Below are 68,969 nucleotides of genomic sequence, written 5' to 3'. Positions count from 1 at the left end.
GGGTGTGCTGGGTTTTGTTATTGTTTTTATTTTTATTCTTGCAGGCTGTCTCTGTGCAGAGGATTAGCCCGAGGTGTGGATATGACATCTTTCTGAGTCTTTCCTGGGTATGTGCTGTCACTTCCGAATTTCCCCCAACTATGCAGTTCAGGCTCCTAAAAGGGGAAAAAGCACAAAGTGAAGGTGGGAAGGGCAAGGGCTCTTTGAGTCCTCTGCAAGGCACCGCAGCTAGCGGGGCAGGTCTTGCAGCAATGGAGAGGGAGGCGCAAAACGACGCAGCCGCCTCTTTGTGCACCTCTGTGATCAGACAGCATCAGCGACGAGAGCGCAGGTTCCCAGTGTTTGGAGGGCAGAGTCCTTTTTGCCCACCTAAGCTCCCACATGCTATGTGCAGGCTGCTCCAAGAACATGTAAATAGCTAGCTGCCGAATGGCTGGGAGAGGAGGATGGGTAGCCGCTACTGTGCTAAGAGCTGAGAATTGCCCCAAACTAATCACCAACCAAAATTTATCATCCAAATATTCCCCGAGAACTTGGATACCTTCAACAGACTCCAGAGTTCCAAAATAATTGCATCAGAAAGACTCTGTCCGTGTGATTGTTGTCTAGGTGGGGAGACAGAGTTCTTGTTCTTCTTATTCTATCATCTTCCCAGAATCTTCTCCAAGGTGTATTTTGTATAGCGGTTACACAATGCACATATACATGTATAATGTCCCCAAATGACAGTATTGTTCACTCAGAAAATCAAAGCAACTAAAAGCCCTTTAGAACAAGTAATACAATCTGTTAAGTTCACTGATTAGAAAACAAATGTCTGTACAAAACTCATTAGGTTAACACTTTTTGCCCAGGACCTTATAAAATAATTTTTATACGAAACGGTCTGCTTCACAGTATTGGCTAAAACCATGAAAAGCCTAGTAACAAGTTTGAAAAGAATTGTTTAAGACCTATATGGTAGCAACTCAGTAGAGAACACTTAAAACTAAAAATCAAGGAGGAGGACCAGAATTCACCGCTAGAGTGAAAGGGGCTGCCTGCGGCAGTAGGGGTGGCAGGGGGTGGAGAACTGACATTTTAATTGTAAGCTTAGAACAGTTATTTGGTTTTTTTGAACAATAGTTGCATTGCTGACCTGGTAAAAATATAAATCGAAACTTAAAAATTTCACCGGACAGAACAAATTTGGTGAGGAAGTTACAAGATAATTTTGAAACCTTGGAACTACATTTTTAAAAATAAGTATTTCAATGTCCTTGAGAAATTTTGTGCTGTTACAGTCACACCAATGGTGGGTGCATGTCTTCATTCCCAACACTTCTCTCACATAGCCCTGGGAGTGAGTGTGATCTTAGGAGTGAGGCACCCAGGACACCAGCTTTATGTACTGGCTTAGTGTTTGCATGATCCTGAGATGAGCAGCTCTTTAAATTTTGTGCCCTGGTGCTTCCCTGTTTGATCCCAGTCCTACCCCTCATTGTGTCCCTGGGCAATTGCAAAGATTACTGCCACAACTGGAGACTTGAAAGAAGCAGGAATGGGAATGCATATTTCATTCCCGCACTCCGAACTAGCCAGCTTAGCCTGTGCAGATGTTGAATGGATCTTGGAGAAGGACTCCGAACTGTGATAAATGGAATCAGGCGGTGACTGCACTTGTATCTGCTGTCCCAGATGTAGTAGGTTTACTGGGGCAAATCAAAATGGCCCTGGCACTAGGCATGTGACTATTAGACTCGTTATTGTCTTCTTTGTACTAATCATCAAGGACCATCAGAAAGAGTTGGCTTTTACCTGGCAGGGCCAACAGTATACCTTAACAATGTTCCCTCTTAACTATGGAAATTCTTCTGCTCTCTGCCACAATATATCCCACAGAGATCTCTACTACCTCCCTTATTATTTGTAACCGGTGCTTTCTTAAAAGCTGAGGAAAATATTTAATTTGCATATGAGTCACCTAGGAATTCTTCCTTTATGAATTCTAATCCAGAAAGTCTAAAGCAGGCATTCTGCATTTCTAAAAATGTTCAGGGGAATGCCATGCTGCTAATCTTTTGGCCACTCTACGAGTATCAAGGTCTTAACACACTGACTTTTTAAAATACAGTCACACAAAAACACAAAATTTTTCTATTTTAATCTATGCTTAGCTTACTTTTTGCAGAAGAAATTCTTTTTTAAATTGTGGTAATATATGCATAACATCTATTTCTGCTTTACTGACTATGCCAAAGCCTTTGACTGTGTGGATCACAATAAACTGTGGAAAATTCTGAAAGAGATGGGAATACCAGACCACCTGACCTGCCTCTTGAGAAACCTATATGCAGGTCAGGAAGCAACAGTTAGAACTGGACATGGAACAACAGACTGGTTCCAAATAGGAAAAGGAGTACATCAAGGCTGTATATTGTCACCCTGCTTATTTAAGTTATATGCAGAGTACATCATGAGCAACGCTGGGCTGGATGAAGCACAAGCTGGAATCAAGATTGCCAGGAGAAATATCAATAACCTCAGATATGCAGATGACACCACCCTTATGGCAGAAAGTGAAGAGGAACTAAAAAGCCTCTTGATGAAAGTGAAAGAGGAGAGTGAAAGAGTTGGCTTAAAGCTCAACATTCAGAAAACCAAGATCATGGCATCTGGTCCCATCACTTCATGGCAAATAGATGGGAAAACAGTGTCAGACTTTATTTTTGGGGTTCCAAAATCACTGCAGATGGTGACTGCAGCCCTGAAATTAAAAGACTCTTACTCCTTGGAAGAAAAGTTATGACCAACCTAGATAGCATAATCAAAAGCAGAGACATTACTTTGCCAACAAAGGTTCATCTAGTCAAGGCTATGGTTTTTCCAGTGGTCACGTATGGATGTGAGAGTTGGACTGTGAAGAAGGCTGAGCGCCGAAGAATTGATGCTTTTGAAGTGTGGTGTTGGAGAAGACTCTTGAGAGTCCCTTGGACTGCAAGGAGATCCAACCAGTCCGTTCTGAAGGAGATCAGCCCTGGGATTTCTTTGGAAGGAATGATGCTAAAGCTGAAACTCCAGTACTTTGGCCACCTCATGTGAAGAGTTGACTCATTGGAAAAGACTCTGATGCTGGGAGGGATTGGGGGCAGGAGGAGAAGGGGACGACCGAGGATGAGATGGCTGGATGGCATCACTGACTCGATGGACATGAGTCGGAATGAACTCCGGGAGTTGGTGATGGACAGGGAGGCCTGGCGTGCTGTGGTTCATGGGGTCGCAAAGAGTCAGACACGACTGAGCGACTGACCTGAAGTGATGCATAACATAAAACTTCCTGTTTTAACCAACTTTAAGTATACAGTTTAGTAGCACTAAGTACATTTATGCTGTTATGCAACCATCACCACCAACTATCTTGAGAATTCCTCTTGCAAAACTGAAACTCAGTTCCCATTAAATAATAACTCCCCATTCCCTCCTCATCCTAGCCCCTCACAACCACCATTCTATTTTTCATCTCTATGAATTGATCTTATTCAACTGAACATTAACAACTGGTCGACCACATTGATGACATCATGCTGATTAGGTCTGATAAACAGGAAATAGGAAGTACTTCAGATACCTTAATAAGATACATGTGAACTATAGGATGGGTGATAACCCCTCCCCCACCAAAAAAATTTAGGGGCCTGTGATTTTAAATTTCTGGGCATTATTTGGTCTGGAGAATTTTAAAACATCCCCTCTAAGATGAAAGGCAAATTGCTGCATGTTTTACCAGCTACCATGAAAAATGGGCTTCCCTTGTGGCTCAGCTAGTAAAAAACCTGCCTGCAATGTGGAGCCCTGGGTTTTTTCCCTGTGTTGGGAAGATCCCCTGGAGAAGGGAAAAGCCACCCACTCCAGTATTCTGGCCTGGAGAATTCCATGGACTGGATAGTCCACGGGGTTGAAAAGAGTTGGACACGACTGAGCGACTTTCACTTTCACGAAAAAAAAAAGAGGCAAATTCTTGGTAGGTCTTTTTCAGACTTTGGAAGCAGCACATCTTGGTGTGCTGTGAGATGACCCATCTGCAGAGTTCCCTGTTGGTAGCCGGTTTCAAGAAGAGACCAGAGCAAGGGAAGGCTCTGCAGGTTCAGGCCACTCTCCCACACAGGCCGTGCTGCCTGTTGTATAGATTACCACCTATAATCCGGCAGATCCAGTGATGCTCAAAATACCCATGACAGCATCTGTAGGAAAAGCACAGCCAGATCTCTGGAGCAACCCTCTGCTCTCTTCTTCAGCTGACTATTTTCCTTCTGAGAAACAGCTTCTGGTTTGCATTTGGGATTCAGTGGAGACTGAATCCCCATCATGGACACCCAGTGACCACTCAGCATGAGTTTCCCATCAGGAGCTAAGTGTTATTCGACCCACTTAGCCAGAAGGGTTGATGTGTCCAGTAGCTTTTCCATCATCACATGGTCTGAATGAAAGACTCAAGCTCAGGCAGGCCCAGGAGGCACAAGCATTGGACTGGCCAAAAAGTTCATCGGGCTTTCCTGGAAGATGCTACAAATGAACTCTTTGGCCAACCCAGTAATAAGAGTAGAAAGTGACTCCAACACCAATTCCTGTTGCATCGCCTCGCCTCCCTTCTCTCAGCCTATGCCTAAGGCCTCCTGGGCTGTTGAGTAAGAAAAACTCAAGTCTGATTGTCTGAGGGTCTGTCGATACGCTGGGTCTCCCTGGAAGTGGACAACGCTGCACTGCAGCCCCACTCAGTAGTGACCCTGAAGGATGCTGGTGAAGGAGCATCCGCCCAGGCTGCAGAGCTTGGAGCAACATGTTTGGCTGTCTACTATGTGTAGAGGGAGAAATGGCCAGAGAGACGGATTTACACTGATTTAGACAGTGGCTAACACTTTGGTTGGAGGACACCACACAGAATTGGGGGTTTGTTGACAAGAAAGCCTGGGGAAGAAGCGTGTAGATGGACCACCTCTCAGAGTGGGCGCAGACAGATCTGTTCCCCGCATGGAAGCGTATCAAAGGACATTCACTTGGGAAGCGATTCGTTAATCAGGTGAGAGGACTAAGGTCTGTGTAGTTGTCATCAACCTCCGTGATAGTTTGCTCGAGTTTCCTTGACAAAGTACCACAAACTGGGTGAACAGAAGTGTGTGCCTCATGGTTCTGGAAGCTAGAAGGCCAGGAGTTGTTGCGAGGGTGCTTCCTTCTGAGTGCTGACAAGAAATTTGTTCATGCTTCTCGCCTCGCTTCTGGAGGCTCTCTGGGGACCTTTGGTGCTCCCTGGCTTGTAGGAGCATCGGCCCAGTCTCTGCTTTCATCTTCACATGTGTTCTCCATGTATGTGTGTGCGAGTTTCCAAATCTCTCTTAAAATATATATATATTAATTAATTTATTTTTGGCGGTGCTGGGTCTTAGTTGCGGCGTGCAGGTTCTTCAGTTGCACTGTGTAGGGCTTAGTTGCTCCACAGCATGTGGGATCCTAGTTTCCAGTCCAGGGATCGAACCCATGTCCCCTGCATTGGAAGGCATATTCTCAACCACTGGAGCATCAGAAAAGTCCCTCATCTTTCTACTGATATAAGATCAGCAGTCATATTGGACTAAGACCCACCCTAATGACCTTATTTCAGCTGATTACCTCTGTAAAGATGGTGTCTCCAAATGAGGTCACTTTCTCGGGTACTGGGCATCGGATCAGGACTTCAATATGAAGTGGGGAGGGGGACACAAATCAACCCAGAAGAGCTTCTTTCCCCCCAGCCGCCCCAGTGGGTTCGCTATGGCCCCATGAACACAGCAGCTATGGTGACAGGGATGCAGGCTCTGCTTGGGGTCAACAACGCAGACTTCCTCTTCCCAGGCAGCTCTGGCAGCTGCCCAGTGCCTTATCTTGACAGTGGCGGCGGTCAGCACTTGGCTCTTGGTGGCACCATTCCCCAGGGACAGCAGCCGGCTGCCTGGGAGCAGGTGGCTTACACTGGCCCTCTCCCATCATGCAAGGGCTATGATTCATCCTCCTGGAATAGATGCATTCTGGACAGAGATGTGGCTTGGCTTCCTTGACTGTAACTTCCATCAGCGCCACGACTCACGGACTCACGAAATGCCTTATCTGCCATCGTGGTTCTCCATGCTGCATGGCTTCTCAGAGAGGGATTCATGTCACAGCCAAGGGGGTGCAGCGGTGTGGGCTCCCGGCCATGGACTTCACTGGTCTCACTGCACACCTGGAAGTGACCAGCCCAATGGAGGGGCTGAATGACGTAGGGAAGATTCAGTTGTGGTGCCAGATAGGCGACAACATCCAGGAAGGACAAGGCTCTCTCTGCTTCACAGGCTTCCATAAGGGTTTGGGTCAGAGACAATTACATGGGTCTGTTTCTGCCGTGGCAAAATGCATGGGTCCAGGGACCCCCCCTGCTGGTCCAGTGGCTAAGACTCTGAGCTCCCTACGCAGGAGGCAGGGTCCAATCCCTGGTGGAGGCACAAGAGCCTACATGCCACCACTAAGAACTGGTGCAGCCAGATAAATAAATAAGTAATCAAAATGCACAGGTCCAGGGCCAGGGAGTGGAGCTGCAGTGGACCCTCTCTTACCCCCAACCTTGAGCTCTGCTGACTTGAGGGTCTCAGTCCTCCATGGGGAATACTGCAGCCACAGGGCACCCAGCGGCTTTATCAAATCGAAAGGCAATACTACCACCTGGCTCTTTGGGGTTCATTATGCAAAAGGCCGGCAAGGGATGGCTCTATGGCTGGCATGATCAATTCTGTTCCTGGGGGCCACTGTGTGGCCACTTTGCAGTGAGGACGGGAGGGCTGGCCTGCAGAGCAGGGTGTTCTCTGGAGCTCTTCTGACAATTTCTACAACCTGCAGGAAGGGCTAATGGAAAACCACATCAACCATAGCAGGGCAGGGGAGCCAGGACTCAGACCCCTCGGGGACCTTCCTTCAGGTCATTTCATCACTTCCTTGTTCTGCAGCCAGCCCACCAGCTGAGGCTCTGGCTGTGGGTGGGGGAAATCCAGGCTGAGTAAGGAAAGAAGAATGAGTAACGGGAGAAGGAGACAAGGCTTCCCAGCTGTTACAGAAACTAGGGCTGTGGGAGCTTCGCCTGAGAGTCTTTGCTGCTGCTGCTGCTAAGTCGCTTCAGTCATGTCTGACTCTGTGCGACCCTATAGACAGCAGCCCACCAGGCTCCCCTGTCCCTGGGATTCTCCAGGCAAGAATACTGGAGTGGGTTGCCATTTCCTTCTCCAAAGGATGCATGCATGCTAAGTCACTTCAGTTCTGTTCGACTCTGTGAGACCCCATGGACAACAGCCCACCAGGCTCCTCTGTCCACAGGATGCTCCAGGCAAGAGCACTGCAGTTGGTTGCCATTTCCTTCTCCAAGTCTTCGCTAGTTTAATGTGTTTGTTTTGCGAACTGTTTCCCTCTTGTCTCTCCTCGGCTTTGTGATTGTACCTGCCGTCTGTTGGAGGTTAACTCTACAGTTCAGACTGCAGGTAACAGAGCATCCGGGGGGCTGTGACTGAGTGTGGGAAGCAGTTAGCACAGCCGGGAAGAGATAAGGGGACTCGGGACAGCACATCCTCATTCTGGGGAAGAGAGAGTACCCCCGCTTGTGCGAAGGCTGGGTGGATGGCGTTGAGTGAAAGCGTTCACGGGAGGCTGAGTCCACAGGAGGTGCATCTGGAGACCAATCGCCTGTCATCAGTCCAAGTCCCCCAGCTCCAAACTCCTCTGTCATTGCCCTACGTGAGGGTTTTGGAATTTCCTCCCTTGCAGAGTGCTGAGCTTCATCAGTAGCGGGTGCTGGAGGGACCATGAAGCAGGAGGGTGTCGTCGGTGTCACACCCATCTGTTGGCGGCCACCTGGCGCATCTCGCCCCGGACCGCTGCCCCCCCCCCCGACCTCCCAGGAGGCTCTGCAGCAGGTTCCGAGCGGAGCACCTACCAGTGCGTGGCTCACCTGGCATCCCAGGGCCTGCCTTTCCAGCAAGTTCTGCAGGTGGAGTGCCTCACTGAACTTTGCTGGGGCTGCAGCCTCCCCACTGAGGCCTGAATCCTGGCCAGGAGCCCACATGGGGGTCGGGGTGGGATGAGGGGCTCTTCCAGACTCGCTCCTTCCTTGGGGCACTGCTACACCCTCAGCACCCCAGCTCCGCCTGTGCTTCGGCTTCTCCATCCTCAGTAGCCATCTCCACACTCTGATCCCTGCTGCCGTCCCTAAGCGGCCCCCTCCCAATTACAGTGTGGTCCTTGACTGGACTCCGAATGATCCGAGACTGTAAAGGTGCTCAGCTACAAGCCTGAGCCAATGTCACGGAAGGATGCTCAGAGGGCAGACCATGAGCAGAGGAGAGATGGTGGAGTCCAGAGCTGATGAGAAGAATGGATGCTCGAGGTCGCCCCACCCCTGTGCCTGCACCCCAGCCCCCTGGGGCCCAATCCTCTGACCCAGCCCCTCCCCTCTAACACCCCCCCAACCCTCCCACCCTCTGAGACCCCAGTTTACTGTTCTAACCTCTTGTGGGGGTACCCTCACATCTCAGCTCTGCTCACCCTCTGTGTGACCGTAGGACCCGAACCATGAAAGAAAGTTGCTCAGTTGTGTCTGACTCTGCGACCCCTGGTGACCCCTGTAGTCACCAGGCTCTTCTGTCCAGGGAATTCTGCAGGCAAGAATACTGGAGTAGGCTGCCATTTCCTTCTCCAGGAGATCTTCCCCACCTAGGAACCAAACCCAGGTCTCCTGCATTGCAGGCAGATTCTTTACCGCCGAGCCGCCAGGGACGCCGACCCAAACCGTGTTCTCCTTTGAAGCCCACTCTATGACTGCAACTGGCCCCTGAGCACTGAGCTTGGTTGGAGAAAATCACCGGCCGCTGACAAAACCACTTCCACAGTCTCAGCATCGCTGGACCACCTCACACTCGAGATTCACAAGTCTCATCTCCTCCTGGAAACTACAGCATCTCAATGAGATGTTAGATTGTAAACTGTGTAACACACTCACATGGCTCAATAATTGAAAAAATTAAAGCTGGACACACAGTGACGTATCTCCTCCAAAACCTCTGCCTCCCTCCCCATCCCCTCCCCACCCTCCCCCACCACCCACGTGCACACACACACTCACCAGCAAGCACGCTCTGTTCCTGGTATGTTCTTCCAGGCCGTCTTAAGGCACATACATTGTTGTTCAGTCGCTAAGTCGTATCTGACTGCAGCACGCCAGGCTTCCCTGTCCTTCACTATCTCCCAGAGTGTGGTCCAACTCATGTCCATTGAGTTGATGATGCCATCCAAACATCTCATCCTCTGTTCCCCCCTTCTCCTCCTGCCCTCAATCTTTTCCAGCATCACGGTCTTTTCCAGTGAGTTGGCTCTTTGCATCAGGTGGCCAAAGTATTGCAGCTTCAGTTCAGTTCAGCTGCTCAGTTGTGTCCGCCTTTTTGCGACCCCATGAATCACAGCACGCCAGGGCTCCCTGTCCATCAGCAACTCCCGGAGTTCACCCAAACTCATGTGCATCGGTGATGCCATCCAGCCATCTCATCCTCTGTCGTCCCCTTCTCTTCCTACCCCCAATCCCTCCCAGCATGAGAGTCTTTTCCAATGAGTCAACTCTTTGCATGAGGTGGCCAAAGTTTGGAGTTTCAGCCTCAGCATCAGTCCTTCCAATGAACACCCAGGACTGATCTCCTTTAGGATGGACTGGTTGGATCTCCTTGCAGTCCAAGGGACTCTCAAGAGTCTTTTCCAACACCACAGTTCAAAAGCATCAATTCTTCGGTGCTCAGCTTTCTTCACAGTCCAACTCTCACATCCATACATGACCACTGGAAAAACCACAGCCTTGACTAGACAGACCTTTGTTGGCAAAGTAATATCTCTGCTTTTTAATATGCCATCGAGGTTGGTCATAACTTTCCTTCCAAGGAGTAAGCATCTTTTAATTTCATGGCTGCAATCACCATCTGCAGTGATTTTAGAGCCCCCCAAAATAAAGTCGGCCACTGTTTCCACTGTTTCCCCATCTATTTGCCATGAAGTGATGGGACCAGATGCCATGATCTTGGTTTTCTGAATGTTGAGCTTTAAGCCAACTTTTTCACTCTCCTCTTTCACTTTCATCAAGAGACTTTTTAGTTCCTCTTCACTTTCTGCCATAAGGGTGGTGTCATCTGCATATCTGAGGTTATTGATATTTCTCCTGGCAATCTTGATTCCAGCTTGTGCTTCTTCCAGCCCAGTGTTACTCATGATGTACTCTGCATAGAAGTTAAATAAGCAGGGAGACAATATACAGCCTTGACATACTCCTTTTCCTATTTGGAACCAGTCTGTTGTTCCATGTCCAGTTCTAACTGTTGCTTCCTGACCTGCATATAGGTTTCTCAAGAGGCGGGTCAGGTGGTCTGGTATTCCCATCTCTTTCAGAATTTTCCACAGTTTATTGTGATCCACACAGTCAAAGGCTTTGGCATAGTCAATAAAGCAGAAATAGATGTTTTCCTGGAACTCTCTTGCTTTTTCCATGATCCAGTGCATGTTGGCAATTTGATCTCTGGTTCCTCTGCCTTTTCTAAAACCAGCTTGAACATCTGGAAGTTCACGGTTCACGTACTGTTGAAGCCTGGCTTGGAGAATTTTGAGCATTACTTTACTAGCATGTGAGATGAGTGCAATTGTGTGGTTGTTTGAGCATTCTTTGTCACTGCTTTCTTTCGGATTGGAATGAAAACTGACCTTTTCCAGTCCTGTGGCCACTGCTGAGTTTTCCACATTTGCTGGCATATTGAGTGCAGCACTTTCACAGCATCATCTTTCAGGATTTGAAATAGCTCAACTGGAATTCCATCACCTCCACTAGCTTTGTTCATAGTGATACTTCCTAAGGCCCGCTTGACTTCACATTCCAGGATGTCTGGCTCTAGGTGAGTGATCACACCATCGTGATTATCTGGGTCATGAAGATCTTTTTTGTACAATTCTTCTGTGTATTCTTGGAGCTTCAGGCAGACATAAATGTCTATTTTTTTCTACTTTTGTTTATCCATGGCTGCACACCATCAACTCTTCTACACTGTGTGTTTTTGTTTTTTTTTCTCAACATTATATGTTGGGACAATTTTCAAATTGGAAGCAAGACAACTTCCTCATTCTCTCTCCAGCCACGTAGCGCTCCACCGTCTGCACCACGGCAATAATTTCCCTGGCGTCTACTGATGGACACTCAGGGGGTTCCCAGCGCTTTGCTACGACAATGGAAGTGACTGTCCTGCTGCCTGTCACTTCTCATGGATGTTAGAGAGTTGATAAGATTCATTCATAGGAGCAGAATGGTTCCCAGGAATCTCTGTGGGTTTCACTGATCTTGCTGAGTGGCCCTCCTGGGGGGCTGTGAAATCACACTTCCAGAGTAGTTGTGGGGGTGGCTCCTGGTGACTGTCAGCCTCGCCAGACACTGTCGTCACCCACACACTAGGGGTTTGGGCAGTCTATTCTTTTTAAATATTTTTAATTTTTTGACCACGCCATGTGGTGTGCAGGATCCTAGTTCCAACCAGGGACCAAACCCGTGACCCCGCAGTGGAAGCTCTGAGTCTTAACCACTGGCCCACCAGGGTTTCATCTTTCAAACCAGAAACCCCAGGCTTCCCCAGGACTCCCCTGGCTGCAAGGAGGCCCCGAGGCCCCGTGGTCCCCGTTGGGATGGAAATGAGGCTTCCCCTGCCTCCCTGCCCTGGGCCAGCCTCACCTCCCTGTCCCAGCCCTCACAGACCAGGCCTCCTCCTGGGCACCCTGGCACTCCTCACGGGCTCCCTGGCCTCCCTGCGGCATCCCCGCTCTCCCTACAGCAGCCAGAGAGTTCTTTCCCAGTCACAGATCCCAGCAAACTGCCTCTTCAGAGTCCCTAGTGCTCCCCCCTTTGCAGTGAGTGGAGTGAGTGAACCCCAACGCCCAGCCCCACCAAGGCCCCCTCGTTGCCAGCCTGCCACTTCAGTGGGGCTTGCTTGAATCCCCACTCCCAGCCAACCCTGCCTTGAGCTCTTTCTTTCCCTAAAACCTGAGCCCTTCCCGAGGTCCTAGGCTGTTTCCCTTCCGGTGCTGCCCCTCCCTGCTCTGTGCACATGCCTGTCCCCCGCCACGGTCCCCCGCCCCAGTGAGTACTGCCTGTGGCCACAGCGGTACTGCCCCACCCCATAACCGCTGCATCACCCCACCCACCCCACCAACCATCTGCCCCGCACTTGAACCTGGACTGTTTATTAACTTGCTCCCTGTTCCTTCCGGGCCTCCCAGGGATGTGAGCCCTTCAGGGAGAGCCTGGCCCGCCCTCCCCATTGCCCCCTGCAGGGACGGGGCGGGGTTGGAGGATCCCACCTGCGCTTGACCCATGGCCTGCCTTCCAGTTGACAGGAGTCTGGATGGGGGCCAGCGCCGGGGGCCCTCACCCACGACCTGCCCTCTGTCCCCTCTGCCCAGCGACCCAGTCCTCGCCTCTGGGGCAAATCCTTCCCTTAAAGGAATTTTCCCTCCATGACCACAAAGTTACTGATGCAGAGCCCTTGGTGGAGGGGCTGGAGCTGGTGACCCCGCGGGACCTTAGCGGCTCTCCCGTCCTACAGGGACAGCGTGGATGGCGCCCCCCACAGCGCCAGCATGGAGTCCACCCAGCCGGCTCCCCGACCCCAGGGCCCCGCCTCTGACCGCCTCTGTTCTCCTTGGACCCTGGCCCACCCTGCTGCAGGGAGGCTGGGGGGTGCATCTCAGCACCCTCTGCATTTTGGGGCCCAAGTCCATTCTCTTTGGTCCATGAATATCTGCCTGGATCAGAAACTTTCCATCTGGCCCTCAGCTTCCATGAGCTCCCCCCTCCCCCTGCCTCCTCCTCCTGAGCTCCACAGGGAGAACTCAGCGGAAAACCCACCGGCCATCCCCCTGCCCTGAGGCTCCAACCTGCCCAGGGCCCACACTCGGAGCTCAGCCTGGGGTGGCCTGTCCCTCCCCCTCCCCTGGGTGCTCCCCAGGATCAGTGGGTCCATCCCTCCCGCATCTCATCCCAAAGGGCCTTCCCTCTGGCTCCAGCCGCTGATGTCCAGGCGTTTCCAGCTGGAGTTAGTCATGCCTCCCCCGCCTGCCCACCCCACATGCCTCCAGCTCTGTGGAATGAGTTCACCAAGGTTCCCCTTTGCCTCCCAGGGACTCTGCCCTTCTCCAAATCCTGGGCCAGGATGGGGGTGTGGAGGAGAGCTGGGGCCAGCTGTAATCACAGCTGGGCCCTTCGAGGTCAGTTCCAGGAATACGAGAGCCGGTTCCCACTGTGCCCGATGGCATGGAGCTGAAGTGTCGCCATCCCCCTCTTCTGTAAAGGACTGTGGGGGACGTCAGACAGGTTCGTGATCACCACCTCCAGGTGAGGAAACTGAAGGGTGGAGTGAGGGGCCTTGGCCCACAGCAGACCCTCCCAAAGGTCACGCTCACAGGTGAGAGGTGGGCAGGAGGCGCTGGGGGACAGAGTCTGCCAGACCCCAAGAGGCTGAGAAAGCCTCTCCAAGAGAAATCACTCCACAGCCACTTTTGAAATCAGCTTTATATTAAGCTATAAAAACCAAGAATTTGTTCTTAAAAAAACATACAAAAGCACACTATCAAAAAATAATAATAACATCAAACATGCAAATGTACAAAGGCCTTCATGAACCATCTACTCGGGCCAATTTCTGGCCACAGTACCTGGAAAGAGGGGGACAAGTCCACGAGAGCCGGCTACAAACCCAGTCACAGAGGGGCGTTCCCGCAGGCACAGGCGGGGTGGGTCATGCCTGCGTCTCCACTGTCCCAGGCCCAGGAAGGTGACTGCACCTTTGCTTTCCTGGGTAGGATAAGGCACTCCACAGGGCAGGCGATGGGTGAAGGCTGTAGGCAGCAAAATAGTGTCCACCCCATAAAGATGCTCACATCCTAATCCCTGGGCCTGTGACTATGTTAGTTTCCATGGCAGAGGAATTAAGGTTGTCAGGTGGAATTAATAATCAGCTGACTTTAACATCAGAAGAGGATCCTGGAGTGCCTGGGTAGGTCAAAGGTCATTGTCCGGTGGGTTAAAGGTCACCACCAGGGGCCTTAAATCAGAAGAGGGAGTAGAAGGGGAGTCCTGAGACCTAAAAGGATTTGACTGGCCGTTGCTGGTTTTGGAAATGGAAGGGGGCCACGAGCCAAGAAATATGGGAGGCTGGCCTCTAAAAACTGGAAAAAGGAAGGAACTTCCCCACCAGAGCTTCCAGAGGAACCGCCTAGGTCAGCCCACCAGATCACGTCAGACTGCTGACCTCCAGAACTGAAAGCAAGGTCTTGTTTTAGGCTCCCAAGCTGTGGAAGTTTGTTAGACTGGCAACAGGGAACTGACCCAGAGCCAAGGGGTCAGAAGTCAAGATGGCCCTGCCCCGACCTCAGCCTGACTTCCAGGGGAGGACCCACAGAGGCATCCCTGGGTCTGCACCTTGTCGGGGGAGGCAGACCCCGAGAAAACCCAGCAGGTCCTGGCCCTCCCAGGCCCATCCTCAGGGGACACCTGAGGGGAATCAGAGTGGGGGTTAGGGGCTCGGACACTGGCTTTGCCCCCATTTGTCCTGTCATCCCACAGGCCCTTTTCCAGTCCCCCCACGCCTTCCCCAATAAGAGCTCATCTTTCCCTTTTTCCTCCTCCACTTCTTCCTTCTGTTCTACTCAGAGGCTGAGGCTGGCTCGATGCAACCCTGCACCAGAGAAGGCAGGAGGGGTGAGGCTCAGGCCCTGGGCAGGAGCTGGGGAGGCTGGAGACCCAGCCTGAGCAGGGCAGTCCTCAGGCAGGTGTGGCAGGACCTCGCGGACAGGCGGTGATCCCGGAGCTGGGTCCCCGAGCCACACACCCTCCTCACCCCTCCTTCAGGGCGTGCAAGCTCCACTCTCATCCACAGAGCTTCCCTCCACGGCTCCTGCCCCACAGGAGGGGTCAACACGCCATGGCTTGTCCAATTCCAGTGGCCCAGGGGCCCACACCTCAGCCAGGCTGGGGCAGAAGCAGCAGCAGAAGGCAGGACCCCCAGAGGGGCTGCAGGGCTATGACACTGGTGCCGGTCTGACGGCCTGCAGTGGAGTGGTGTCCCATGCTTGCCAGGCGCCTCCTAAGGAGATCAGTACACAGGAAAAGCTAACCAACCTTTATAAGCGAAAATAGGGCCTTGGAGGGCTCGTGTGCCCCCGTGTTGATGTCCAGAATGCTCCGGATGCTCTTGGCGTCACTGCTGGACAGGTTCCCCTTGATGGCCAGGATGGCACTCAGGTGGCCCTTGCTGTCAAAGACAGGGTCCCATCAGTGCAGCCCGCTCACCAACACCCCTGCTCACACCCCTTCCCAGCACCCAAGACTCCTGGCTGGAGCCACAAGGCCCGGCAGCCAATCCCCTACCCACGAGGGTGCCCTGATATGCTTAAAGCACTGGGCTCAGGTGGCACCGCCTCAGTGCCTCCAGAGGGTGCCAAGCTCCTGCCCGGTCCAGCCTTTACACTGGCTATTCCTCCCAAATGCTCATCCCCAGGCCCTTGAGGTAACCAGCTCCTTCTCACCCCTTAGCACTTAGCTAACATGTCACCTCCCCGTCAAGAAGCCACCTGCCAGTACAGGAGACACGGGTTCGACCCCTGATCTGGGAAGATCCCAAATACCACCAAGCAACCAAGCCCTTGGACCACAGCTATTGAGCCTGTGCTCAAGAGCCCTCAAGACCTCAAGCCCGAGCTCTGCAGTAAGAGGAGTCACTGCCATGAGAAGCCCGCGCTCTGCAGTAAGAGGAGTCACTGCCATGAGAAGCCCGCGCTCTGCAGTAAGAGGAGTCACTGCCATGAGAAGCCCGCGCTCTGCAGTAAGAGGAGTCACTGCCATGAGAAGCCCGCGCTCTGCAGTAAGAGGAGTCACTGCCATGAGAAGCCCGCGCTCTGCAGTAAGAGGAGTCACTGCCATGAGAAGCCCGCGCTCTGCAGTAAGAGGAGTCACTGCCATGAGAAGCCCGCGCTCTGCAGTAAGAGGAGTCACTGCCATGAGAAGCCCGTGCGCTGCAACTCGAGAGCAGTCCCCTACTTGCTGCAGCTAGAGAAAAGCTCACGCAGCAACAAAGACCAGCACAGCCAAAAGTAAACAATAAAAACTGTTTTAAAAAGTCACCTCCCAGAGAGGATTTTCCAGCTCTAAAGTCAGCACCTCCCACCATTCACAACCTTGGTTAAACAATCTTTAAAACTTGCAAATGGTACTCCTTCGCCGGATGACCTCATCATTGCTAACCCTCATCTGACTATCTGTCTGTCAGAAGGCCTGGTCTGTCTTGTACCTCCTCCCATCCTGGTGCCTAAACACAGCCGGGTAGCTAGTAGGAGACCACTTGATAACTGTTGGCCGGCTGGGTGGATACAAGGATCCATGAATGGATAGACGGATAGGTGGGCAGGTGGATGACTAGATGGGTGGATGGATGGATAGATCGAAGGACAAACAGATGGGTAGATGAGTGCGTGACCAGATGGCTGGATAGCTAGATGGGCGTCCAGATGGGTAAGCGGGTGCCTGTATGATGGGTAGTTGGACGGGTGAGTGTGTAAGTGGATGGGTGGCTGAACAGGTGGACTAGACCAGCCAGTGGCTGGACCAGGCTATGCGGGACAGGCCGGCCACACCAGAGGACTCAACCCACAGAGACTGCTGCCCTGGCTCACCAGATCCTCAGGCAGTCAGGGATTGAGCCTGCACTCTAGAACAGAGGCCCCAGGACACAGGTCAAGCCTCTGAGGACCCCTAGGCTGACCGGCGGACCCCAGCTTCACTACGGACGTGCCACGGCCTCCAGCAGGTCCGTGGTCCCTCTGGTCTCGGATCCCCTTCTGAAGGAAAGTCTCAGAGGATGCATTGTGGAGTCGGATGCCTGGCTTTGCTGTCTCGGCTCTACGACTGACCAGCTGCTTTACCCTGGACACATTCCTCACACCCCCAAGTCTCATCTGGACGACCGGGATGAAGAATGTTAGCCCTAGCAGGTGGCAGCAAGGACCGAGTGAACAGCTGCTGTAAAGATCTGGGCACAGTGGCCAGTATCTATCTGCACTCTGCCCACCCTCAGGGACTCACTCTGGCCGCCCCCCAGGCTCCGACTGCAGCGGGGAACCACAGGGCCACGCTGCCTTCCCTGGGTGCTGGAGGTCCCGGTTCTCACCTGAAGTCAGGGTACAAGGTGGCGTAAGTGGCCACCTCAATCTTGATGGCACTGGGGTCTTGCAGGCGAATGATCTCTGCAAGCGTGGGGAGGGCGTCGTGTAGCCAGGTGGCCGGGGAGCCCTGCAGGCACAGGCTTGTTGAGAGAGGCTGGCCCTGCCCAGAAGCGCCCAGGGGCCCAGAGAGGCTCAGGTCGGACCTGATCAGGTTTGGAGAGGCCCAGAGAGGCTGTCCTAGCCCGTGAAGAGCTTGGAGCAGGAGGACAGCCTACCACCATGGGAGGTTGAGGGGGGGGGCGGGGGCTTACACTCTGGGTGCAGAACTGCTGGATGAGCTGGGCGTTGGCCTGGACGTGCCCCGCCAGCTGCTGCTGCTGCTCTGCCGTCTTGAGGACCAGGCGCCGCTTGCAGAGGCGGGCGATGTACTCCTTCACCAGGTGCAGGTGGACCGCCTCCAGGAGCTCCTGGGTGGGTGAGTGCGCAGGGCCATGGGAACCCACCACCTCCCTGAAGGCCAGGGTCCAGGGAGGGGCGGTGGCCAGAGCAAAAAGCGCATCCGGGTGTGCGCACACACATGTCTGCCTGCGTGTCCCCCGCCGGCAGCCCAGCACCCCCTCACCTCCCGGAAGCAGTCCTGCAGCTCTGAGAACTCAGGCATCCTCTCGGCCACGGCGGAGACAATTTCCTCCAGGGTCTGCTGGGGGGCAGCCCAGCGGGTCTGCGTGAACCTCTTGAACAGCGGCTGCGAGAGAGGGTCAGGCTGTGTGGCCACACCCGGCAGAGGACGGGCCAGCCCAGTAGACACGCACGCACAGACACGCACAGACACACACGGGGCCGGGACAGGGGTCGGGTTATATTAAAGCCTCCCCGGGCGCTCCAGCAGGAAGTGGAGGCCGGGTCTGGGTCCCCTTCTCCAAGGCCGACCAGCCAGGACTGCCATCTGCCTGCCCTGAGGCCTTCTCCAGCATCTCCCTCCTTAGATAAATAAATTCCTGACTAAACAAAGCCCTGTGCTTGGCTGGGCCTATGATGATGATGGCCCTGCCGAGTCATCCAGGGTCACCGCCTGGCCACCCGCAGCCGTGGGCACTGGGGTCAAGGGGGGGTCCCCCAGGGGGCAGGCAGGGAGTGCCCCCCTTCCTCCCCTAGGACCCCCGCCTCCTCCTGCGGTACAGGCACCAAGGGTTTCTGGGGATGCCCTGGGCCCCGCAGATGTGGCGGGAGCCACCAGAGGCTCTGAGCCTCCTGGCTGGAAGGCAGGGTCGGGCAGAAGGGCCTGGGGGCCTCAGGGGAAACTACAGGCAAACTTGAGGACTAGGTGGAGTCCCAACAGGGAGGGGCGCTGAGGCTTCTCTTCCGCACCCCAGGGCCCTAAGCGGCCCTCTGAGGCCAAGCCCGAGGCTGAAGCGGGGGTGATGTCAAGGGCGGATCACGGCCCCATCACGGGGCCACCAGCCTCCCTGCAGCTGCCCCGTGCCACGCCTTCCTCGAGCCAGGTCTTCGTTTCTGTCGCCGACCCCCCCCACCCCACCGTCCAAGGCCCTCCCGCAGCCCCCCCAGCACTAGACTCAGCACTGCCGGGGGGCAGGAGGCTGGACTACCTTCAGGTCCCCAAACAGGCTCTGGAGCAGGGTATCAAAGCCATGGCTCTTGAGCTCATTCAGGGGCCTCAGCAGGGAGCTCCGGAGGTCTGGCGGTGTCTGCCACTGCTGCTCCAGGGACGTCCTGGAAACACAGGAGGCAGGGAGGTCACGCCAGCCCCAGCCCTGCCCGGCCTGCAGCCCTAAACCCAGAGAGCCCGGGAGCCCCAGGCGAATCTCCCTAAACCATCGCTCTAGAACCCTCCCTGGCTCCCCAGGCCCGGTGGGAGCAAGACCAAGACACTCCATCCAGGCTCCCTAGGCGGGACCCAGCCTTCCCACCTAACACCCACCTAACACCACATCCTGTTCTAACTGAGGACAAGTGGCTCAGCCTCTCCATAGCTCAGGGTGCGCATGGATCAGTGGACACAGTCACTGTATCTACTTAACGAGGTTGCTAACAGGATAAATGAAGCCCTGCGCGTGAGCGCCTGACCCACCGGCACTAGACAAATGTTCGCTGTTGCCGCTGTAAGCCTGGGTATTTCCTTTCCACCCTGTTCATTTTAATTCAACATCTCTGCTTAGGCTGCTCCTCCTCCCTCCCCATCCCAGGCACCTCCCCCCCGACCCCCCCACCCCTCTGCACCCCCACCCCCCTGCCGGCTTCCCGGCCCCCCACCAACACAGGCAGGCAGCCGCAGTGACTCCCCCCACTGCCCAGCGCCCTTACCGGAAAGGGAGGCAGTTGTTGATGTTAGCGATGACATTGGCCCTGTAATTGCGCAGCTGTCTGCATCGCTCCAGAAATCCATCAAAGGCGCGCTGATAGCTGGTGAAAGGGAAAGGGCACACATAGGAGCAGCACAAACACTGGGGCAATGGCAGCCTCGGTGGCTGCCTGATCACCCTCCTGCTCCACATGTGGGCCAGACGCAGCAGGCATTCCGGAACTGGCTTCACACGCTCAGCGCTCAGCCAGGCGGGGCCAGGGCCCCTGCAGAGCTGCTGGAGAGGATGCGGCAGAGCCCCCAGGCCCCTCTAGAGCTGCAGGCAGAGGCAGGGAGGCTGGCAGCCATAACTCTGGGGTCACAGACCCGGGTCATCACCTGAAGGGGAGGCCAGGGCCTCAGTCCCTCGGGGGGCATCTTTGCAGTTGGAGGCTGCTCTTCCAGGGGATTTGCTGAGCAAGGTGGGGGCGGGGTGGTCAGATGACCTGAGGCTCTCAGCGCCCAGTTTGGTGGTGCAGGGGGACAAGGACTCCTGCTCATAATAACAGACACCCTAGGGGCAGGGAGGGGGCGCTGGTCTAGCTAAGATCCCCACCTGGGGCCCAAGGGAGGGATTGGGGCTCTGAGAGAGGTGGTGGCAAGGACTCCTCAGCCCCCAGCCCCGCTCCAGGCATGTATGCCCATCACCCACCTCCTGAGGAACCTGGCCAGCTCTTCCAACAGCAAGGGCTTTATCTGCGCGCCCAGGTCCAAGGTGATGCTCTCGGCCTTGGCCTGGCCCTGGGAGATGATCTGCAGGGGTCAGGGGTGAAACTGAGCAGAAGCCTGCCTGCTCTAGGGCTGGGGCAGGGGTGGGCGTGGGTAAGACATGGAGCAAGGGGGTGTGTGCTCAGTGGCGGGCCCGTCTGCCCACAGGGACGAGGCCGGTGCAGGCGGCGCAGTGGGTGCTACCTGGATGATGTCGATGGCCAGCTCACTGTGGCAGTGACCGTCCAGCCTCAGCGGGGCCTCATCGTTGGTCCAGCGGTTTGACTCCAGCTCCAGAGCTCGGGCCGTCAGCTCCCTCACGCTGGCCTGGAGGGGAGGAGGGGCCCACTCAGGGTAGGGCGAAGCCCACGGGGCATCCCTGCCAGGCTCCCTGCCCCCCCCCCCCCTTTCCTTCCCACCCCGCCTCAGCCCCGCCTGGCACTGGCCCTGGACTCACCACCTCGTTGGAGAGGAACGTGGCCTCCAGCAGCTGGATCTGGGTTGGGGGCAGGAGGGTCCCCAGTCTGACTCCCTGCAGCTCGGGCGCCAGCTTGGGGCTGTTGAGGATGTCGCTGTGGGCAGATGGGCTGGCGTGAGGAAAACCAGCACTGTCCCCCCAACCCCAGCCCCCGCCCCAGCCAGAGCCCTGCACACAGCTCAGTCGCCTTCCCTCCTGTGCCTCCCACCCCTGCCTCTCCATCTCAGTTCAATCCAGGCCCCAAATCCCAGAATCACCCTGCCTCCGTTCACTCTCTCAGCCCCATCCACTCTTACTCCGGGTTATGCTCCCGAAACCCATCAGCCTCGAGCTACCCTGCCAGAGGCACCCTACAGCCCAGCCCCCATCTCCCGCCTGGCACACCAAAGGACCCTCCTCCCAGGCTCCCTGCCTTGCCTCCAACAGTCCCTCCTCCCCACTGTGGTGGGCAGAACCACATTTCCTGTCTGATCTCCCTTCGCCAAGGGCTCCCTGCTCCAAGGGCTCCCACTCCCCTTCTCACCCTCTGTCTCCTTCCCTCCATCCCCCACAGTGCTCCCATTGCATCCCACCAGCCTTGCCCCGCCTCCCCACCCCCAGACCAGCTGTGCTGCCCCCAGAGGAGGGCCAGTCCCAGCAGGAAGGGCTGTCTGCCCCTCCCCGACCTCACCCTGGACGGAGGCATATCCACCCATCCTTGTGGCGCTTCCCTTGGGTCCCAGAGCCTCCTGGGGACTGCCCAGCCCTGGCACTTCCTCAGGGCCTTTGTCTGCCCGGAGGCTCAAGAATAGCCCTTTCTGCCTCCCGCACCCCCCCGACCCTGGCCTGGATGCGCTGTGTCCCTTTTCTCCCCAGACTTCTGGCCACACGGGCCTCCATGGAGCCACCCTGGTCGCCCCCTCTCAGGGCTCAGCGTCCCGCTGCACTGACCCCAGGGGGCCCCAGGTGAAAGCCCCTGAGGTCACAGGGACAGGAAAGTGGAGGGGCAGAAGGGACAGGCCCAGCACTTCCTGGTGAGTCAGGACCAACAAGAAGGAACTGGTTCGGCTGGCGGGCCTCTCCGGCATCCCCTGCCCTGGGCCAGCTTCCCTGCTCTCCTTGACTCCTCACCACCACCCCCGCCTGGTCCTTCCTTGGGCCCCTGCTGGAGGCTGAGCCACCAGCACCAACCGAGACCACTGACATCCCTGAGAGCCTCAGACATCGCTCACAGGGTCTACACCTCCAGGCTTCCTGCAGGCTTTATGCTACAGGCTGGGCCAGCCCCTACCAGAAACCCTGAACCAATCCACACTGTGGTTTAAGTCTCTCCCCACCCAGCTTGTACGAATGGCGGACATGCTTGTTGCAGTAAAATAAGGGAAAAAAGAAGAAAAAAGGTGTTGTGCTGTTTTTTCTTTCCAGTTCTTTACCTGTTCCTGATCTGCAGTCTGTAACTAAGTCTCTTTATCAAAAGATTAAACCTGATTTGAGAATCACATGCTGCACCTATCGTCCCCTCAAAACATTTTGTATCTGGGGCTCAACTTCATAGCGCCCTCTCTGCAAACCACCCCTTCGAGTTTTTCTCTCCTTCTGCATTATAGAAAGAAAGTCTCAGTACAGTCCACAAAACATAACGGACCCAACGACTGGGCCAGCAGACTGCCAGACCCAAATTACCAGGCTACTCAACGCCAGCCTGATGACTGTTTTTGAAACAGCGTGAGGAGAAGCATGCAGGATCCTCACCCCTCTGTTCATCTCCAACCCCAGACTGCGAGCCCCCAGCTATATGATCCCCTAGGTTCCCCACGGAGGCAGGGACACAGTACTGGAGGCAGGAGCCTGCTGTGTTCTTGCCTCTGTCTCCGGATTTTCTTATCCAGCTTCGGTGGGCAGAGAAAGCCAAGATACTGGCAGCAACATGCTCAGGGATGCATGGGGTCTGACTGTATCAGGGGATGCCTATATCTGAATACAGTTGGTACCAGGGATTCTCCACTGCAGTACCAGGTGCCTCCCAAACTGAGAGCTCCAGGCCTCGGTGGCCAGAACTCAGCTCTGCCACTGGGAGAGACCTTGCACAATGGGGATTTCCCCAACAGGCCCAATGCCCCCCATCCTGCCTGGGAGTGCTCCCTGGGCCTGCTGGGGGTGTTGAACCACAGTGCTCCCAGAAGGCCTCCCAGCCCAGCCTTGGGCCCTGTAGGGCAGCTCCCTTTGCCAGGAACACCATCCCCACTGCCTCTCCCAGCCTGTCCTCGCTTCCCCCTCCCCTGACTCCCTTACTTCTGTTAGACTGTCAGCAGCCCCAGAGCAGGGCCGCTGCCTCCTGAGGCAGGTAGAATCCTGCATCTCCTCCTCCGAGCTGGCTTCCTGGGCTGACCCAGGCCAGGCCAGGGCCCCTGCTCCTGGCCACAGCCCTTCCTGACTCTGGATCACAGGCGGCTTCACCCCCTAACCCAGACTGGAAACTCAGGAATGAAAGATGAGGTCCTTGCCCCCATTCTCTGTGCCTCAGTTTCCACAACTGTGGGATGCCGCTGAGGCTGGAGAGACTAAGGATTCCCAGGGCAAAGCAGGCCCAGCGGAGGCCCTGTCCCTTTGATTCCAGCCCCCTGGGCCGTTCTCCCAGGGGACTCCCTGCACGTGGTGACACCCAGGCCCTGCCCGCCCAGGGAACCCCAGCCCGGCACCCCGCACCCAAGCTCACTTGGGGTAGAGGTTCTGCACCCATAACAGCAGCATGTAGGTATCTCGCTGGCACAGCTCAAACTGCGTCAGGGCCGACAGCTGGGACGCAAATTCCGCGTGGTAGCTCTCGGCGTAGGCGGCCACCACGCGGATGTCTGCGGGGAAGAGCGGCTTGAGGCGCTCCACCACGGCCTCCAGGTCCTCCTTCATGGTGCGGCCCATGTGCAGGAAGGTGCGCTCGGCCTCCGTGCGGCCCTCGGCGTCCGCGGCCGGCCGCCGGCTCAGGCGCTCCGCGGCCGCCTGCGCCACGCCGTCCCGCCACAGCTGCAGCCAGCCCCGGGGCCGCGTGGTCGCCAGCCCCAGGCACCCCGGGGGCCCCGCCGCCGCCGCCGCCGCCACGCGGGTCCTGGCGCTCCTGCTCGGCCAGCACGGCCAGCGCCTGGCGCAGCCGCTCGGGCTCCGCTTCCAGCGGCCGGCGCAGCTGCCCTAGCACCTGGTCGCGCAGCAACGCGTACAGCGCCTCCACCTTGCTCTGGCGCCGCACCAGCTCCTCCTCGCTCGCGCGACCCGCCGCCGCGGCCTCCTGCAGCTCCAGCTCCAGCGCCAGCAGAGGCCGCGCCGCCTCCAGCCGCCCGCGCTCCAGGTCGGCCTTGAGCTCCTCCACTGCGGCCAGGACGCGGCATTAGTGTGGCCTGGGGTTCTGAGACCCGCCCAGTTCACCTCCCAGGGGCCAAGACTCCCCAAATCATGCGGGGTGTCCCAGCCCGGGCAGGGCACACCAGGCTCAGATCCTGAGATCAGGGGCAGCAGGTGAAAGCAGGGAGGGGAGGCCCTTGACGCCCTTAAACACCCACATGCCCTGCCCACTCTGTCCCAGCTGAGCGGGGCATCCACTCCAATGAGCCCCCATCCTGCCCAGACCCTGCCCGCCTGGGAGGGGGCTGCCGCCTACCTGTGGGCAGCTGGGCAGGCGGCCGCGGACTGGATTCAGACTCGCCCTCGGTCTCTGATAAGCTGGGCTGACCCTTCTTCTTCCTCCCTTTGGTGAAGACGCTGATCATGGTGGCCAGGCCTTTCGACTTTTTCTTCTTCTTGCCGGCCTCTTCTTCGTCCCTGTCTGTGGCCACCTCGGCCTCCAGGGATGGCACTAGGTCCTCGGAGGAGGCCTCCGACATGGAGGCCTCAGACTCTGCCTCTGAGGTAGAGGGCAACTTCTGGGCGCTTCTGGGGAAGTCAGGGGCCCCGGACACAGGCTGCTGGCCTGGGAGTCCTTGGAAGAAGGTCAGCATCTTCAGCATCACCCCGACTCTGGCCTGCAGGTTGACAAGCGGAGGGAATGAGAGGGTCAGTGGTCGTGGGGGACTGGCCCCTGGCTCCCCAGCCCAAGCATGCAGCCAGGTTGATCTGTTTTCACCTGTGTGACCGCCAGGGCTCTGGCTGTCTCCTGGCCCAGATGGATACCAGCAACTTAACTTTCCCCCTGGAGACCACTTCCGCAGAACTCGCAGGCCCTCCCAGAATCTCCAGACAGAAGGAGACTTCATTTTGGCAAATCCTTCCTTGTCAGCCCATCCTCTGGGCAGGGAGGGGGACCACAGGCTCGCTGGGGACCCTGGGGGAGTGGGCAGAGCTCGGCTTCTGGCCCAATGCACAAAGCGAGAACCGAGGTCCAGAACAGTCAGAGGGCACAAGAGGCTGGGCTGAGGCAGGAATCCGGCCCCAGCCCCATCCTCCGTTCTGCTCTGTTCTCTTGACTCATGTGGCTTGGGGTCCCAGGGGAACGTAGTGAGCAGAAACAGGACTGCTCCCGCTGGGACCACGAGGCAGGCAGGGCCAGACCCCTGTTATGACCTTGGGGGGCTCAGGTCTACAGAAACCACAGTGCCCCCTCAAGCCCTTTCCCAGGTCGGAGGGACAAGCGGCCCAAGGAGGCACAGGCCTGTCTGAGGTCACACAGCAGCTCAGACAGGAAACTCGAGCTTCCCAGCTCCACCTCACCCTGCCTGCTCCCCAAATGGGGTGACGTAACCACCACAGAAGCTTCCATTTCCTGGGCCCTTCCTGAGTGCCCGTCCCATCACTTCCGCACTGCCTTCCAGGAGGGGTGTTATTTTCCTCATCTCACGTAACTAGCTCAGAGAGGCTTAAAATGCCCCCATGGTCAACAACTTGGAACTCAGCTCACCAGGCACTGGGCTTCCCCACCATCCAGAGAGGCAGCACCTTCCCCAGCGCCTTGACCATGGGGTGAGCCAGGCCAGGACCGGTGGAGGGGAACACGGCTGACCTGAAAGGAGGCAGCGGGGCAGGGCTGGGAAAGGGGAGCAGAGGGGAACGGGCCTCCTTGGTAACTTGAATGAGCCGTAACAGGGCCTGCCCCACCACCCAAGAGTAAATACACCAAGTCGTGACTCACACAGCACGACTTCAACTCGCCCCTGCGGCAGCCCTGCAAGGCAGACAGGGTGATCCACCCCTGCAGAAAGGCAAACTGAGGCGGCAGGAGGTGGGGAGGTGGGATTAGGCCCGTCAGATTTTCCACATCCCCTGCTGCCTTCCCAGCAGCCCAGCCACCTTCGCGCATCCTCCCAGGAATGCTTCCCAAAGCCCCGAGCTTGACCAGAGCCACTCAGTGGCCAGGAAGCCGGGCTTTCTCCCCTCCCACAGCCTCACCAGATACCGGGGGCAGAGTCCTACACTGCTGGGTCTCAGCTGCCAGCCGGTGCCATTTGGACTGCGAGTTCCCCTCCAGAACCAAGCTGAGGGTCCTCCGGGGAGCCCCAAAGCCAGGGTCCCCAGGTGCAAGGCCACTGGGCACTTCTGCCCTGCCCATCCCTTCCCCCAGCATCCCTCCCAATCCATCTCGCTTTCATGCCAGACACCCACAGGAGCTGGTCCAGCTGGTTGGCAAGGGCCGCTCAGCCTCACCCTGGGCCCAGGCCCCACCTCTCCCCGCACACCTTCCCCTCCGCTGCCACAGGAGGGGGAGGGCCCTCCTGAGTGGCTGCGGACCACCTTCCTCACCTCTGCCCTCAATGCCCCGCCTCCTCCATCCCCCACGTATGAGGCTCCCGCCAGACTCCAGACCTGGTTCCTGCAGGTCCCTGCACGGCATAGCCGCCTCCTCCTCGCCTCTGGGGCACAAAATCTCCTCCCCAGCCAAGGTCCGCAGCAGCCCCTTTGGCCCCCACCCAGGCCTTCACTCTGAGGCCGCTGGTGCAGCAGAAAGAGAGACCATTGTGGGCTTGGCTGTACCATCCGCTAGGGTGTAGACCAGACCCCACCCTGCCTTCATAGACCTCAGTCTTCCCATCTGTGCAATGGGGAGGAGAACCCCACCTCACAGTGCTGCTGAAAGCAGGATGTGAGGGAAGCTGACGGGCCGAATCCCACCCCACCAGGCCTCAGTGAGGGTCTGAGTCTTGTGTCCCAGTGTCTATCAGGCTAACCCTGGTGGCCGGACACAACAGAAGAGGGCAGGAGAGGCATTCCTTTCAGTCGAGGCCGGTGGCTGGGCACACTCGGACAGGAAGGGGTATGCTCCGAATCACACCGTGTGGCCACAGCCTGGGGTACCTCCCTGGTCCGCCCAGCTCCCCCAGTTTCTATGCGGGCACACACACTCTCACTCTCCTCGCCCGGGTCAGGGCTGAGGTCCACGCCAGCCCCCCTGGTCCCTGAACATGAAGACATTCAAGCTCAGGCAGGTGAAGTGACTCGGCCTCTGTCATACAGCCAGCCGCCCCCCACCCCGCCCTGGGCCACTCCCGCCCCTCCTACTGCAAAGGAAGGGACACTAGGGCCCCTTCCCACAGCCCCTCCTCCCGGGTGCATCTAACCCGACCCTGACGCAGCAGCTCAGCCATAGGGCTTCAATTTCCCTAGAAGGGGGACTGCGGAAGACCTGGGGTTCTCCGCGCGGGGTACCCTCCATCGCGCCAGCCGCTCCCTACCGGGATCGGGCCGGAGAGGCGGGTCTCGTCGGGGCGGGTGGGCGGCCGCGTGGAGAGTTTGGAGACGGAAGCACCGGACGCCCGCGAGCGCAGGTCACTTACTGTGTCCGGGCCGAGCCTGTCGCCGCAGAGCCGGGCGCCGCCTGAAATAGACGCAGGCTCCACCCCCGTCGGGCCGGCCCTCCCCGCCCGCCGCCCCCGCGGAAAACCCCCGGGCGGAGGCCAAAGCCGAGAGAGTGTGCTGCCCGGTCCCCGCGTCCGGTGCCGCGCGCACGCACCCCCTGATCGAGGCGAAGACTGCCAAGCTGGGGTGTCCAGGAAGGGACTCTCTCCCACCAGCCTGGGCGGGGTGTCGGGGCTGGCTGTTGCCAGGCCTGAGTGGGGCCCCAGACCCGCACCCCCCAGCGGACAAGATGGGTTTGGTGCTGACCCATTGTCCGACAACAGCTTCTGATTGGCTGACTGGAAGGGGCCCTGCACTCAGGACCACTTTCCCAGCGTCACAGAGCCAGCACCTCGGGCAGCTCAGAGGACCTCCTAGCAACCCAGCTCACCCCTAACTGTGGGGAGTCCCCTTCCTCCCGCGAGGTGCTGGGGACTGTCCCACCTAACTCTGAGGCTGACCTCAGAGGATCACCCCTTCGGGAGAGAGTGTTCCCACCCTGGGGGTCACTGTGTCCACACACATCCCTGGGGAGGTGGCCCCCATGGAAGAGGCTCCCTAAGGCACCGGGTGCTGGTCAGCCTTTGCCAGAGTACCCGTGCTGGTGCCTGGCATACACTCTCATCACCCAGCCTTCCTTAAAAAGGGAAATGGCTCACAAAAGTGAGTGACTTGCCCGAGGTCACACAGGCAGTAAATGGGGGTCCGAACCCACACCCAGGCCTGCAGGACTCCCACTGAAGCGCTTTCCCTTTCTGGGACCCAAGCTGGGTCAGGCCAGGTTCCTAAAGGCACCAGGTGGGGATCCCAACAGCTCAGGCTTGAGTCTCACTTAGCCTGGCTTTGTCCTCATTCAACGCAACGCATCCTTGAGCAGGTCACATTGCTTTCTGGGCCTCAGTTTCCCATCTGAGGCCTGTTTCTCTGGGTCAGTCAAGGGGCCGGAGGGGAGCTGGGGAAGAGGACCTCTTCCCTGTTTCACATCCTAGAAATTCCTGCCCTCTGAAAAGGACCTTGCAGCTCAGGAATTTCCCGTCTGGGCACCGGCTTCCTTGTTGCTCCTTAATAGAGCTTCTGCTCCTCCCTCCCTTTTGTGTGCCCCCCTTCCCCCTCCCCTCTTGTTCCCTGCTCCCCCTGGAAACTGGGCACAAAGCTCTGCAGCCTGGGAGGCACAGCCAAGTGGGCAAGGCAGCGGGGAGATGGGGGTGCCCCTTGGAACTGAAAACTTCCTCTTCCTCCTTGGGAAAGGCAGCCGGGGACCAGTTTGGGGCTTGGACATTGATCCTGTCTCTGGACAGGGTAGGAGGGGGTTGAGGGGGGTTGTTGTGGGAAGAGGGGGCTTCAGGAGGCTGCAGTAAGACAGACTCTACCCCCTTCTCGCCTCGTGGCCTCAGGGGTGACATTTTTCAGATCTGAACCAACGGTCACAGGGGGTCATTCCAGCTGCTCCCAGTGCATAGAGGGGAAGACTAAAGGACTGCCCCCCGCACCACAGCAAGTTCATCCAGCCAGAGAGGGTGATGAGGACATGATCCAAGGGGTCCTGGCCCACTGCCTCCGTGGCTGTCTGCTGTGGCCTCATTGTGCAATCCTCAGTCCTCCCTGCCAGCCTCCTCTTCTAATCCCAGATTGGGAAATCGCTGGAGAATCCAAAGTGCTCTGGGTCATGGAGGAGGGGACAGCGTCAGGCTCATAGACCCACCACCCCCTCAGAGCCCCAGACCCTGATGGGCAGAGGCAGAACGAACACACACGGGCAGGCTAGGCACCCCCTTACCCAGCTGCCATGATGCCTGCACTCCCTCCCCGGGGCCTCACCCGAGCTCCAGGCTGTAACCAGGGCATGGGAGATGCTGCCTCGCCCTCCTGTGGTTGCCCCAGTCACTTCCCCTTTCCCTGAGTTCCGGCATGAGGGTCAAGGGTCACTTCCGTGAAGCCCCCAGCTCAAGGGCAACCCTCTAACAATAGGGCTGCGTGGAGAGCCAAGGGGTGTGACCGTCAGTGGGGCCCAGGGGGCAGGAGCTATTCTTACCCGCTCTTGACAGACGAGGAAACAGTCCTCAGGAGACCAGACACTTCCAGAAGGAGCCAAAGGCCAGCCAAGAATTCCACCCTCAGCAGGAAATGAGCATCAGATGCGAGTTGGGAGTGTCCCTGGTCAGCTGCTGTCCCATTACCGTCCTCCCCAGGGGACTGGGCCTCAGGCTGCAGGCCGGTTCCACCGGGCAGGAGGGCAGCAGGCACGGGTGGACTGGCAGCAGACCCCCAAGTCCAGCCCAGACGTCAAGTGCCCCACACCTGGCCCAGAGCTGTGGTCAGCTCCTGCATGCAACCCAGGACTTGTCATTTCTAATTGGAAATGACAGGTGCCTTTTTTTTAATTGTTGTAAAATTCACGTAACCAAATGCCCCATTTGGACTATTGTAAGTCCACAGTGCAGTGGCAGTAAGTTATACGCTGTTATGCAGCCAGCACCACCATCCATCTCCAGGATTTTTTTCACTTTGCAAAACTGAAACTCCGTACTCATTAAACACCACCTCCCCTTTCTCAGCCTCCCACCAGCCTGGCACCCGTCATTCTACTTCCCATGTCTCTAAACCTGAACACCCAAAGCAGTGCATACGAGTGGGATCAAAGGCATTTTGTGACTGGGGTTACGTAACTTCACATAATATCCTCAAGGGTCATCCATGTTGCGGCATATGTCCGAATGTCCTTCCTTTTAAAGCTTGAATAGCGTTTCATTGTTTATCTTTTCATCTGTCCCCAGCCACCTGGGTTGCTGCCACCTCTTGGCTGTTGTGAATAATGCTGCTGTGAGCCCGGGAACTCAACCAGCCCTGCCAGACCCTGCTTTTGGTTCTTTTGAGTAGACAGCTGACTTTTGTCCCCCTCCACAGGGATCAGGCTCTTTCCTAAGTGTTTGTATGCGTTAACTGGTTGCATCAGACAATCTGATGAAATGGGTGCTCCTTAATTATCTCCTTACCACAGATGAAGAAATCAAGGCACAGATAGGTCCAGTCACGTGACGTTCAGTGGTGGAGCTGGGAGCCCGCACTAAACATATTGTGGTTTGGTCGTTCATTTGTTTTCCATGCTTTGCAACCCCACGGACTGCAACACACCAGGCTTCCCAGTCCTTCACTATCTCCTAGAATTTGCTCCAACTCATGTCCATTGAGTCAATAACGCCATCCAACCATCTCATCCTGTCACCCTCTTCTCCTGCCCTCCATCTTTCCCAGCATCAGGGTCTTTTCCAGTGAGTGTGCTGTTCAGTTCAGTTCAGTTCAGTCGCTCAGTCGTGTCCGACTCTTTGCGACCCCATGAATCGCAGCACGCCAGGCCTCCTTGTCCATCACCAACTCCTGGAGTTCACCCAGACTCACGTCCATCGAGTCAGTGATGCCATCCAGCCATCTCATCCTCTGTCGTCCCCTTCTCCTCCTGCCCCCAATCCCTCCCAGCATCAGAGTCTTTTCCAATGAGTCAACTCTTCACACCAGGTGGCCAAAGTACTGGAGTTTCAGCTTCAGCATCATTCCTTCCAAAGAAATTCCAGGGCTGATCTCCTTCAGAACAGACTGGTTGGATCTCCTTGCAGTCCAAGGGACTCTCAAGAGTCTTCTCCAACACCACAGTTCAAAAGCATCAATTCTTCGGCGCTCAGCCTTCTTCACAGTCCAACTCTCACATCCATACATGACCACAGGAAAAGCCATAGCCTTGACCAGATGAACCTTTGTTGGCAAAGTAATGTCTCTGCTTTTGAATATGCTATCTAGGTTGGTCATAACTTTTCTTCCAAGGAGTAAGCATCTTTTAATTTCATGGCTGCAGTCACCATCTGCAGTGATTTTGGAGCCCCCAAAAATAAAGTCTGGCACTGTTTCCACTGTTTCCCCATCTATTTCCTGCTGTTTCTTATCCCCTAATGTTGATCAGGGCTTCCCAAGTGGCTCAGCGGTAAAGAATCCACCTGCTAATGCAGGAGACTCAGGAGACATGGGTTCGCTCCCTGAGTCAGGATAAGCCTCTGGAGGAGGAAATGACAACCCACTTCAGGATTCTTGCCTGGAGAATCCCATGGACAGAGAAGCCTAGCAGGCTCCAGTCCATTGGGTTACAAAGAGTCAGATAGGGCTGAGTACGCGCACACACACACACCAACTGAAATACAGCTTGATGCATTTAAGCCAGCCGCAAGGAAGGACTGTCCGCCTGGCTTAGATGCAGAAATGGAAGGTTTTTTTTGTTTTTGTTTTTGTTTTTTTACTGCCCTCTACTCTTTTTTCATCTTTGAAAAAAAGAAGTATTTCCCAATCTGTTTCATGACCTCAATTAACCCTGCGGTCGGTTTATTGAGTCTTCGCCCTCAGCCTGCGCGGCAGCAAGAGGGGCAGACGCGGGCCAGAGAATATAACGCGGGTGGTATGTGCTGAACGTCCTCCCTCGATTTCCACTCCCGGAGCTCCCAGGACGAGGGGGAGGAGACGGCAGAAGGGCGCGCATCCTGCCACAGGGCTCGGCAGGTGCCAGAAAGCCCGGTGCCTGCGAGAGATGGGACTGGAACAAACGGGGCTGTGGGTCGCTGGGTCTGGCCGCCCCTGGACGACCGCCGGGAGGGCAGGGCCGGGGGCGGGGCTCCTCCACGGCCCCGCCCACTTCTCTCCAGGCGATGACTTTGCACTTCCCACAGCCCCAGCCCCGGCTCGCGCGCTGCTTCTCCCCGCACTTCGCAGGGTCAGTTGACCCGGGACCCTTGCTGGGGCCTCCAGTTTCTCGGGGCTGTCCCCGTTCGCTCCCGAAGTGCGCTGGGCAGAGCCATCGGATCCTCTGTTGACAGGTGAGGAAACCGAGCCTTGGAGGCAACAAATGGACGCAAAAAGCTGAGGCCTTGAGGCTGGGGATCTCTGCTGCCACCCAGCCTCCCCCAAAGGGGAAGTCACTTGCTCAGGGTCATTGGCAGCTGCACCTGACCTCGGCCCGAGTCTCCTGACCACCCCGAGGACCACGAGTGGTCAGGTCAGCTGACCAGGAGCCACCCTTCCAGGCCAGCCCACCCCAGGAGAGCCCCCATCGGGGCAGGTGCACACCGACAGGCAGTGTCCCCCCCAGGCACCCACAAAGCTCTCTGCTTGTTAATAGCCCACCCTTCCTCCAGGGAGGAAGCCAGGCCCTGCACTTCCTTCTGTGTTTGGCTGATGGGGAAAATGAGGCCTGAGGAGAAAGGGCTGGAGGTGCTAGAGGTGGGTGGGGCCACATGGGACAAGGCAGGGCCCGCTGGGCATAAGGACCCCAATCCCAGTGGCCTGCTAAGGGGGACACCACCTCCAGGGCACCAGGGAATCTCCACACCGGCCCCAGTGGCCTGGGCTCTTTCCTGAAAGGGCCTGGCTTTCCACAGCAGTTTTTGGTGGTGATGCAAGATGACCTGCTTCAGACCCGGGACTGCCCCGACCCGGCAACCCGGCTCTTCTCCTCCAAGGCACAGTTTCCGGGAAAACAGCCACATACAGTCCCACCAGGGACAGAGCGGGTCACGTGGCAGGAGTTGTGGGAATCCCAGTGCTCCACAGGGCCAGCCAAGGCCGAGGGCGGAGGGAACCTGCCCCAAACCTCCACCGCGCCTTCCCCTTCCTCCAGTGTGGGTGCTGGAACCCCTCCTCATCCGGGGAGCTCTGCCCTCTGCACTTTGGAGATGGAAGGCACGATGGTGGGGGCTCGGGCATGGAGACCACTTGGGCCCTGGGGCATCCCACCACCTCCATCTATGGTTCCTGTTTTTGGCTGAACTGAGCAGCTTGTGGGGGGCTCAGTTCCCCTGAGGAGGGATGGAACCCAAGCCCTTGGCAGTGACAGAGCAGAGTCCTAACCACTGGACTGCCGGGAAGTCCCCCATCTGGGGCTTTAGACACATTGCTTCACCCCTTGTGGCCTCAATCCTTTCTGGAAACAGAGCAGACACTCGCTTAGGGGGCTGCCAGAAGGGCTTCAAGGAGAGGGTGCATGTAAATAGCAATAATCACCATCCTGAGGGAGTGCAAACAGGCAGGCTGGCCCTGGTCCTGCACATTTGCACTTTCTCCCCTAAGGCTCCCAACATTACAGCAGGAGCTGGAGCCCAGGAGGTGGAGTAACCTGCCCAACGTCACACAGCTAGCAAGGTGCAGAGCTGGGCTCCCAGCCCAGAGGGGTCTGAATCCACAGCCTATTCCTTTATTAAAAAAATTTAAATACAGTTGATTTACAATTGATCTGCAATCAACTAATCTATAGTAATTTTGATCGCCCTGCCCAGTACAGCGCTCCACACTGGGAGATGGCTGGAGAAGCACCATCTAGCCCAGGGTGGCCCAGTCCCAGCTCCTCCCCCCGGGCCAATGGACAGTGGGCAGACATTGACCTTGGTGGGAGGGGGACCCTCTGACCTGCTGGAGGTCCCTAAAGGGCTCTGAGGTAGAAAAGGAGGAGGTGAGAGAAGGGACAGCGTGGCCTTGGGCACCCTGCAGCCCCTTCTTCCCCCTGAGGCAGCAATGGGGGCTCTGTGAGGACTGCAGCCCGGCCGCCAAGGGGGCCACTCAAGTATCCAGGGGCCCCATGAAGTCCAGGAAGGAAGGGGCCAGGGTCAGCAGACCAGGGAGGAGGAGGGAGAGGCTGCGCAGGCACAGAGGTGGCAGGCCGGCTGCCCCTCCCGGTGCCCTAGCTGCAGGATCTCCAGCCGATCCCACCTACCCCTGAGCTCCGCTCCTGCTGGGCAGAGCCTCCCAGCATCTCCTGTCACAGAGGAGGGGACCCAGCCTCAGAGAGGACCAGGCCGGCTCACCTGCTGCAGGAGAGAGCAGCTGAGACCCAAACACCCTTGAGCAGGGTTGGCCCCAGGCTGGGCGAAGGGCCACAGAGGGAACATGCCCAGGTGGAGTGAGGGAGACACCAGGTCCCTCCTGTCACCCAGGCTGTCTTGGGTCAGCAGGTTGGGTTTCCCGTCCTTGAAGCTGAGCATCCTGCCTTGGGCAGGCTGGCCCCCGCACCCTCTCACCCCCAGCCTCATCAAGGAGCCACAGGCTCAGGGCAAGAGATGATCCTCCGTCCACAAAGGAGCCCCAGGAAATGTGGGCAATGGCAAAGCCAAGCTGAGCCCAAGGGGGAAGAGCAGGGGGCGGCACAGGGGGAAGGGGGTGGCCAGGCAGAGGTGGGGCCTGGGACCCCAGCTCTGGGGGCATGCAGGGTGTCTGCTGCACAGAGGAACAGACACTGGGCAAGCCCCCCACCACCACCATCCCTGGGCGCTGACAGGGTCGTTCCAGGAACACACACACACGTGAACACACACACACATACACACACACACACACACACGCACACACGCTTCCTTATCAGCCAGACAACCTGGTCCTCAAGTCCGGAAGCAGCTCAAAGAGCCAGCCCTCTCCCCAACCGGTGCTTGGCCTGGACAATAGAATGGCCAGGGAAACACATTGGCTCTTCGCGAGGCCTCCTGGGACCTGGTGGTGGGCAGGGTCCTGAGCACAGCCCCCCAGCCCGGGACAGGATGGCCAATGGCCAGGGCCCTGGACCTGAGCCAGCTGGGGTGCCCTGGCCTCAGCCCTCCCTGCAGTCCCTGGCCTCCTGGCTGCACCCCTCATAGGAGCTGCCGTCTAGCCTCCTATTCACCCCAACTCGGCTTTGGGAAGCTGACCCCAGCCCCTCACGCTCTGCTGGGCTCACAGGAACACAGCCAGGGCACACAAGCCACCTGGGCACGGAGGGTCCTGCCAGGAAAACCCTGTCTTTCTGGCTCTGGGCCTGGGTCTCCGCCTACATCCTTCCTGCTGCCACTCAGAGGCTGCATAGCCCCTGCTTCCCCCCGCCTCCCCCTGGGGGTGTTCCCCACTCGCGGGCCCCACCCACCTCAGGATTCACTGGTGGAGCCCCCCACCTCCACACCCAGGGTCTTTGCTGCTTTTTCATGCCAGGCCCAGGGGAACGTGAGGTCATGGGGGCCCCAAACCTGGCTTTATGGCATGCCCTTGCTTCACTCCTGGCCTGGGAGGCACAGACAGCACCCCCATTTCGCAGCTGGAAAAAACAGGTGCAGAGAGGTGAAGAAACTTGCCTACAGTCTCCTGACTGGAAAGCAAGCGGAACAACAAGGACTACGCCTGGCTCAGAAACCAGCCTGGACCCTCTGCCTGCAGCCCAGGGGCTCAGGCAGGGCCAGGCCTGTCGGTCAGGGCCACGGCCGGGGCTGCAGGAGGGGTCTCTTTGAGGGGCTGGGGACGCAAAGGTGTCGGGGGTGGCAGGGGCTCCCTGTGGAGAAGCTGGCCAGGACCAAACCAGGGCAAGGCTTCCTGTGGCACGGCCCCTACCCGACCTCTGCCGGCCACCGGGCTGACTCGTGGGGTCAGGCTGGCCTGTCAGTCCCCTGCTGCTCCCAGGGAAAGAGGCACCCCTTGGATACCTGCCCGCCGCCCTGCCGGCTGTAGGACCTCAGGCCACCTGTGCTGGGGCCTGGTGTGAAGCAGCGCAGACCTCCATCCTGTGCTGGCCTCAGTTTCCCCACTGACACTAGGGCTGGCTGCCAGCGTCAGCACTCACACGCCCCGCCCCCACCCCACCCCTGATCACGGGGACTGGAACCCCAACCTCTCCTCTTCCTCCTTCTGGCCCCGTGCCTGGGCAGGATGTGCCTGGTGCTTGCTCCTGACCCCCAGGATCCCAACAGAGGGGAGGGTGGGGAAAGGCAGCTGGTGCGGCCTCCCTCAGCGCCTCCCTGTCAATCCCCCATCTCAGCGCTCTGCTTTCCTGGAAAGCCCCAGGTTGCCAACGCAAACAGGGTTTCCTAGCAGGCTTGCCTGCAGCCTGGAGCCAAATTTCAGAGCCACGTGTTCGAGAGAGAAAGATGAAGAGGGAGGTTTGCAGGGGTCAGGCCAGAGTAAGCTCCTTGCAGCCTCACGTCCAGAGCCAGGACCTGCAGGGTCCACCCCTCCACACACTCACTCCAGGCTGACACTTGCCCTGCAGCAGCACACAACTTTCACTGCTGGGAAGTCCCTCGCATATCTAACCCAAATACCTCAAGCTGTAGAACAAGCTTTGGCCTTTCTTTATCTGCCAGGGCACAGGCTTGCTTAGAACAGGACAGAGCAGTGCCCACCCCTGCGGGGCAAGGCTCACTTGGCATGTGAGGCCAGGGCCCCAGGGAACCGGGGTCGAAGTTTGTTTTGCTCTGTAACCACAGTGGTGGGCCTTCCGGTTCAGACCTGCCTCAGTCTCCCCGTTGGTACAGTGGGCAGGAAAAGGGAGTCACCACAGAACCTCTGGCCGGCCCCTGGTGGGTGGGGACACAGACCTTCTGTCTGAAGTCAACTTGGCCCCGCCCCTCCTTAGAGAGATACCATTTTAATTCATGTTTATTTTAAAAATAAATACTCTGTTCTTCATTTTCACATTGGGGTGTTGCGAGACAGTTAGGCAGGGAGGCCTTCCCGGGTGGGCAGTACCAAAGGGAACTTCTGCGCCAAACCCTCCTCCAAATGCCTGGAATGCCTCTCAGGCTTGCTGGCATGCCTGGCATGACCTCCTCCTGGCCACCAGAAGGAGGAGGATGGACGGTCCACCACGGGGGGCTTCAGGCCTGGGGTTGGGCTGAGGCTGCCTTCCGGGTGTCCCAGCTTGGGGCTCGGTGCCAGGGGAAGGTGGTCGCCCTCCGTCCACCGGGGTCCGCCCCCTCGCAGGCCAGCAGCACTATATGCAGGTAACCAGCACGTCTATGGAGGTGGACAACTCGATCTCCTCGAAGAGCACGCGGCCCCCGGCGGCCCCGGAGCCACCGGCCTTGGCCGCAGCCCTCAGCAGGGCCTGGGCGTGGCGCAGGAAGTGCTGGTTCCGACGACGGCCCAGTCGGCGCAGCACGTGGTCCCGCCTGCAGAGACACGCAGGCCCCCGCTGCAGACTCGACAGCTACAGTGCACCCAGGACCCCAGGGCGAGGGGAACCCCGGGGCTCGGACCGGAAGCATTAGGGCACCCAGCATTCCTGGGGGGTGCCTGGGTCTTGAAGGGTGCAAAGACCGGCGGAGACGGGAAGAAGCAAGCCTGATGGGAACAGCCTCTGAGGCCCAGGCAGAGGTTCCGGAAACCTAGTGCACCGAGGGAGGCAGCAGGGGGCCGCGAGGCCGATGCCACAATGCCGGAGCGGGGACAGGCAGGGGAGTCACAGCCGCCCCGGCCCAGCAGCAAGCAGACAGGCACGTGGGGGTGGGAGGCGTGGCCCAGTGTGCTGCCCCTCCCGTCCCAGCACCCGAAGGAGCTGGGAGCACTGTCTCCCAGCGAGGGAGGGCCGACCAGCCTGCGCAGGGAAACCCCGAGGGCCCAAAGGGGAACCTTCCGCCTATGCGCAGTTACTCTGAATCAAGGCCAAACAGACGGCGCAGGCTGGGATCTGAGGATTCTCCGGTGGGGCAGGGGGGGACCGGGAAGGGGCTAGGCCCGGGCTTTCTGTAGCCTCCCCATCCTGGAATCTCCAAGGCCATGGAGAGATTCAGCTGGGATTTCCATGTGCGTGATGACTCAGCACCCCCTCAAACACACACCCTAGGATCAAAGCCTTCTTCCTCCTGGCAGGTGTCAGGGGCTTCCAGAAAGGGCTTTCTCCCGGAGCTGGGGGCCTGTGCCTTCCCCTAAGACTCGCTGGAGGAAGGGCTCCGGCTCCCTTCAGACTCCAGGGACCACAAGAGCGAATGAGGACGGCGAGATTAGAACACCGGGGAGGGGCAGAGACAATCCCACCAGGGCCCCACAGCCTGAGGGTCCGGGGCCCGCAGGTCGCGCCGCCCGCACCTGCTCACGGAGGCTGGGGCTAGTCCGAGCCCCGCCCAGAGGCCCCTTCCCTGTCTCCTGTCCCCAGAACCAGCTCCGGGGTACGAACCTGACGCCCGGGAGAGCCTGGCCCAGCCACGTGGCCTCGGAGCCCTGCGGATACGCAGGAGCGGTGGGCCACCCTCGCCCCCAGCCCCCTTCCCGCCCCCGCCTGCAGCCCCTCGGTTAGTGCCCGGTTTAGCCCTCCTGCAGCCACCACCGCGGCCCCACCGGGACCGCCTCCGGCCCCGCGGAAGGGGACGTGGCCCCGGCTCAGGGTTCCTCTTCCCTCCCCACGACACGGCGCAGAGGAGGCTCTCCGTGTCTGCTCAGGTGGGTGAGCCCAGGCCCCGCGGGGAAGGCCTGCCTGGCATCAGACGGGGAGTCGGGGACCAGCGGCCCAGATGAAGGGTGTCTGTGTGGGGAGGACATGCCTGAGCTCGCTCTGCTGGGGGTGGTGTGGAGGAGAGGTCTGACACAGTCCCTGCCCATCAGACGCGGCTGTGACCCTCATCCATCCCCTACACCGCCCACAAAGTACATGCAAATCAACGCAAATATATGCAACGTGTCCTCCCCACCTGGCCCTGCCCCGGCACGCGGAAAGTGGGGCGATCCACTTGCCAAAGCCTGCCCACCGGGAGTCTCTTACAGGGGGCGAGATGAAACCAGATGAGGGGGGCGCTATTGGAGGGTCCGCGGGCTGGAGAACCCCCAAGAAGGCCAGCGCCCCGGGGCAGTTGGGCGATGCTCCTACCAAGCCCTGGAAGGTGCTGCTGATGGCCTGTGCCTCAAGGCCCATCTTCTGAGAGCCGCTCCGGCGGTCCTCACCCCGGAGCCGCTCGCGGGGTCTCAGGGCCTGCTCCAGGTACTCACGGACAACATAGCGGTGCACCTCCTGCAGAGTCTCCTGAGGGGGGAAGCAGGGTCACAGGGAGGAGCCCTGGGCACGCCCCCACCAGCACCCGCCCCCCCGGATACCTGGGCCAGGGGTGGGGCCATGTGCTCCAGGAGGCCCGAGAAGGCCACCACCTTGTCCATGAGGGGCTGCAGCAGGTCCTGGGTCAGCCAGGCCTTGGTGCACAGGACCCTGAAGAGCGGCTGGGGGCAGAGCGGTGGGCAGTCTGCCAAGAGCTGACCCCCAGCACCCACTAGACCCTCCCCTGGGCACCCAGGGCATGGCTCCGGACAGGGGCGATTCAGGCCAAAGGTCGAGCTGGCATCCGAAAGAAAGTCTGGGGAGCTGACCCCCTTTTCTACGGTATCTTGGGGACAGCCCCTCTCCTGGCTCTACACCTTTCCCTGAGACTGCCTTTTCCAGGCCCGGAGGCCCCGTGGGCAAGGTTGGAGTTTGAGCCTCTAGCCAGGCCTTGCCTCGGGAGTTCTGGGGGCACCTTGAGGGGCTGGATGAGGCGCCATTCCCTGGATGCACCCTCTCTGAGGAGAGAGTCCTCAGAGAGTCTGAGAGTTTGTCTCTGAGAGGAGACTGACTGAAAGCTTTAGTCTCTTAGTCATGTCTGACTCTTTGTGACCGCGTGGACTGTACCTCCATCCATGGGATTCTCCAGGTAAGTATACTAGAGTGGATTGCCATTCCCTTCTCCAGGGGATCTTCCTCACCCAGGGATGGAACCTGGGTGTGCTGCAATTATAGGTGGATTCTTTACCATCTGAGCCACCAGAGAAGCCCAAGAAGAGTGAAGGACGAAGGTAATTGTTTCCCAACTGTTCTTGCTCAGCTGGGAATATGTCTGGGTTCCCTGCCTGTGCCCGAAACACCACCCCAACACGCCCCTATGGTAAATGAGTGCTCTGACTTGGGCCCCAGGCTCAGGACACAGGGCGCACGTGCTGGGCAAGCAAAGTGGGGAGAAAGGCCCCCCCCTCACCTGCACAGCGCCCTGCAAGCCCTGGAGCAGCCCCTTCTGAAAGGCATGGGCAGCAGCCCCCAGGGCCTTCTCCAGCTCTCCAAAGCTTTCTGGGAACTTGGCCAGAAGGTGAGTCCTGGGGAGGGGGGGGGCCAGGAGGGGGCAAAGTGGGCAAGGGGTCACGGCCTGGCATACAGCCGTGAAGGCTGGGTGCCACCCCAGTTCTGATCACTCAGACTATAGTGTGAGGGGCAGCCCCCTGGGGCGGCACAGTGGAGAAGACCTGGGAGTGGTAACGTGAGGGGGCAGCACTGCACCTGGGAGCCGAGTACAGGGGGGTGGGCCAGGAAGTGTTCGAGGTCCCACCGCATGGCAGGGCCTCCTGTGGCAGGGCTGAGCCAGACCTCCATCCCTCCTGGTGACAGAACAGTGCAGCACAGCCCTTCCTGGCCCAGAGGCCCTCCTCAGATGCTGTGATAGTCGCTCAGTCATGTCCGACTCTTTGTGACCCCGTGGACTGTAGCCCGCCAGGCTCCTCTGTCCACGGGGTTCTCCAGGCCAGAATATTGGAGTGGGTTTCCATTTGCTTCTCCAGAGGATCTTCCCGACCGGGGATTAACCCAGGCCTCCTACATTGCAGGTGGATTCTTTATCCTCTGAGCTCCCAAGGAAGCCATTTGAGCCTCATAACTGCCTCTCCAAATATCACAATGTCCCCATTTCATCATTGAGGAGGCAGGGCTAGGCTCTCCCAGTTTGCAGCCCAGGGACACAGAAAGTGAAATCTCTCAGTTGAGTCCAACTCTTGGTGACCCCATGGACTGTAGCTCGCCAGGCTCCTCCATCCATGGGATTTTCCTGGCAAGAGTACTAGAGTGGGTTGCCATTTCCTTCTCCAGAAAGACAGGCTAAATTTCTACCAGGGGCTTGACTAGAGATGGCCTACACCAGAGTCCCCTGTGCCCAGGGCCAGCCTGGCACAGTCTAGGGACAAGAGTGTTAGAGATCCAGCGCCTTATCACGGTCGTGCTTTGGGTTCCCAGGTGCAGCAAGTACTGCCTGCGTGACCGAGGACCAGCGGCGATGCCTCTCTGAGCCCCCACACTGCAGTCCCGTCTGGCCGTGGGGACATCACACCATCAGCAGTAGCTGATGCATCTTCAGCTGGGGGACACTACGGCTTAGCCTGGGCTGAAGGCTCTGGCAGCCCACAGCGGAGGGCCACTGGCCCCTGAGGCAGAGGAACCCAGGCCCTGGCACCAGCAAGGCCCTGTGGATTGGGGAAGGGGGAGTGTCAGGGAGGGCTTCCAAGAACAGAGAGGGTCCCTAAAAGGAAGAAGGCTGAGCGGGATGAAGGGAGGAGAGCATGGAGCCCTGGGTGGCAGGGATGAGCTGGGCAAGGGTGGCTGGAACCTTGGCCTCTGCTCAGCCCTGAAGCTCCCCGCGTCCCTGCCAGGGCCTCAGCTCTGCGGGGCCAAGGGAGGACCCCATGGAGGGGACAGGGCGGGTACGAGCACGGAGAGGGGGTCCCCTCCGGGAGGCCTCCAGGCAAGGCCTCCAAGGGGCCGCAGGGTCGGTGTCTGCGTCGCGGTTCCCAGGGCTCTCTCGCCCCCTGCCGGTCGCGCTGGGCACCGCGAGACAAACCCACCTGAGCTCCTGGCAGGCATTGATGCTGGCGCACAGGTTAGGCTCGCTCACCGCCCCAATTCCAGAAAAGCCTTTTCGTACCTGGGGGGCGGGGTACGCAGGGGCCTTGGAGACTCTTCCTGGCTGCTAAGACCCCGAGTCCGCCCTCCAGGCTTCTCCCTCCCAGTTGTCTGGAATCTCGGATTCCCAGGAAACAGGATGGGTGGCTTCCTCCCCAGGGACAACCAGCGTCCACACCCTGGCCACCCCACCCACCACATCCCGGCCCAGGATTCGCCTGCACTTTTGCAGGAAGAGCCCCAGCGCCCGGGCGCAGATCCCCAACGTGGTGGCCTCCAGCTCTGCGGAAATGTCGCCGGCCACCTTCACGTGCTCCACCACGAGCTGCGAGCGAGCGCGTCTGAGCCCTCGGTCCCAATGTTCCCAGCACCGACCTCGTGGGGCAAAGACGTCTCTACCCTCCCGATCTGCCTCCCAGTCTTGGCTCCGACTTCCAGGGGCCCCAATTTCCAGGGGTCAGCCCTCCCAGCTCTGCACACTCACGTGGACCCCCGCCCCCGCCCCCGCCCTAAGCTGGGAGCTGTGGCCTTGCTCTCCCAGCTTGGCTATGAGACCCGGGGACCTCTGACTGCGCACCTCCCCACGTGGGGCCTCAGGCTCCTGTCCGATGGGGAGAGGCAGTTGTGACTGTGACTTTTAAGAGAGTCTCCACTGCCCGAGGCCCAAACACACATCTTTCCCTCCAGCGCACCATGCAGACGTCGAAGGACAGCAACGTGTGGTAGAGGCCCTGCAGCACGTCGGGGGCGTCCGCAGCCGCCCAGGACTCAGCTGCAGCTGCAGGATGCCGTCGAAGCAGCTTGAGATCTTGGTCTGTGAGGGCCAGGGAAGGGGCCACGGTGAGTGAGACCCTCCCAGGAGGGAGGCCCCCCCACCTCCAAGACCTAGGGCGCGCCCTTAGAGACAAGGGCACCCCTGTCGGGACACAGGCCCACGCCCGAGGCCGCAGGGCGCAGAGAGGCTCGGGCCCTGGGCACTGCGCCTCCCTAGCCTGCTGGCATTGACCACCCTCTACCTGGACCCCGCCTCCAGCCCAGCCCGGCCCCGGTCTCACCTCCAGGAAGCTGGTGTAGTCGTCCTCCAGTCGGGCCCACACTTCCGGTGCCAGGAGCGGGGGCAGCGGCTCCGAGGGCAGAGCCTGGTCCTGGGAGCCCAGGAAATCAGGACTGGAAGGCAGGGCGGGGCCTGAAGGTCGGGGCGGGACTCTGATGCCACCGCGGCTGCCCCACTGCCCTCTGCCTTGGCTCAAAGCCTAAGGCCATCGCTGTGAGGCCCAGAATCTGGGCTTCCATTCACACGCCTGGCCGGCCACCCCGCCCTCCAGGATTCCGTGCCAAACGCCCCTCCGCCCAACTTCCCACCTCAGGATTTCCTGGCTAAGCAGTCAGCGGAGCGTGCCCCGAAAGCATAAAGATGGCAGTCCGGATGGACCTCCACCAGCTTGCTTCGGGAGTGACCTCCACCCTCACGCTCGGGTTCACCCAAGATTGAGCTCTAAACGTCCCCAGGATCTTGCAGTTCTGGATCCAGCTAGGATCCAGCCCACACCGGGGCGGGTGCCTGTCTGCAGCCACACAGAATATTAAGGAGCCCAGCACTTTGGCGCCCCCTCCAACTGCCCGTCTGCCTGGGGAGCTGGGGAGCGCTCAGGGGCACGGGCGACCCACCCCATCACGTTCTGCACAGCCCTGAACCGAGGTGTCCATCCAAAGCAAGAGTGGGGGTGAAAGCCAGCCCTCAAGGAGCGCGGTGAGCCCGTGGTTGTGTTCAGCCTGGAGGAGGCGCCCTTGGCCAGTTCACTCAAAGGCCCCACGTGGACTAGGGGGGACTCACTGGGCTCACCGCCTCGGAAGCAACCCCGCCCGGAGCGCTTTCCAGCTTCGGAACCCGAGAGGGAGAGCACCAGGGTCTGGGATGGGGAAGAGAGAATGTCAAAGGGCTCCCGGATCGGATCTTGGGTGCCTAACAGCCAGCACTCTCCTGGGGAGGAAAAGGTGCCCTGTGCCCTTCAGAGCAGGTTCCTGAAGGCTTCGCGCGCGGGCAGTGCCAGCCCCTCCTTGCCCTCGCCCCACCCCGCGGCCTCCGGCCCGGGCTTCACCTGCTGTAGACGTTGGCGACCCAGTCCAGCAGCACGTAGAGCTGCTCGCAGCCGCGGGCGTCGTGCGCGAGCTCCTGGAGGCGCCTGGCCACCGCGCCGTGGAAGGCACGCAGGTAGGCCTCCCACGCCGGGAAGCCGGCGGCCGCGTAAGCGGGGTGCACCTCCCGCTGCACCTTCTGCAGGTCGCGGCGAACCAAAGCGCCGAGTTCGGCCAGGAGCCGCGCCAAGTCGGGGGCAGCATCGGCCGCCCCCGGGGCCTCCCGCGCGCCCGCCTGCCGCACGCGCTCCTCCGCGCTCCGCCGCACGGCGTCCTCCCAGTACTGGCGCCAGCGGCGCGGCGTGCGCAGAAAGTCGCCGTCTGCGGGAGGCTCCGGGTGGGCCTCCTCTTCCGCGCGCACCACTAGGGCCAGTTCCTCGAGCGCGGCCGCGTCCACGCCATCCGGGCCCAGCGTCTCGCGCACGATAGCGCCGATCTCCGCGGCCAGCCCGTCGTAGTGCAGGCACACGTCCATGGCACGCCGCGCGAAGCCCGTGGGGTCCTGCTGGAAGGTGCACGAGGCTTTCTCGGCCACTAGCCCCGTCTCCAGGTGCCGCAGCTGCTCGAAGGCAGCCAGGAGTTGCCGCTCAGAGATGAGGTCGGCCACGGATGTGCCTTTTGCAAGGTCGGGCGAGAAGAGGGCCAGTGAAGGGGGCGCTCCAGGTAGGCCTGTCGGCCCCGACCCTACACACCCCGGGCTGGGCTGCCTGGCTCCAGAGCGCTACGGAAGGCCTGCTCCAGGAGCAAGGGACCCGACTGCCCTATGTCCTTCGGAATTGCCTTTGAAGAGGCAGATCCCAGGTCCCAAGCCTGGTTCAGATCGTGCCTGGGATGGGTCCTACCTCCCCTTGCCTTCAGCCCCTACATCAGCCACTGCTCCCTGCATGGAGCTGGACCTGGTGGCCTCCAGCGCAGTCCTGACTCAGGTCCTGTGGCGCCAGAGCTCGGGCTGGGCGTGCCCTTGGATGCCCAGGCTCCTGCCCGCGGTGTCCAGCTTCAGCCTTTCTTGTTCTCCGCTCTGGGCCAGCCTCCACCCCCGGGAGACCTCCACCTTCGCCTGCACGCCCTTTTCAGGGCTCATGTCCTGGGTGGCCCCCTAATCTCGCCTCCGGAGGGTCACAGGCACCCTCCGTGATCCTGTGATCTGACTGGGCCAGTGCCTTGTCCACCAGTCCGGTTTGGCCAGGAGCCAGGCTGTGGAAGCCCATGGAGTTCTGGGGCCCTGCAGATCTGGGTTCAAATCTCATTTTTCCACTTCCCAGCTGTGAGACGTGAGGCAAGTTACTTAACCTCTCTGAGCCTCACTTTTCTCCACTGCCCATGTTGAAACGCTGGAAGAATTTTACCCTGCAGTTGTGCCGGGGCAGGGGTTTGGAGTGGCTGGGGAGGGTAACCCATCAAGAAGCCTGGGCCCCGCCCCCACCTCTCTGGCCTTGGTTTCCTCCTCTGCTCAGTGAGGGGGGTTGGGGAGCCCTCACCTTCGGCTTCCGCAGGCCCCTCCCCCGTGGACGACCGCCGGCTAACACCTTCCTTGGCCTTGGAGGACCCCTTCCTGCCGCAGGCCGGCCCTGGCTCCGAGGTCGACCCGGTCTGGTCCCCGGCAGGGCCGTTGTCTGGAGTGCGCCGCAAAGACCCGAACAGGAAGCGGCCGCTGAGCCTGAGCAGCCTTGCATCCCCCCGAGGGGCTCGAACCGACCTGGGCAGGTGCCCAGGCCAGGCCTGAGCCCGTGCCGGCGCCCAGGCTGCCCCAGGCTCCGGGCTCCTCCCCCCCCCTTTCAGCCCGCCCAGAGGCCTCTGTCTGCGGCAACGGCATCTTGGCGGCAGCGGAGCTGGGGGTGAAGGAAGACGGGGCGGGTGGCTTGGCCTGCTGGGGTCAGGAAGCCTCCTCCCGGGCCAGAGGTGACCCCAAAGCTGTCAAAGACAAGGCAGAGCCGGTGCCAGGATGCAGCTACTTCTGCAGACACGGCGGACAGCTACTTCTATCAGGAAGCCTCCCCTGACACCATTTTCCATGACGGTCTCCCCTGAGTACCCACCCGCGCTGGGTCTGCCAGGCCAGACCCTCCCACCAGAGCTGGAGAGGGGAACAAAGCTGCAGATTCTGGGTCTCAGCCCAGCCCGCAGCCCACAGTCCCCAGAGTGGGCCCAGCAACCACGTCCAGGGCTTCCTGAACCACGAGTCCTGAGGCCTAGCGGGTCCACCCCCTCCACAGCCCCTTCATGCCCCCCTCACTCCTCAGCTCACCCCCTTTCAGCCATCAGGCTCACTGCTTCTGCTCAAAGCGGAGCTCAACGGCCCCCAAGGAGGACGTCCACCCCTTTCCCTGGGTGTCCCAGCACTGGACGGGGGTGGGGTCAGGCTGGAGGGGGCTGGCCCAGGCCACCGGGGGCTTATCGGGGCCTTGCAGCCCACAAGGAAGGCTGTGGGAGGGGCCGTGGTTCTATATTTAACCAGGGGCTGGAGGCTCCCAACTCTCTTCCCCGATGCCCCCCGTGTAGAGGACAGGGAGGGGGTCTCCAGGGCGTGCGGGCCTGGGCGCAGGGCCCTCACCACCCCCAGGCTGCCCCAGGCTCCGCTCACTCCCCACCCCCTTTCAGCCCCACCTGGCTGTTTGGGAAAAATTAGAGAAACTTCTTGGCCTGCTGGGACCTCCCACCCACCCCACTGTGTAAAGACAAGTTGAAGGTGGTGGGGGCCAGCAAGTTCTCACTTCAGCCCAAGGAACTAGGGCCCAAAAGAGGGCAGGACCTGCTGAAATCACTGACCAACCAGAGGCTGAGCACCCCTCTTCCCCCCACCCCCACCACGGGGACAAAGGCCAGGCTGGAGCCAGCACCTGAGCCTTGGGTGATATTGGGCCGGAGCGGCCTCTCCCCAGGCCTCGGTGTGCCTGGGGTGATTGACACCAGGACGGGCAGGGCCCAGCCCCTAACCCACCCCACTCCCCGCACCTGTCAGCAAGATGTCCGTCCAGGGGACAGACATGCAGGGGGTCACCCAGGCCTACCTTCCTCTCCCACAGGTGGCTGAGCAGCTGGAAGGAGGCTGCCTGGAGGGAGGGGCCGGCCCAGGTGCTCCATGCGGGCCTTATCAGCCCCGCCCCGGCCACAGGTCCTGGTTCTCCCAGATGCCAGGACTCAGGGACCGTGCCCTCAGATCAGCCCCAACACAGCAGGGAGCATCGTGCCAGCAGCTGTCTGTCTCCCCCGCCCCCACCCTCCACCGTGCCCCCCAGCGCCCAGCAGGGGCAGGAGTGGTGATGCAGGATCCATTCCAGCCGGGCCCAGCCTGCCCCGCTCTGGGCTCTGTCTCCAGGGAATGTGGGGGCAGGACAAGCCAGACTACCTTGGTTGGCAAGAGCTCACACTTAGTAAGCACCTACTGTATGCTCAGTCCAATGCCTGGCACGTGTCAGATCTCCATGACAACAAAGTGACAGGGTGTCATTCACCCCACTTCATAGATAAGGAAACAGGCTCAGAGAGGGGCAGGGTCTTGCCTTAAGCCACACAGCTCAGGGGCGGGAGTCAGGACCAGCCTGGGTCTGGCTAGGAACCTGGGAGCAGAGGCTGAACCCTGTCTCCCAGTACCAGCAGCCCAGCATTGCTGCCCAGGGAACCCTTTCTCCTGGCAGAGGGTCCGAAGGTGGGCAGGCTGCCAGATGCCAGGAGTGGCATCAGACTTGAGTTCTCCCAGGAAGCTGAGGGGAAAATTCTGGGGGAAGAGGGGCAGCTTCCGGCTGGGTCTCACGGGAGGTAACAGAGGCAAAGACTTGAAACCCAGCCACCCTGCCTGACCACCTCGTCCCAAAGCCCATCGAGGGCCCCCTGGTGTTCCTCTGCCCCCTGCTCCCCGAATCCTGCTTCAGCAGCTTCCCAAGTCATTCTTGACCTTCACGAGGCACAAGTCAATCAGGTCACTCTCCTGCTTTAAACCCTTCCATGGCTCCCCACAGCCTGGCATTTGAAGCCCCATCACCCCCCATCATGGTCTGTACTTCTTCCAGCCTCACTCCCAGGCCTCCTGGGCCTGCACCCAGCCAGCCTCCCAGCTTCTGCTCAGGCAGATCTTCCTCCCAGCCTCTCCCTCTGCTCCCCACCGCTGACCTGGATTTCAGAAGCTGGGGTGCAGTTGCCTCCACCTCCGAGCAGTCCTTGGGCTGTTCTGTACCACCTGCCTGCTCATCAGGCCCCCGGACTGGCCCCCTGGTGATGGGGCCTCCTCACTGGCCTGGGGACCTCTGTCCATCCACCCCTCCGCTCTGCCCGGAGGCAGCCTGCGGGGGCAGTGAGCCTTCAGTGTGAGGGTCACCCCTGCCTGTGTGGGCCCTCTCGGGCATCAGGCTGGTGTCTTCTGGGCTGCAGACTCCCTGCTGACTCTGCCGTGGCCCCTGTCCCGGTCCTGCCTCCCCACCCATGGGGCCTCTTCCTGGTTGTCTTTCTCTCTGTTCTGTTGCCCTGAGTGTTCAGAGGCCCTGGCCCCTGCACCTTGGCCTCAGCTGAGCCTTCAAGAGCCAGGAGACGCAGGCCTGGGCTGTGCCCTGAGGCCCATGTTCTCCAGGTCAGGGCATCGCGCCCACTGCAGGGCCAGGAGCAGGTGTGGGAGCACCACCCAGAGGCCATGCTTACCGGAAGCTCCCACCTGAGGCCACCCTGTCTGTGACCAAGTCAGGTCTGGGCTCCCCTCAGCACTGGGTATCTCCACCCCAGCTTCCCCCCGCTTTTCCCAGGCCTGCCTTCCTATAGCGGCCCCTCCCAGGTATCCCATCGCAGTCCCAATCTTGCCACCTCCCCAGGGCCTGGGCCAGCACCCCATCCTTCAAAGCTCCAAAGTAGCCAGCTGGGGCAGAGGACGGCGTCTCCCTCGTACCTCCCCCATCACCTGGTCACAGGTCCTAACTGTTCTCCTTCCTAGACCCCCTGGATTCCATCTCCTTAGAGGGGTCGGGGGTCTTGCCAGAATATAAACCTCCCTTAAAGCCCTTCTCTGCCATGTAAGATTCTTCTGAAATAAGGAAGAAGACAAGCATGTGTGTTCTGAGGGCATTCAACATTTGCCTAGAAGAACTAGTTAAGTCAATAAGGCAAGAAAAATGAATAAGAGGTATAAATATTGGGAAGGACCTGATAAGAATGTCATTATTTGGAGGTGCTATGATTACCTGCTTAGAAATAGCTTTCTGAAACTCCAGAAAAGCCTATTTTCAAAAAGTTCTTAACCGAACATGGAACAATGGACTGATTCAAAATTGGGAAAAGAGTACATCAAGGCTGTATATTGTCAACCTGCTTATTTAATGTCTAAGCAGAGTCCATCGTGTGAAATGCTGAGCTGGATGAAGCACAACTGGAATCAAGATTGTTGGGAGAAATATCAATAAACTCAGCTAAGCAGATGATACCACCCTTATGGCAGAAAGTGAAGAAGAACTAAAGAGTCTCTTGATGAAGGTGAAAGAGAATGACAAAAACTGGCTTAAAATTCAGCATTCAAAAAATGAAGATCATGCCATCCAGTTCTATCACTTCATGGCAAATAGATGGGGAGAATGGAAACAGCAACAGACTATTTTCTTGGGCTTCAAAATCACTGCAGATGGTGACTGTAGCCATGTAATTAAAAAACTCTTGGTCCTTGGAAGAAAAGCTATGACAAACCTAGACAGTATTAAAAAGCAGAGACATTACTTTGCTGACAATTGTCTGTATACTCAAAGCTATGACTTTTCCAGTAGTCATGTATGGATGTGAGAGTTGGACCACAAAAAAGGCTGAGTGCCGAAGAATCGATGATTTTGAACTGTGGTGTTGGAGAAGACTCTTGAGTCCCTTGGACTGTAAGGAGATCAAAACCAGTGAATCCTAACGGAAATCAATCATGAATAATTTTTGGAAGGACTGATGCTGAAGGTGAAGTTCCAGTACTTTGGCCACCTGATGCAAAGAGTTGACTCATCAGAAAAGACCCTGATGCTGGGAAAGATTGAAGGCAGGAGGAGAAGGGGACGACAGAGGATGAGATAGTTGGATGGCATCACGGACTCAACGGACATAAATCTGAGAAACCCAGGAGATGGTGAAGGACAGGGAGGCCTGGCGTGCTGTGGTCCATGGGGTCGCAGAGTCGGACACGACTGAGTGACTGAACAACAACAACAAAAGGGCACGTAAAAGCCTTCCCTTCTTGAGGCTTTCCTGGTAGCTCAGTGGGAGAGAATCCACCTGCCAACGCAAGAGAGATGGGTTCGATCCCTGATCCGGCAAGATCCCATATGCTGCGGGGCAACTGAGCCCTTGCACCCCAACTATTGAGCCTGTGCTCCAGAGCCCCGAACGGCAGGTACTGAAGCCCGCGTGCCTAGAACCTGTGCTCCACTGAGATGAGAGAGGCCTGCCCTCCACAACGAGCGCAGCCCCCACTGGCTAGAAACAGAGAAGCCCTGCAGCAGTGACAACCCAGCATAGCCAAAAACAAATAAATACCAACTAAAAAGGCTTCCCTTAATACAGCAACCAGATAGAACCCTTGTCCCCACCCCGCGCTGCCTTCCCCTCAGGAGAAGCACACGTTCCTCCTTAGCTCGGCATTCAAGGCCGTACCTGGCCCCTCCAGTTTCTTCTACTCTCTCACCCACTCTGATCACTCGGATACACTCACGTGTCCTCCGCACCTTTGTACAGACTGTCCTCTCTACCAACAGTGACCTCACCCTCACCTTCTCCAGCTGCTCGCGGCTGCTTCACGGCTCAGCTCAGGTGGCTCCTCCGGCAAGAAGCCTTCCCCGACCCCCTGAGCCCCAGACCACAGTCAGGACCTCCTGGTCCGCGCCTGGTTCCTGACCTGCGCATGCCTCCTCCCATGACGGAGGGGCACTTCCAGGGTCGGGGGCATCTTCCCCTTGACCAGGAGCCCCCCAGGGCAGGGAGTGGGCCTGACCCAGCGTCCAACCATGGCAGGTGCCCAAGGAACACAGATAAGCAGTTTCATGTAGGCGCATCCGCCCTTGGGTGTGCAGCCACTTCTGTGACTGGTGTCCCCTGGGGTGTGTGCCTCAGCGGGTCTGTGAGTGGCTGTGTCCGTGCGTGTCCCTCTGTCTGCGTGTCTCCATGTCCCTGTCTGTCTGTCTTCTATGTGTGTGTGCGCGTGTTCACTGAGACTTGAGCTGGCATTCTGGTCTGGGCTCTAAGCTGAAGCCGTTAGCCTGGAAGGCCACCGGCAGAACCGGAATTTTCCCTAAGCCCTTGAATCCCCGCCTCCTGAGCACAACACCCCAGAGGCCCTCCTCCTCTGCCTGCGTGGACATACCTGCCGGGTGAGTAGACGCTGGGCCCCAGGCAGAGCAGGGCCACCAGGAGAAGCCGGCGGGGCCGGGCCCTCAGAGCGGGACCCGGGCGATGGGGCCTCTGGAGCAGCCAGCGGGACTGACCCACGGCTGGGGCTTTCCAGCTGCGGTCACACCGGCCGGCCCCCGCCCCACCCCCAGCCCCACCCCACCACGAGCCCTGCTTTCACTTTCAGATGTCCTCCCCCTGCCCCCCCCCCCGCCCTGCTCAGAGGCAATAAGGCCAACCTTTGATTCCTGCAGCAGTGGGGAGCCCAGCCCAAGCTCAGGTCAGGGCCCTGGTGGCTGTCGGCTTAAAAAATATTCACAGCCTAGAAGTTGAGAGTTGCATGCCATTTGGTGGGAAGTTCTAGGACTTCAAGCCTGGGAGGCAGCACATCAACTACCCTTAGAGAACTGCTCCAAGGAGGGGAGCGGGGGACTGGTTATATTGAAGTTTCGCAATGAAAGGTGGTAGTCTGAACACCAATAGACTATTGTCAAAGAAAATCAGATATCCCAAGTCACGGACTTCAGCACTTTTCTGTGTGTGGGAAGACGAAAGAGTCTGTCACTGAAATCACTCCTTTCATTGCACCTCAGCTGCCAGGGCCGGTCCTCTGCATCTTCACATCCTGAGCTTCCTTCCTTTTCTCAGGACTCACCGTCGCGGGTGGCTGTCGCCTGACAGCTGTAGGCTAGACAGCAGGTATTTTTCTCCCTCCTCTGTCCCCTTAGGGCTCACAGGTTCACACTGAAGGGCTGCAATCGCTGTCGACTGTGACACCCTGTTTACTGATACAACAGGAAGTACTCCATTGCTCCTTCCATGGCTCAGTGGTAAAGTTGCCAATGCAGGCGACACTCGTTCAATCCCTGGGTCAGAAAGATCCCCTGGAGAAGGAAACGGCAACTCGCTCCAGTATTCTTGCCTGGGAAATCCCATGGACAGAGGAGCCTGGCAGGCTATAGTCCCTGGGGTTGCAAAAGGGTTGGACACAACTTAGTGACTAAACAACAGCAATTTCTCAGGGTAAAGGAGAGGATGAGGGGGCAGCACTCTGGGGTCTGTAGGGAGCTGACCTCGCTGGGGACGGCTGGGACAGCCTGTCCCTCCTGTGGTCAGACTGAGGCTCGAAGGAGCAGGCGCCAACCGGCTGGAAGTGGGCACCCAGCCCACGGTGTCCAAGCCCAGAAGGACCCCTCCCTCCAGGGCAGAGTTACCAGCACCAGCCCTGTGCCCTGCCAAGCTCATCTTGAGAGCCCCTGTGCCCTGCCTGGTGCTAAGAGCCCCGAGGGCAGACATGGGGCACCGGAAAGAGGGAAGGGACACAGCGACAGCACAAGGAACATTGTAAGCCACTCTTCAGGAGCTGGGAGAAGGACAGGGCCCCAGAGGACAGACAGGCTCGAAGTCAGGGACAAGGAGGGATGGCAGGGGTCAGCCTGTGAGGGAAGGCGTGGAGGTGGGCCTGAGACTGATCAGCCACGAGCATGCAGCCCACTTCCCCACGGTGGCTCCAGTTAAAGACATTTAGTGGGAAGGGTCACTGAGACTTCCCAGAAGAGGCAGGCCCCACACCTTCCTGGGGGGATTCCGCTGCTGGCATCCTAGGGAAAAAAAACTTAGGGAAAATCCAGGGAGGACAGATCCAGGCCTGTTCACTCGGCCTGGAGCCACAGGGCCATGGCGCAGAGCAGCGGAGATGCTCCAGAGAGCGTCCTGGAGAGAGCAGACACAAGCCTGTGGGCCATCCCCAGGCTGCCAACGCAGACATTCATTTTCCCAAAGTTCTGGGGGCTGCAAGGTCCCAGATCAAGGTGCTGGCAGGGCTGGTTTCTCCCGAGGCCTCTCTCCTGGGCTGCGGCTGGCCGTCTTCTCCCTGTGTCTGCACATGGTCATCATTCTGTGGGTCCGTGTCCTGACCGCCTCTTCCCATAGGACATGTTGGACCAGGACCCACTAAAATGGGCTCGTTTTAACTTGTCGTGGTTGTCCGACAAGTCCCTAAGTTGTGTCCGACTCTCTGCGACCCCGTGGCTCTTTAAAGACCTATCTCCAAATACAAACCCATTCTGAGGCCCTGGGAGTTAAGACTTCAACAGAAGGAAGTTTGGAGGACAAAATCCAGCCCACAGCAGACTGGAAGGCACCCAAGATGCTGCAGGACCTTGCTGTCATCTGCAGACAGACCATGCTGTTCCTGGAGCTGCCAGCACCTCCTCCAGGAAGCCCTCTAGTTTCCTCTTGAGTCATTAGATCCTAGATCCCTGGGTTCCCCTCTGTGCGGTAAGGCCATCAGAGTCCCAGCTCAAGCCTGTAAGGCACCGGCTACTTGGGTGAGCCATCCCCCAGCTCAGGCTGGCCTGCCTGCTGGCTTCCTGTCCCATGCGTCTCTCCAACGGTCAGAGGCTAACAGATCAGAGGGCCAAGGACAACTCTTGACAGAAGGAGGGGTCCCGAGGAGACCTCCCACAAAGAGGGACTTTGTGGGGTAGCTGGTCCCCACCCCTGTTGCACTGGGTCACCAGCTCAGAAAGGCACAGGAACCTGCTACATGGCAGACAAGTCCAGGTCTCTGCCTGTGAGGCCTGGGTCTTCCCATGGGGCCACGTGTGGGCACTGGAAGGTCCTCAGTCCGCCCCTCCTGTTCTCCAGCTCAATGAGGCTCATCTGGGTGCTGGGACCTCCCGTTGTGGGTCATCTCCACTTCAGAGCCCAGGATGGGGGGGGGTGGTTTCTCCCAGACAGCTCCCAGCTGCACCCCACCCCTGCCCAAACCTGTGCCCACTTTTCAGCACAAGGCTGGGATGTTTCTTTTGTCCTATTTCTAGGTGGTTTTCCCCAACTTTCTCAGTAAAATCCCTTCAGCAAAGTCCCAGCCTTGTCTCAGAGGAGCCTTGGGCGCAGGGCTGGTCTGGTCTGGGTCAGGAGAAGGCTGGGCTGAGGGGGCAGATGGAAAGGGGCACACAGCTGGGGACCCAATGATGAGAACAAGTCCTGCTGCCTTGTGCTGGACTGCACCACCTTCAGAGAGGTAATCCTGAGTCAGCCTCAGGTCGTCGTTGCTGTTCAGTTGCTAAGTCCTTTCTGACTCTTTTGCGACCGACCCCATGGACTGTAGCCCACCAGACTCCTCTGTCCATGGGGATTCTCCAGGCAAGAATACTGGAGTCAGTTGCCATGCCTTCTTCCAGGGGATCTTCCCAACACAGGGACGAACCCAGGTCTCCCCCATGGCAGGCGGATTCTTTACCGACTGGGCCACCAGGAAAGCCCAAGAATATTGGAGTGGGTGGCCTATCCGTTCTCCAGGGGATCTTCCCCACCCAGGACTCGAACTGGGGTCTCCTGCATTGCAGGCGGATTCACCAGCTGAGCTACCAGGGAAGCACCCAGCCTCAGGTTATTTCTCCATAAAACGAGGTTGCTGTTGGGATCCAGTAGGTTTACCTCGGCAGAGCCACCTGGTGCCCAAAACTGGAAGGGGAGGGACAAGGACCACACCACCGGAGGCCTAGCCCGCGCCCTAGAGGCTCCTGGGGAGGAGCCAGGCTAGCGCACGCTGAATGCTGCTGCTGCTGCTGCTGCTGCTAAGTCGCTTCAGTCGTGTCCGACTCTGTGCGACCCCACAGATGGCAGCCCACCAGGCTTCCCCGTCCCTGGGATTTTCCAGGCAAGAACACTGGAGTGGGTTGCCATTTCCTTCTCCAATGCATGAAAGTGAAAAGTCAAAGTGAAGTTGAATATAGAGGCCCGAAGTGCCCGAATTCCAGCTTCACTGCTGCGGGGCCCAGGACAGAGCTCTGCCCGGGAACAGGACACCGAGGCTCCGGTCTCTGCCCCTCACCGGCTGTGGGCCTGCGCGAGGGACAGTGTCTGTCTCCGAGCCTGGATCTCTCGAGCCGAAGCCGGACGCTGCGTTGCTTAGGTGTCCCTGGCCCGGCCTGACAGTGGGCGGGACCGTGGAGACGGGGCGGGGCTTCCGGTGGGCGGGGCATACGCCTAGCACCGCCCCCTGCACCTATCACGGCTTCTCGCGGGTCAGTCGCCATGCGCTTGGACTCAGCCCGCTCTGGTCGCTACAGGGCAGGCCCACAGGGTAAGGCTCCTCTGCCCCGCCCCACCGGGCTTCCTCCCTGGGCCTGACTCCCCCGTTCCCCTGCTCCCGGGGCACGACGGGGTCCCGGGACCCCCAGTTGAGGCGGCGTCTCTTCCCCAGATCTGCCCTGATCGGTGGTGAGCTCGAGGGTGGCATTGCGGGCATGCTGGCGCTTAGGTCCCAGGCGCACCGGGAATTCCGCCTCAGCCCGGCTCTTTATCAGCCGCGGGACCTCGGGAAAGTCGCTGTGACACCCTGCCCGGGAGGGGCGAGGATGAAATCTCAGCACCATTCCCCGCCACACACACACACATTCCACACCCGGAAACCCCCGCCTGGGAATGACTCTCGGCTTGCTCGAGCCCTGGACCCAAATCCCCCATGTCCGCAAGTCCTGGCAAGGCTTTCTGTGAAATGTCTGCCACCTGCCCCCTTGTGGAGGCGACAGGAAGGGCCGGAGGAGGACGGGAGGGACCTTGAAGGACAGCCCAACCCCCTCAACCCCCCACCCCAAGAGGAGCCAGCCTGGGCCTGTATACTGGCCACAGGTTTAAAATTAAAGCGGGCTGCCAGGCAAACTTCTGCACCTCCGCCTCCCACCTCTCCTGCATTTGGGAGGGGGTGGGGGTGGGCTATTTTTAGAAGGCAGGCGGGTTGGAAAGTGCTTTATTCATCCTGGAGGTTAGCAAGGCCTCCGGGAGAGAACAGAGGTGCCTGTGTCTCCCTCTGCCTCCTCCATGCTGACCCTGACCTTGCACCACCCACTGGGCCTGTGGATTTACTGAGCTAACATTTACTCAGGGCTCCCCCTGCCAGGCCCTGAGCTTCCTCAGGCCTGGGTCAGGCTGGCCAAGGGCAGGGGGCTAGGTTGGGGTGATGGGAGAGAGGGTGGCACACCTGGACAGTGAGCCCAGGCAGTGATCAGGTTTCCACACCCCAGGTCCACCCTGACCAGTCAGCAGAGCCAAGAAGCCATGTCGCGGGACCCCTTGGAGGGACAGGCCCCTCACGTGGCTCAGGAAGAGGTGCTACCCAGTCTCCCACATGGACTGTCTGGCTGGCTGGGTAGGTGGCTTCCCAACTTCAGGAGTCCTGCGCTAGTTGAGGCCAGCACTAGCCTCGGGCACCTCAGTTTCCTCATCTGTACAATGGGACTATGCAAGATTCAACCTGGGACAGGGCACCCCACCCATGTACCATTCCTGTGACCTACTGCACCCAGAGTGGGTAAGGGATGACAGGAGGAGTCCTGCCCTCAGGGGCCAGCCAGGACTGGAGGCCCTAGGTAGAGGTGGGGAGGCCACCTGGAGGATGCTGGTCTCAGCCTCAGCTGAAGCGGGGCAGAGGGTCTCGGCAGGGCGCCAGAGGAGCGGACACGACAGCCGCACCAGCCACGCCCACGTCCAGTGTGGGACACCCAGTCACTCTGGTCTGGCAACCTGGGCTCTGAGCAGAGACCCTCGCCTGGAAGGCCACTGGCAGGACCCAAACTGTCCTCAGCCCCTGGAATCCCCACCCAGTGTGCCACTGACCACCAGGAAGAGCCTTTATTTGTGCTTCCCTCCAGAGAAGCAGGAGGGGTGTGACCCAAACCCTGGGCCGTGGCCAGGAGGGGGCTGGGGGGGGGCGGTGCCAGTGGACCTGGTGAGGCAGGAGGGGTGGTGGTTGGCTGTGCCCACTGGGTGCCCGGGCAGGCCCAGGCCTCTTGAAGCATCAGCCCAGCCCCTCCAGGGCGGAGGCCCCCTCTCAGCTGTCAGAGCCTGGCGACGGCAGGATCCAGCCGGTCCTTGTCCTACGGCTGGGCGCAGGGGGCCTGGCCCGTGGAGTTGGCACACTCGCCGTCGGTGTCAGCTGGAGCCTCCCCTGGTGCTCCCGGTGGACGCGGTGAGGGGGCTGAGGAAACACGCAGGCCTCCATGTCGGCGGGGCGCGCATTTCTGACAGGTTTGCCAGGAGAGGTGTGAGGGTGGGCAGGCCACAAGCTCCCCGCCGCTGAGGGGGCAGGGGGGTCACTGGGTGCGCGGCTCCCAGTGCAGGGGGAGGGCACGACCAGGCTCCGGGAGCAGGAGAACCTTGACCCCCGGCACAGCTACCAGTTTGGGGGTAGCCGACTGGGTGGAGACCCGGGGTCCGCCCCAGAGCCCAGGTCTCAGTGGTTACCCAAGGGGCAGGCCCTGGGCAGACCCGCTGGAGGTTGAGGGGACTTTTGGGAGAGGTGGCGGTTGAGGTGCAGACAAGCTCTTCTGGGCCCAAGCTCGGGGAGCGGCGGACCATGAGGGCTGCAGGGCTGGGCCAGGGGCCGATGGCGGAGGAGAAGAGGGCAGGCAGGGAGGAGCAGCCCCATCTGAGGCCGAATCCCCCGGGACTGACCCTTCGGGGCTCAGGGGACAAAGCTGCCCAGGGCACGGCTCACCCCTCGAGCATCCTCCCCGGGGGCCCGGCCGGCTGTTTCTCCTACGCGGCAGACTGACTCCTGGCTGATCCCTCTCCTGCCCACACATCCTCCTCCCAGAAACCTCCCTGGCCCCGGCAGCCCCTTGGCCTTTAACCAGGGCACCCACACCAGGACAGAAGCCTGCCAGCAGCTCCTGCACCCCCACCCACCCCGCCTTGCACCCACACCCTAACCCCTTCCAGGCCCTAGTGGGCAATGCACACTTGTCCCAAGGTGATGAATCGTGAGAGGAAGGGGAGAGGGGCCAGGACCGGGTGTTGAGAGGTGAGAGCAAGGGTGCACCTGTGTGCCAGGCCTGGGGCCACACCTGGACGAGGGAGACGCCTGTGCAGATGGTGGGGAGGGCGGCAGGAAGGCCAGGCAGGCAGTGCCCAGGCGGCAGAAGCTCACGGGGCGGGTGGATGGGCGGGGTGCAGGCTGGCTGGAGGGGTGGAGGACCGGGCGTCGGACCTCTCTCGGGACCCCTACGGGCCGCCCCTCACTCACCAGCAGCAGCCTGGGTCTGGGCAGACCCCCTCTGGGAGCCCTCTGGAGGCCAACGCAGCTCCCCACTCTCCACCACACCCAGCTCGCTGGGCTCCACCACGATCGAGGGTAGCCGCTGGCCCAGCCGAGGGCCCTTCTCCCGGGCACCCACCATAGCCTGCAAGGGGGATGGACAGGGGGTCAAAGCAACAGTAGGCCTGAGCTCCCCACGGCCTGCCACGCCTGTCCTGCATTGTCCACGGGATCCCCCAGAGGGTCGCCGCCTTCCCCCTCCCACCCCTGGAGCTGGGGTGCTCAGCGCCAGAGCCACACAGATTCCACCTGGGCTCGGCCCTCAGGCCTGTTTCACAGAAGGGCCTGTTGTGTGAAAGGCCAAGGTCACACAGTGAGCAAGCTCAGGGCGTTTGTGCCTCCCCGGCAGGCAGCCTCCCACATCCCGCCGGGCCCCTTCCTGGGGTCTCTCTTACGGGCCCTTGGCCTCCTCCCAGCTCAGGGGAGCTGGGAAGCTGTTGCCATGGCAACCTGAGCAACTTCTCTGGGCTCATTGTTCAGTGCCCACAAGAGCATGCGGGGGCTGCCTCCCCAAGCCCTCCTGGAGCCAGCCCTCAGCATCTCCGCCTCCCATTCAAGGCCTTCCAAGGTAGAGGCCCCGAGGCACCCCGTGCTGCACGCAGACCTGCAGCCCTGACTCTCCTGCGCCAACCCACCTCCGTGCCTTTGCTCCAGTCGGTTGGTCTGGTCCCCAACCTCTTACCCAAAAGGCCGGCTGCTTGTGCACTCTGCCTTCCCCAAAGGCATGTCGAGGTGGGGAAGAGCGGGCATACGGCTGGCAGGACTTTGCTAAATGGCCCTCGCACCTCCCCGCCCCCTGCCCAGTAGAACAGTCTGAACTCGTGTTTCAGTATACTGTCTGGTCAGCCTTTGAACAAAGTACCGCAGAGATCCTGAAGTGTGTCGCTAGGCTGGGACTTCTGTGGGATCAGAGGGACAAGACCAGCGACCCCACTATGGCCCAGTGACTGGATCTCCTGGGCTCCACTGCTGGCCTTGCCCATCCAGGGGCTCCTCCCTGCCCCCACCCCGGAACCCTCTTTCCACCAACCCCGCCAGTCTCCTTCTTGCCCTCCTCCCGGAAGCCCTGCCGGGCCCCACCCAGGGCCGCTCCTCTGCCCAGATGGTACGGGAAGATCTGCCAGTGCAGTTTGGTGTCCACCCTCTCCATCCGCCCCCCACCCCCTGCCAGGAGGGCAACCCCAGGCTCCAGACAGGCCCTCGTGCAGCTCTGGGCTGTGCCCCCTCAGTGGCCTGCTGGCCCCAACAAGGAGAAGAGCCCAACTCCAGACTCAGAGCGGCAGGCCTGGGCCTCTTGGGCAAGAACCTCCCATGTTAGCTCCTTCAACACCTTCTGGAGAAGCTGAGGCGAGAGCAGGAGACCCTGGCATGGCCTCACTCAGCAGAGAGCAGACTGACCTTGGCGCAGGCCCTGGGCTCCCCAGGGCTGGCTGGGGTGCTCCCTGAGTCAGGAGAGCTGGGCCTTCAATGACTGTGTGCATCAGATTCCTGCGGAGGGGCAACCACCTCCCCCACCCAGATGGGTAAACTGAGGCACGTGCTGTCACAGGCCAGGGCTTGAGCGCGGCAGATGGCAGGTCCCCAGCCACACACGTACCTCTGCTGCCGGGCCTCCAGCCTCCTTGTCTGGGCCCAGCTTGGGCGCGGCAGCGGGCCGGGGGCCACTCATGCTGCAGCTGCCGTCCGGCTGCATGGAAACAAGGAGCAGAAGCAGGGTGCGTGTTAGGGCCCGGATGTAGCGCCCCATCCACTCCTGGAAGCCCCAGACTGCCCCAGCCCACACCCACCCCACCCCAGGCCCACAGCCACTGCCCAGGCTGGGCCTCCACCACTGTGGCTGCCCGCCCAAGCCACCATCAGGGAGGCGCTGGACAGGCCCCAGGTCGGGGGCCCTAGGCTGCAGCAGGAGGGTCCACTCCTCCCCGAGAACAGACGCCCCACACACACACCCGACGCCCCGCCTTCAACACCCACAGCTGAAGGGAGACTGACCCTCTGCCTGCCTGTGGCCACTTCCCCTCAGGCCAGGCCCAAGCGCCAGGGAGCCTGGCCAGAAACCACACAGCGAGGGCGCTGGGAAGAGGGGCCCTGCCAGGACTGCTGGGCACCAGACTAAGACGTTCCACCTGCACCAGGCTGGGCTAGATCTGGCGGGCAGGCAGCTAACTTGGGCGCCGGCTGGGAGGCAGCAGGAGGCCTCCGACAAGGGGCAGGAGTGCTGGGAGGGCACCGGGCAGAGGGAGGGCGCTGGCCAGCCAGCTGCAAGGCTCCCGATGCCCTGCTGGTTGTGGGGGAGGGGTGCTGTGCACACCCAGCAAGAGGTGGGGGGCAGCTATTCCAGGAAATGAGTTCCTTTGACCAAAACCCAGCTTGGGTCAGCTCAGGTCCCGCTGGGACCCAGGGATTCTGGGGAGTGGGGGGTGGGCCACGTGCAGCATGGGGCCTCCAGGGCAGTGGGCAGCCAACATACCCACCCGAGCCTCCACCCAGTCCCAGAGCACGTGAGAGCCCTCCCCCAGCCCCTAGGCTCCAGGTCACCCCTTCCTGGGATTCCACCCCAGGATCCCAGAAGCTCAACTGGAGCCCAAGGCAGCCAGGACCAATCCCAGGAGAGTGGACTCAGAGATCCAGATGCGAGAAAGACCAGAGGGAGACGCAGAAAGAACCGCGCAGGCCACAGAGAGGACGGAGGGATGACAGAACTAGAGGGCGAGATTGAGAGAGACGACAGAAAGAGGTGAGAGGTGATGGAGACACATGAGAGAGGGCGGCTGATGGAGACAGGCGGTGGAGCCAAGGGGGCGACGGGCGGCGGGCAGATGCCGGAGGGCTGCCTCCCCGCAGCCTGGCACCAGGGGCCCCTGCCAGTGGGGCATCCCCGCAGCGAAGGCTCGGCCACCCACACCTGCAGCGGCAGCCAGGTGTGGCGGGCCAGCCCATAGAGACGCTGCTCCAGCCCAAAGCCCGGCGTCCGGCAGCCAAGGGCTGGCTGTGGTCCCCACACCTCCCCTTCTCCAGGGAGCGCCGACTCAAACCCACTCCTCGCCCCTTCCTGCTCTCCCAGACGCCGCGAACCGTGGGGCGCTGGCCGGACGAGGGTGGGGAGGGGGCGCGCCCCGCGTCTCGCTCACACTCACCGCCAGCGGGTGCTTGCGCGGGGCCGGCACTGTCTGCTCCACCGCTCGCCGGGTCTGCCCGCCCTGGCTGGGTCCCCGCCTTCCTCCAGCGCGCTCTCCGCCCACAGGCGCTCCCTCGCCCACACTCGCGCTCCCAGGTCCAGCTCCCAGGTAGCACCCCGCGCCATCTACCCCCTTGCCAAAACCGCAGCCGCCCAGAACCTGATCCTGGTCACTCGAGGCACACAGCCTCAAGTTTGAGGTTCCGGAATTCGGGGGGGGGGTGGAATTCAGGGTGACTAGATATATCAGAGCAAGGACACCCTCCAGTTGGAAGGAGGAGTGTAGAGGACAAGGACCACACTCGAGTGTGAGGGCCAGTGTGTGTGTGCAGGGAGAGCGTCACCACACCAGTCCTCTCTTCATCCCTGATTCCAGGCCCCCAAAGGGACAGTCTCATTCAGCCTGACGTGTAGACCTGACTCCTGAGGCCGGGATGCATGCCTGTTGGTCCACCCAGCCTTCCACCATCCGCACTTCACATCCACCATCATCTACCCAACATCCAACACCCAGCCCACACCCACAATCCACCATTCAGCATCCGCTACCCAGGCACTGTCATCTACTATGCCCATCTATTCATGTCTCTTCTACCATCCAATCATCATCCAACCACCAGCCAGCCTCAGCCATCTGCCATGCGTCCCCCACCACCAATAAACCAACAACTGTCCCATACAACCCACCACCTGACTTCCACCATGCAAGTTCCATCCACCATGCATCCATCCACAGTTTGTTGTGATCCACACAATCAAAGGCTTTAGCATAGTCAGTGAAGCAGAATTGGATACTTTTCTGGAATTCTCTTGCTTTTTCTATGATCCAACAGATGTTGGCAATTTGATCTCTAGTTCCTCTGCCTTTTCTAAATCCAGCTTGAACATCTGGAAGTTCTCAGTTCATGTACCGTTTAGGTTGGAGAATTTTGACCATTACTTTGCTAGCATGTGAGATGAGTGGGTTTGTGCTGTAGTTTGAACATTCTTTGGCATTGACTTTCTTTGGGATTGGAACGAAAACTGATCTTTTCCAGTCCTGCGGCCACTGCTGAGTTTTCCACATTTGCTGGCATATTGAGTGCAGTACTTTCACAGCATCATCTTTTAGGATTTGAAATAGCTCAACTGGAATTCCATCACTTCACTAGCTTTGTTTGTAGCGATTCTTCCTAAGGCCCACTTAACTTCACACTCCAGGATGTCTGGCTCTAAGTGAGTGATCACACCATCGTGGTTATCTGGGTCATGAACATCTTTTTTGTACAGTACTTCTGTGTATTGTTGCCACCTCTTCTTAATATCTGCTGCTTCTGTTAAGTCCATACCGTTTCTGTTCTTTATTGTACCCATCTTTGCATGAAATGTTCCCTTGGTATCTCTAATTTTCTTGAAGAGATCTCTAGTTTTTCCCATTCTGTTGTTTTCCTCTATTTCTTTGCATTGTTCACTTAGGAAGGCTTTCTTATCTCTCCTTGTTATTCTTTGGAATTCTCCATTCAAATGGGTATATCTTTCCTTTTCTCCTTTGCCTTTCACTTCTCTTCTTTTCTCAGCTATTTGCAAGGCCTTCTGAGACAACCATTTTGCCTTTTTGCATTTCTTTTCCTTGGGAATAGTTTTGATCACTGCCTCCTGTATAATGTTATGAACCTCCATCCATAGTTCTTCAGGCACTCTGTCTATCAGATCTAATCCCTTGAATCTATTTGTCACTTTCACTGTAAGGGATTTGATTTAGGTCATATCTGAATGACCTAGCGGTTTTCCCTACTTTCTTCAATTTAAGTCTGAATTTTGCAATAAGGAGTTCATGATCTGGGCCACAGTCAGCTCCTGGTCTTGTTTTTGCTGACTGTATAGAGCTTCTCCATGTTCAGCTCCAAAGAACATAATCAATCTGATTTCGGTGTTGACCATCTGGTGATGTCCATGTGTAGAGTCTTCTCTTGTGCTGTTGGAAGAAGGTGTTTGTTATGACTAGTGCATTCTCTTGGCAAAACTCTGTTAGCCTTTGCCCTGCTTCATTTTGTACTCCAAGACCAAACTTGCCTGTTACTCCAGGTATCTCTTGACTTCCTACTTTTGCATTCCAGTCCTCTATGATGAAAAGGACATCTTTTTTTGGTGTTAGTTCTAGAAGGTCTTATAGATCTTCATGCTTCTGCTGCTAAGTCGCTTCAGTCCTGTCCGACTCTGTGTGACCCCATAGACAGCAGCCCACCAGGCTCCTCCGTCCATGGGATTCTCCAGGCAAGAACACTGGAGTGGGTTGCCATTTCCACCTCCAATGCATGAAAGTGAAAAGTGAAAGTGAAGTCGCTCAGTCGTGTCCGACTCTTAGCGACCCCATAGACTGCAGCCTATCAGGCTCCTCCGTCCATGGGATTTTCCAGGCAAGAGTACTGGAGTGGGGTGCCATTGCCTTCTCCGATAGGTCTTCATAGAACCATTCAACTTCAGCTTCTTTGGCATTTGTGGTTGGTACATAGACTTGTATTGAATGGTTTGCCTTGGAAATGAAACAAGATCATTCTGTCATTTTTTGAGACTTCACTCAAGTACCGCATTTCAGACTCTTTTGTTGACTATGAGAGCTACTCCATTTCTTCTAAGGGATTCCTGCTCACGGTAGTAGATATAATGGTCATCTGAATTAAATTTGCCCATTCCAGTCCATTTTAGTTCAGACTGGTTCAAAATTGTGAAAGGAGTACATCAAGGCTGTATATTGTCACCCTGGTTAATTAACTTATATGCCGAGTACATCAAGTGAAATGCTGGGCTGGATGAAGCACAAGCTGGAATCAAGATTGCCAGGAGAAATATCAATAACCTCATATATGCAGATGACACCACTGTTATGGCAAAGAGAAACTAAAGAGTCTCTTGATGAAGGTGAAAGAGAGTGAAAAAGCTGGTTTAAAACTCAACATTCAAAAAACCAAGATCATGGATCCAGTCCCATCACTTCATGGCAAATAGATGGGGAAACAATGGAAACAGTGATAGACTTTACTTTCTTGGGCTCCACAATCACTGCAGATGGTAACTGCAGCTGTGAAATTAAAAGGCGCTTGCTCCTTGGAAGAGAAGCTATGACGAACCTGCTGCTGCTGCTAAGTTGCGTCAGTTATGTCTGACTCTGTGCGACCCCATAGACAGCAGCCCACCAGGCTCCCCTGTCCCTGGGATTCTCCAGGCAAGAACACTGGAGTGGGTTGCCATATAGACAGCGTATTAAAAAACAGAGGCATTACCTTGCTGACAAAGGTCTATATAGTCAAAGCTATGTTTTTTTCCAGTAGTCATGTATGTATATGAGAGCTGGACCATAAAAAAAGCTGAGTGCTGAAGAATTGATACTTTTGAACTGTAGTGTTGGAGAAGACTCTTGGGAGTCCCTTGGACACCAAGGAGATCAAACAAGTCAATCCTAAAGGAAATAAGTCCTGAATATTCACTGGAAGGACTGATGCTAAAGCTGAATCTCCAATACTTTGGCCACCTGATGGGAAGAACTGACTCGGGTGAAAAGACCCTGATGCTGGCAAAGATTGAAGGCAGGAGAAGGGGATGACAGAGGATGAGATGGTTGGATGGCATCACTGACTCAATGGACATGAGTTTGAGCAAGCTCCAGGAGATGGTGAAGGACAGGGGAGCCTGGCGTGCTGCAGTCCATGGGATCAGAGTCAGCAACAACAAAATGCATCCATCCATTCACCACCACACCCACCACTTACAAGCGTCAGTACACCAGGAAAATACCCTTCAGTCCTAAATAATTCACCATCCATCTATCCACCATCACTGACTACCTAACAGCTTTCCATCAGTGTTTAACAGCTGTCTATCCATCTACGGGTGGTTTACTCGTTCGCCACGTATCTGGTTGTCAGTCACTAACCTACGGCTGCTGTCCATTTGCCTGAATTGATTCACCACTCACCCATTAGTCCCCGGCCGGTCAGTCACAGTTTGTTGTTGTTTGCTCACTAATCTTGTCTGACTTTTTTCGAACCTATGAACTATAGCCTGCTAGGCCCCTCTCTCCATGGGATTTCCCAGACTAGAATTCTGGAGTGGGTTGCCATTTCCTTCTCCAGGGGATTGTCCCGACCCAGGGATCAAACTCTGGCATTGGCAGGCGGATTCTTTGTTACTGAGTCACAGTTCATCTATCCACAATTCAGTCACCAGTCACGCCCCATCCCTAACCCATTCATATGTCTATGAGCCACCATCTACCATCCACCCACTTCTTATCTCTGTTCACCACCCATCTATCCATTCATTGCCCATCTCACAATATCCTCTATCTATCCATCCATACATCATCCAGCCATAATTCATTATTCATTCAAAACCCATTCATGTATCATCTACCATCTATCCGTATTCATCCATTCTAGAAGAATTCATCGAGTGCCCTCTGTACACCAAGCATTAATTTAGATGCTGGGGACAGAGCAGAGAGACAGCACTGAGACCCATCCACCATTACAAACCATCCAGTAATTATCTGCACATCATCCCCCATTCATTATTCACTACTCACTCAATACCATCTTCATTTATCATCCATTCACCATCCATTTGCCATCTACCAATCTTCTTCCCTCTATACATTAAACCATTGATTTATAATATGCTGCTGACCACCTACCATCCATCTGAAATCTCTCCACCATCTTCCCATCCACCATTCACCTTTCATGCATCTATATTCCAAGATGTATCTGTCATTTAGCCATCATTCATTCACCACCTAACTGACATCTCTCTATCCACTATCCACCTTCCATCTACATGTCCACAGCACACAACCCATTATCTGCTGACCCAGCAACCATCGATTTATTTGCCATCCATGCACCATTCAGCCACCATTTACTTCTCCACCATTCACGGTCCATCCATCAATCATGTATCCATTCACATGTATCTATTAATACCATCTAGCCATCCATTCTCTGTGGCTTAGATCCTTGACCAGCATCCCCTATTTATCCTCCATCCATCCATAATTCCATGATTCAGTTATTGAACAAGCATCCACCACTCACCACTTATTGCCTATAATGCACTATCTATGGATTATTTCAGTATAAATCAGTCCCAATTTAGTGTCCAAGTTCATGCGCCCTCCATCTATCAATCTATCCACTCATCATCACTTAAGTACCATTATAGATGCATCCACCATCCACCATCTTCTGAGCATCAGCACCAGGATCTACCATGCTTCCAGCACCCAGCCAACCATTATCTGTACACCAGCCTCCCACCCATACACACTTTCTGCCTCCGTCATCCATCCGTTAGTTCACCTCCCCATCCGCTCATTCATCCCCCACCAGCCATCTATCCACTGAGTGACTTACCCATCTATCACTCTGCCACGCATTCATCTATCATCCTTAGATTATATTTGTGTTATCCATACACATAAATACGAGTAAATCTTTCTCACTTCTCTTTTTCCACCACCCATCTCCACCCTTCACCCATCCACTCGTCTTCTGTCCATGCATTCATAAACTAAGCATTTATTTATTAATAACTGTTAATATTAAACATAAATATTAAACACTTATTACTCAGTGCTAGTGTGGGATTCTGGAATCATCAAGATGAAACAGATCCCATCTATATTCAGTCTGATGAATTCAGTCTGATGGTTAAAAAAAGGGAAATGTTACAATAGCCAAGACATAGAAAGAACCTAAATGTCCATCAACAGAGGAATGGATAAAGAAGACGCACACACACACACACACACACGTGTGCACGTGCCAAGTTGCTTCAGTCGTGTCCAACTCTGCAACCCTGCGGAGTGTAGCCCACCAGGCTCCTCTGTCATGGGATTCTCCAGGCAAGAGTACTGGAGTGGGTTGACCAAGCCCTCCTCCAGGGGCTCTTCCCCTCTCAGGGATCAAACTCGTGTCTCTTACATCTCCTGCATTGACAGGCAGTTTCTTTACCACGAGCAGCACCTTGGAAGAACATATATATATACACTGTGGGGCACTACTCAGCCATCAAAACTAATGAAATAATGTAACTTGCAGCAACATGGACAGACCTAGAGGTTATATGATAAGTGAAGTAAGTCAGGCAGGGAAGGGGACGTCATATGATACGACCTACTTGTGGAATCTAAAATACGACACAAATCAACAGAGGTGTGAAACAAAACTACACTCACAGATACAGAGAACAGCCTTGTGTTTGTGGGGGTGGGGAGGGAGGGACTGGGAACTTGGAGTAGCGGAGGCAACTATTACATCTGGGATGGAGAAACAGGGCCATACTATGTAGCGCAGGGAACTACAGTCAGTGCTCTGTGACAGACCATGGTGAAAATATATATATATGCCATTTCCTTTCCCAGGGGATCTTCCCGACTCAGGGATCGAACCTGGGTCTCCTGCATTGCAGGCAGACGCTTTACCGTCTGAGCCACCCTGCTGCTGCTAAGTCACTTCAGTCGTGTCCGACTCTGTGCGACCCCAGAGACGGCAGCCCACCAGGCTCCCCAGTCTCTGGGATTCTCCAGGCAAGAACACTGGAGTGGGTTGCCATTTCCTACTCCAATACATAAAAGTGAAAAGTGAAAGTAAAGTCACTCAGTTGTGTCCGACTCTTCGCGACCCCATGGACTGCTGCCTACCAGGCTCCTCTGTCCATGGGATTTTCCAGGCAAGAGTACTTGAGTGGAGTGCCATCGCCTTCTCCGCCACCCTACCATGCTATATATATATATATTCATCTGGATATCTGGGTCACTTTGCTGTACAGAAGAAATTAACACAACATTGTAAGTCAACTATACTTCAATAAAATAAAAATTTTTTTTTAAATGGACCAGGTCAGACAGAGAATGATCAGTGTAAAAATGTATATTGTGTCCGAATCTTGGTGTGTCCCCCTCTGGCCATGGGGTGGCCGCCATAGCTCTTTGCACAAGTTTCCAAAGAGAAGGCCCAGGGAGACAGCGTCAGGGCAGGATCAGCAGAGGCCTGATCTGGGCAAGGGGGCTGCAGCAGGGGCCGCCTGATGATGTGGGTGAGAAAAGAGGTGAGGTGCGAAAAGCGGTCGGCAGATACGATGCGATGCTGGGAGGAGCAGCCAAGGGACTGGTCCCTGATGACAGCGGGGAGCTCTGGGAGGGTTTTA

At 58.0% G+C, this 68,969-nt stretch overlaps 3 protein-coding genes and 1 long non-coding RNA gene across 5 annotated transcripts; 1 reads left to right on the top strand and 3 right to left on the bottom strand.

Annotated features, from left to right (window-relative positions):
- Positions 1-13,594: 13,594 nt before the first annotated feature.
- TNFAIP2 (TNF alpha induced protein 2) lies at positions 13,595-27,531 on the bottom strand. Its single transcript, XM_070358028.1, is given in 14 exon segments — positions 13,595-15,353; positions 17,265-17,386; positions 17,571-17,726; positions 17,882-18,004; positions 18,867-18,990; positions 19,582-19,680; positions 20,271-20,371; positions 20,531-20,653; positions 20,784-20,898; positions 23,500-23,876; positions 23,878-24,143; positions 24,433-24,793; positions 25,666-25,767; positions 27,434-27,531. Coding segments are annotated over 12 exon segments (2,094 nt in total). The 5' UTR covers positions 24,779-24,793; positions 25,666-25,767; positions 27,434-27,531; the 3' UTR covers positions 13,595-15,211.
- A 9,478-nt stretch (positions 27,532-37,009) lies between these two features.
- On the bottom strand, positions 37,010-48,057 carry EXOC3L4 (exocyst complex component 3 like 4). The gene is given in 15 exon segments (XM_070358221.1): positions 37,010-37,566; positions 38,334-38,576; positions 39,220-39,372; positions 39,444-39,563; positions 40,352-40,466; positions 41,979-42,036; positions 42,039-42,058; positions 42,261-42,361; positions 42,729-42,802; positions 42,805-42,850; positions 43,092-43,203; positions 44,136-44,787; positions 45,651-46,001; positions 47,764-47,887; positions 47,971-48,057. Coding segments are annotated over 15 exon segments (2,472 nt in total). The 3' UTR covers positions 37,010-37,350.
- A 7,451-nt stretch (positions 48,058-55,508) lies between these two features.
- LOC138984339 (uncharacterized) lies at positions 55,509-68,648 on the top strand. Its single transcript, XR_011461581.1, has 4 exons — positions 55,509-55,597; positions 56,538-56,662; positions 61,171-61,346; positions 68,185-68,648. It is a non-coding gene; the product is annotated as an uncharacterized lncRNA (long non-coding RNA).
- LBHD2 (LBH domain containing 2) lies at positions 57,357-61,778 on the bottom strand. Of its 2 annotated transcripts, XM_070358027.1 has the most exons (4): positions 61,747-61,778; positions 60,207-60,296; positions 58,538-58,694; positions 57,357-57,490 (listed from the first exon to the last, which is right to left on the bottom strand). In XM_070358027.1, the coding sequence occupies exons 2-4, from the start codon at positions 60,276-60,278 to the stop codon at positions 57,390-57,392; spliced, it is 330 nt and encodes a 109-aa protein (XP_070214128.1). In that variant the 5' UTR covers positions 60,279-60,296; positions 61,747-61,778; the 3' UTR covers positions 57,357-57,389. The 2 variants fall into 2 exon arrangements, with proteins under 2 accessions (XP_070214128.1, XP_070214126.1); XM_070358025.1 differs by lacking the exon at positions 61,747-61,778 and having other exon boundaries at positions 60,207-60,531.
- Positions 68,649-68,969: the final 321 nt, after the last annotated feature.

The sequence above is a fragment of the Bos mutus genome, chromosome 21 (genome assembly GCF_027580195.1).
Source record: "Bos mutus isolate GX-2022 chromosome 21, NWIPB_WYAK_1.1, whole genome shotgun sequence".
Classification (NCBI taxonomy): Eukaryota; Metazoa; Chordata; class Mammalia; order Artiodactyla; family Bovidae; genus Bos; species Bos mutus.
Note: the sequence above shows the minus strand (reverse complement) of the source record. Positions and strands in the feature narration are given on the sequence as shown.

Bases quoted from the DNA above. Each gene is read 5' to 3' on its own strand.
- LBHD2 (XM_070358025.1), bottom strand. From the start codon at position 60,356: ATGGGGCGCTACATCCGGGCCCTAACACGCACCCTGCTTCTGCTCCTT. The intron at 58,695-60,206 runs GTACGTGTGTGG...TCCCCCTTGCAG, and splicing joins CTGGAGGCCCGGCAGCAGAG to GCTATGGTGGGTGCCCGGGA. The intron at 57,491-58,537 runs GTGAGTGAGGGG...GTGTTTCCTCAG, and splicing joins CCAGACCCAGGCTGCTGCTG to CCCCCTCACCGCGTCCACCG.